This window comes from Diadema setosum, chromosome 17 (assembly GCF_964275005.1).
Source record: "Diadema setosum chromosome 17, eeDiaSeto1, whole genome shotgun sequence".
NCBI lineage: Eukaryota > Metazoa > Echinodermata > Echinoidea > Diadematoida > Diadematidae > Diadema > Diadema setosum.
Window position 1 is genome coordinate 9903788 of NC_092701.1, and position 72089 is coordinate 9975876.

General features: G+C 37.7%; 4 protein-coding genes across 4 annotated transcripts; all 4 read left to right on the forward strand.

The window, feature by feature from the left end:
- Positions 1-4735: 4735 nt before the first annotated feature.
- On the forward strand, positions 4736-5056 carry LOC140241158 (C-type lectin mannose-binding isoform-like). Its single transcript, XM_072320919.1, has one exon. It carries the CDS (start codon positions 4736-4738, stop codon positions 5054-5056), a length of 321 nt encoding a protein of 106 aa, XP_072177020.1.
- Positions 5057-13844: 8788 nt separating this feature from the next.
- Positions 13845-25794, forward strand: LOC140241159 (uncharacterized). Its single transcript, XM_072320920.1, has 2 exons — positions 13845-13967; positions 24085-25794. Exons 1-2 carry the CDS (start codon positions 13845-13847, stop codon positions 25792-25794), a joined length of 1833 nt encoding a protein of 610 aa, XP_072177021.1.
- A 39-nt stretch (positions 25795-25833) lies between these two features.
- On the forward strand, positions 25834-28569 carry LOC140241160 (uncharacterized). The gene has a single exon (XM_072320921.1). It carries the CDS (start codon positions 25834-25836, stop codon positions 28567-28569), a length of 2736 nt encoding a protein of 911 aa, XP_072177022.1.
- Positions 28570-41204: 12635 nt separating this feature from the next.
- Positions 41205-49067, forward strand: LOC140241161 (echinoidin-like). The gene is made up of 2 exons (XM_072320922.1): positions 41205-41495; positions 48834-49067. Exons 1-2 carry the CDS (start codon positions 41205-41207, stop codon positions 49065-49067), a joined length of 525 nt encoding a protein of 174 aa, XP_072177023.1.
- Positions 49068-72089: the final 23022 nt, after the last annotated feature.

A 72089-nucleotide genomic window follows, 5' to 3' on the forward strand; every position in this document is an offset into this window, starting at 1 on the left:
CTGAAAAATACAGCTGTTCTAGGAAAAGGATCATAAATAACCGTTTAAACGACAAGTACAGGCAAAGAGAGAGAAAGAATGGGTGGGAGGATTAAATTAAAGCTGAAGGGGTGTAGATTTCATGGTCTGATTGGAAAACTTTGTATAAAAAAAAAGATTGCAAACTTCCATACAACTGGCACTCCTGAAGATTGTCTTCAATACCTTCTGAACGGCTGTCGTGAAAGAATTTTTATGAGTATCATATAGTACTTCTTCGCCATGATCGGAAGAAATGTTGATTTTGTTGCATTTTGTTATAATTGTTTGAACACTTTGAGTCTACTATCAAAGGGGCGCTGTAAAGATAACTATTTATTATCAGATTAGTAAGATAGATTCAACGGGAAAGTGTCTCTGCAAAGTGTTCAGATACTCATTTTTATTTTTTCTTTCAGTCTGAGTGAACAGAGAATTGTAACAAATAGATCTTTTGAAACATACGTTTTGGAGATTAGAGCACCGCTGTGCCTCAATCCTATTCGTAATATGTTATTATCAGGTTGGCTTTGTCAACTATATGGAGAAGCAAACTTAAATTTTCTTAAGAATGAGGAGGTCTCGTAAAGGTTACATGGTTCGAATGATCATTAAAATTGTGTAGCGATGTTTTGTAACGCTTCTGACTGCTATGGAATGAACAAGTCATCGCCACTCTCGACCATTCCTTTCAATTCATAACGTTTCACTTTAGTTTGGTAAAAGACAATATTTCCATTAGGGAGTATTACTATAATACAGAAGGCTCTGCTGTATCTTTAGTCGTTTTTTCTGCATTATTATCTTGTGATTTTCATCGTGATTGTCCTCACAATATAGCAATAACGAGAGTATGACCCGTGCCATTAATGATAGCATATGCCTATAAAGCAAACATATAAAAAAGTTCCTTCCCAAGCATCCCTTATTTGCTTGAAACATACCTTGAGGTGTCTATTATTTTGTTGAGAAATGTGGATTTGATTGTTCGAATATTTCTTTTCTTCTTCTAGGATAAGATTCACGCTAAACAGAATCCATGTAGGCCTACCTTTGAATATGCTGTGTATCTTTATTCTTAATTTGATTAGTATTTTAAATATCCCTCTGTTGTATTATTCATCCTGCAGAAGAAAGCTAAGAAGTTTCTCGAAACCTAAAACCATGAAGCTGACCATTGCTTTTATTGTGGTCCTGGCGTCCTACATGGCCGTTGGTGGCCAGGCGTTTATCTACCGTTTATCTAGTGGCCGGAGTACTGGACTGGGTTCCCTGGCTCCTGCTGTCCGGAGTACTGGACTGGGTTCAATGGCTCCTGTTATCGGCTCTTGTTAGTGAAGAAAACTTGGCAGGAAGCAGAAAACCACTGCGTCCAACTCGGTGGTCATTTGACGTCGGTGCTGAGCGAGGCGGAAAACACTTTCCTCTACAATTACTAGCGAAACACGATTTCGACTCCTTCAGGATGGGTAAGCCATGGGCGGTACATGGGTCAAAAATAGACATTTTGAATGCAAACACCGATTTCAACTTTTTTTATACTTTCAATCACATAGGACAGTGAAAGTGCACAAAGCAGACGTGATTTTCAAAAGTCCTATACTCAGTTCTGTTTTCTGTATATATAATATATATATATATATATATATATATATATATATATACCGGTATATTGTATTAAAGAATTCGTTTCAACAAGTTCCTTTTGCTTTTATATTCTTACTTTTTGGGGGGATATATCCCTCACAGAGAAATTAAGCAGTCGGGAGTTGTTGTTGTTTTTTTTTGTATTGCAACGGAGTAGAATATGCCCTGTAGAATATTTGTTTGATTGTTTATGTTGTTTGTTTGTTCTATTTGTGCACCTGTACAATGAAATCATTTCGACAAAATCAATAATTTTTATATTAATATAAGCAATATTACTCAAAAGAAATAGATATGATTGCATGTATGATATACAATATGATATGATATAAAGATTTCTGATGGAGTGTATAGTTTCTAAAGCGTTATGGACAGCTGAAGGAAATTATCATTGCGACTATTGTACTTAATTGTTTTCGTTTTTTATCAGACCATGCCCAATATTGCTGTAACCTAGCAGTAATCCCCGTAGACAAATGTACTGATTTAACATTTATCACTGCATAGATAATGAATGGCGTTCCAATCTTGGTTGCCTCATTACGAGTTGAAAAGGTGTAATCAACTTGATGGGAAGACGACTTCATTGCTACAATTAGTGATGTTTATTCTGAAGGCTTCTCCCAATAGCGGCGTTAAGGTGAAGGAGTAGGGCATAAAAAGAAAGAAAGAATAACATTTCGATCTTCACTTAGTAATGACAAAAAAAAAAATATATAGAATTGGCATGAAACTGATAAAAATAGTCTCATTTTGTCCAACTTGGATAAAAAGATTAATGAGTGGGATCATCTGCTACTCTATTATCGATTTCCAGTGATTTTCAGTTAAATAATTCAACTGATCACGAGGCCTATCAACCGCTACCTATACCCTCGTATCCTGCCACCTATACCCCGATCCTCTCTTCTCTTTGGCGCATAGTAAACGTTATAGTAACACTGTTCTCACACATTGTGGCGTTTAATGCCACTGGTAACAATGTGCGTGAATTTCGTATGACGCACGCGTACAAACTAGATACATTTTTTGTTGATATTTAGCGGTATCTGACTCAGTTTTCTTTTTCTTTTTTCTTTTTTACACAGAAGTCACCTATATTCGAAATAAATGATTCTATATCTGTGCAAGTAGTAATTTTCAATCCTCCTATCGAAGTTGTGAGATATCGCAAGCGTCATCTTTCCCGCTACTGATCTCCCGAGATTAACATTAATTTAGTAGAGACTTATTGTAAAAGGTCCATTAGTTTCATATAGGGACCGTGCAAGCATAACTCGTAGTTCTATAGTATGGATTTCCTTGGTTCGCAGTTAAGGCCCGGTCACAAATGCCATTACGAACTGCTGCGAATGTCGTACGAACGATTTTTAGACAATTTCGTAAGATCTTCTTAAGAAGGCCATACGAAACTAGCGTTCGTAGGCCGTTTGTAGACCGTACGTAAGTTCGTAGCCTGGTCGATGATCTTGTCCAAGATTTTTTTTTTTTTTTTTTTTTTTTTAACTTACGAACACATTCAGAACCATTGTTTCAACGATTCAAACTTCTAGATGTTGTTAGGTTACATAAGTTCTCAGTTTTAACATTTATGTACGATCTCTGCAATGGAACTATTCCGCACCCTCTGTATGACTATTGCCAAATTGTGCATCATACTTACAGGACAAGAACAAATGAAAAAAGAATGTTGTACTTACCAAAATTTAGAACCACACACGGACAATTTTCAATTTCTTACTTAGGACCAAAACTTTGGAACACATTGCCACGAGAAATGCGTGAACAAAGCAAAAGATCTACATTTCGTGAATGCCTTGCAGATTTCCTTCTCTAATAGATATTGTATCAAGTATAATTAGTTTTCTATGTTAGAAAATATATGATGTACGTTGTATTTAAATATTAATAGCCATTTCAACCAACCATGTAATAATTTTTCGTTTGTGTTTAGCTTTTAGTATGAAGATCAAGGTGACCAATCTCGACTAGCACGTGTGCTAACTTTTGGTTTCCTTGTTAACAACAACTTTGTAGAATTACGCTACATGTATCACATTTAAATCTCAAATGTCTTTATTTAATCATGTTATTGTAAAGGAGTAATAGATAAGTATTTTTTTTTTCATATATGTATGTAAATACAATTGTATAATGATTGAAAATGTACATGTTCAAATGTTGTTGCTAATAAACTTCAAACTTCAAACTTCAACTTCGTACGAAACCCTCTCTTCGTAAGGCGGCCGTACGAACGGTATACGAAAGTCATAAGAACTACGCGAGATTTTTTAAGGTCGAGAGACAATTCTACAAGCCTTTAATTCTTACGATGATTTTAAGAACGCCTTAAGTCGTTCATAGAAGGCTCTTACGTCTTTCGTAAGAATGCCATACGAACGGAGATTCGTACGGCGTTCTTACGAACAACTCTTCGAGTTTGTAAGGTGGCCGTGAAGGACTCGTAAGGCGTAGTTACACAATTTGTACAGCTGTTGAGTTTTATGGGGTATAAAGCCAAACGCACGAAGTTTAAATCCTCACTCTGTTCTAGGTGTTCGACCAGAAATCATCTCTGTTAAATATGGGTCCAAAAGGGAAGGCAATCCAAGGGGGAAGGGGAAGAAAAGAAAGGAGGGAGATGAGGAGGAAGGAGCGAGAGGGGAGAGTTGGAGCAACAACCTCCTCCTCCATGTCCTCTTCTACTTGCAGATGCAGCTGCAGTTGTAGTCTCGTTGGCACTATTGCCATCTTGAAGATTAAAACTTTCTTACGAATGACTTGAGAGTGCCATGAGTTGCACGCACGACCATCTAAAGACAAAAAGAAATGGTAAGACGGCCGTAAGTGTGACGAAAGAATAACTCAAGACATTCTTACGAAAAACGTACGAATTCTAGGGCCATTGTATAACTGAAAATCATTTCGTTTCTCTAAAATTTAACAGCGTCCGTACAAAATTCGTAAGAAGGCCGTAAGAATCTGTGTCCCATCTACGAATCACCAGAATTCGTACGAACAGTGACATTCGTACGAACGCATCGTTCTTATACGAACCTTTCACATGGTGATGTCCAATTACAACGATCCTGTGGAGCTTACGTCTGCTGATCATGACCAACTAAAAAACTATGATTGCGAATACATTTTCATTCAGGGATTCTGGATTGGTTACAACGACATCAGGACTGAGGGCGCGTGGGTCTGGAGCGACCATTGCACTCCCAGAGCTCCGTATACCAACTGGCGTCAGTATCAGCCGGACAACTTTTATGGAGGCCAGGATTCCGGCAGAATGTGGTACACTGGGAACATTTCGGACACAGCCAGAGATTGGGACGATGGCTCGTGTGGAGTTACGGGAGATTACATCTGCAAGCTGACCTTTTGATCTACAGTGTGTTTTCACGTCATACATCAGTTATTGATAGTGATTAACGCAAACAAGAAGAAACTGACCAGAATGAATAAGCCAGTTCGGGGTTAGCTCATGTGCACTTGAGTACAAATGACCTTTCATTCTTCTCAGTTGGTTAGGCACTTCGCTTGTTTTCAAAGTGACAAAATGTATAAGCTTGCCAGATGTAACAATTTATGGAATCCATCAGTCGTGTTCGAACAAAGAATGAAGTTGTGTAGACCAGGTGACGAGAATGGCCCATCAATTTACACTTGGGAAAGCATCCATTTCATTATTCTGCATTGAATGAATCAACATTTTTTTTTTCTTTTGATATAGTCAAATACAATTTTGTTGTCGGGTGGATGTGCTGGCATGCATAATGTTTATAAGGATTACATAATCATTACACCACAGCTGCTTATCTTAGTGAATCTAAATACAAGCGTGCCCCATTGGTACAAATGACCTTGTTCTGCTCATGCTCAAAAGTGGAACCCCGAACTGGCTTATATGATTTATCATTGAAAAAAGAAGCTAGTTATTGATAGTGTCAGTAATGGTGCCGCTTACTGTGTTACTTACATCCCAGCATTATTTTTTTTTCTAATCCTAATTGTTCCACTCAAAATTTCATTTCATACCTAATGTCTGTTATGTCAGTTACGCCAACCAAGACCATTTTATTTCCCTCCTTTATGAAAAAAAAAATTAACCCTGAAACTTTTCCTATTGCACTATGACCATATTCTAACTTTAATCGCAATTCTATAGTTCCCTTACTGCCCTTTCAAAAAAGAATACTAAACACAGTGAACTGGATTTACTACACATTATGTAGTTTTCTGACATCGTTTAATTTATTACGATGGATACTCTTGAGTTCGTTATGTAACGAGCTTCATAATCCTCCATAGTGATCATGTACTAAAAAGAACACAAAGATATTAAATTTGAGAATTATCATTCAGTTGAGCCGTCAATTGTATGTATATATGCTTTCATAATGAATCATAATGAACAATGGTCATTCTCTCAACTGTCAGAGTGTGTGTACTTCAAATGAATGTGTGTTCATCTTGTCTACCAATTTTTGTCAAGACTGCAGTGTGCAATGATAATGTGCCAACAATTTGCCAGCGGTAGCACGACATACTAACTAAATGACACATAATACACACTTACACACACTTAAGTATATGTAATATTGTATACATAATTTTACATATATATATATATATATATATATATATATATATATGATATAATATATATTATAATTACATAAAGTAGCCTATATCACATGATATATATTATATATATATATATATATATATATATATATATATATGTATATATATATATATATATAATATATACAGAGAGAGAGAGAGATATTACATGAGTGTAACATTTCTTTGAGTGCGCCCCCACAAAAGAACTACCACAAAGTACACTTATAATAGATTATTGCATCACTGATTGCCCTCACAATTGTACGTGCATTACTATTCCAGGACGAACCACTGCCACGCTTGTTCAAGATTCACGTTTCTAGTTTGTCTTCCACCTTGATTCAAAGAATATGATATTATGAACGTTAGACTTCATAATGAAATTATGTGCAGAATAAAACAATCGTTGGCATTTAGTATAGATTTAAAAAATCAAAGCGTGTGACTCAGAATGAAGATGAGGCTGAGGAAGGAAACAGAAACCTTCGACTTTTTACTTTTAGAGGCCGACCCTCCTAAATAAGAAAAAAGGAAAGAGAGAAATGAGCCATTGAAATACATGTATAATCAGTTTTCAACTACACTGTACCTCTATTAAGTCCAAGGGGGTTGCCCCTACAATCATTGCCACTCCTACGCCCCTGACCAAATTTCAACCAAATTTGGTGACTTTTTCCTCAAGTTTTATTGCAAACATTTTGATACGTAACTTAGCTCTGTCGGATATTAGTGGTTGCCTTCGCAACCCGAAGCTGACATCCATGTCGTTCAGACTTTGCATGTTTTTCTACTCCAATTTAGGTAAACAATGATAATACAGGATACAATGGGGTTTCTTTGCTGTCATTTGCTGAAGGACCAATATGAAGTAATTATGGATGTCAATAACACTATAATGGTGGTCTTATTATTGCCTTTGTTGTTCATGTCCCATATGATATGATAGAAATAAGTGACAAAACAGTATTTTCCAAAAACTATACCATCTTATTTTGTGTCATTTTAAATTTTGCAGAAATTTTGCCTGTTGAATCATTTGTTTATCATCATAAATCTGCCAACTAAACATTGCAATATCGTGGGAAATATGGAATGTGATACCTATTATAATCTATCCGAAACAACGCATCGTAGGTCTTCTGACCTCATTATAATGATTGTAGCGAATAACACACTTATCATGTGTTGCCCACCATACAAACTAATGGTGAAATTTGCCTTGTCTTTATTTGTGGCAAGTATGAAAATAATTGGTGTTATATAAAGACCTATACTGTCGTGAAGTATAATTATAAAGAAAAAAAAAACACCATGATTTCAGCATATTTAAATTGTGTTTCTTTATATTTTGGTGAATAGCGCCATCAATTGCTAACCTTGTGAAATTTCAAATATGGGTCGTACAGAATATGGGTTGCTCTAACCATGTGCCTAATATGACGGTAAATGCCTCAAATAGTAAAGAAGTTACATATGGGGCACAATACGTCCCTCCCCCACTTGGGCCTGCAAGCAGGGGCCAAAAAAAGCTTGGGCTTTTGGGCAGGGTTAAGAAAGGAATTGCAGGATAATTAGAAACAAGCACAACATAAAGATAACAAGGACTACAATATAACAGAAGACAAAGCAAAAACAAAGCAATGTAAGAAAAATGTCTTGAGGACATAACAAACATACAGCTATCGAAGACTTCACATTTATGCAATAGGTTGAAGTCCACCGCAGCTTAAATCTCCTTCTGAATTATGAAAGAGTTGGACTTGGTCTTTGTTATAGTTATTCAATATTTCCAGACCAACAAATTTCATATCTCCTTGGGAATCTATAATTATTGATAAAACGGATCATAAAGGACTCGCTTCTGTACAAATTAGATTTGCAGTGTTATCAAGAGTTAAAGTAACTACCAACTATCTCAGGGAGTGAAAGGTGAGTTGGATTCAATGGAGATGGTTAAGCAAGAACTGGAGAGAGATTTATGACAATTAAATCATTTCATCTTGGTGTCAAATTCTAATTAAGAAAAGAAAAGAAAAAATGACAGCAACAAGGGGCGTCCTCATCCATTCAGCTTCCCACAAAATTGAGCTGTCACAACATAAACTATGTGCAACTAAGTTTTAGGAATAGGGTCTCTTTATCTGTTTATGTTTAAAGTGAAAATATAGTTCTGGTAAGGTTGCGAGAACCCGTCTTGCAACATATTATATTTGCTTGCAATATATTGATAGAGTTTACCAAGAAACTTACCTGGCTGACGTAATTTGCCGGGATGATGAGTTGTTTCGGAGTATTTTGAGATCTAAAGTAAAAGTCGGTATACCGATTTTTATTCCAGAAGGACCCAAATTAGCTCGGTCTCACGGACAACTCGGCCCAATTTCACACAGTTTAAACGCAGTTCTTGATCGCCATTATTCTATACAGAGGCGCACGTTCATGTTGTAGAGCGCCTTTGATGCGCGCGTTGTATCAACTCGGCCCATAACTGCGACCAGTGCCGTATATAGAGAGAGACTGACCAACTCATAAATTGGACGGCATGTCGTTACCCACCGTACAATGCAGCGCTTATGGTTTTAGCATGTGCGCTTGGGGATCTAGCATTTATACTTGGGTGACCCTCACCTCGTCATACAATGTAGTTAATGTTTGTGCATATTTGAATCACATTTTGTCACTGAAATTCTATGAAATCCCACTCACATACAGGAAAAATGCTGAAGATTCCAATGGAATCACAAGTTCACTGATCGAAAATTTGCAGCTATCGTCGTCAAACGCGAACGATGCGGAATAGTTGTGCGCTAAGGAAGGGGCCCGCAACTCGTCACCCGCGCTCCCATAGACAAAGCACGTACAAGACGTGTGCGGGTGACCGTGATGCTCCCATAGACATACATGTAAAAGATGCGTGCGGGTGACCGTGATGATACTAATAACACGTATTCCTCATATAAATGTCAGATTTTCGCGAAAAACTGTTCGGTTTTCACCACAATTTGCTTGGTTGTGGCAGCCCTGTCAAGTTTCAAGCTTACTGAACACAGTCCCGGGCATAAATTTTTGTTTAGCGCGCTTGTAACAATTTTAAGCACGGTGATGTTTCGGGCCCCTGACGAGGTGCGAGCACCTCACTATAATAGTATGCGCAGGCGTCCCAAAGGCGCAAGGCACATACTTTCTGTTCTGCGTTGCTTGACATTTTTTTTCTTAGAGAGGGAGAGAGAGAGAAAGAGGGGTGGGGGGGGGGGAACATTCTTTCATTCGAGCCATGTTGAACAAAGCCAACAATAAATCATTCTTACACATTCAAATAGACACAAACACACAGGTACATAAACATGATAAATAATAGGGCAGCTGTGTAAGGACATAATTCCTTTATAGGAATATATGATAAATTGCTGTAAAAAAAAATCACAATATTAAAGCCGTGTCGTTAACTGTCACTAGACTGTATGTTACATATTGTATTTAGCAAGTTGTCCCAGGTAACAAGATTATTGCATAACAAAATGATATATAAATTTACAAATCTAGCTGTGCACAGACGATAGACGAATTCCACAGTTGTTAATGTTTTGCACGTACATAACCATCAATTACCATCCTATATACTCCCACATGATATGAAACTGAAATGAAGGCCTACTAGTAATTCAAAAGGAATACACCCATGCACAATGTACAACATGACAACGTCATCGGTAAGTGCGTATTAAGGTATGTAAGATAATCTCAAATTGTTTAAAGATATATTTAAAAAGAAAGACCTAGAATTGAACTAAAGCACAAGACAGTACCTGGATTACACTATGAGAGATATCCTCAGTGACATCCGCACCAGATTAGCACATGGCCATGATCATTGAATAGATATGAAGTAATAAAAAAACAACAACAACAAATGAAAATGTCCTATAGTGGTACACCTCCGCCATGTTACATTGTTCTCTTAACAGGTCTTGAATACGTCTTTACAATGTTACACGACAGTTTCACATACTCGGTAGAAAAAAGAAATGGCATGTTTGTCACAAAATTTAATGCGTCGAGTGTTAACTTTCCTTAAACTAGGTGTGAATGGATGGACTTTTATTGTTAAAGACTCGTAGACTGAGCAAGTATTAAGGAATTTGAGCATTTTCACTTTGACCAATCTATTTTTATAACAATACTTTGAGCGGCCATTTTAAGAATAAAAATTATGAGAAAAATCCTGTCATTTTAGTATGTCACTTGACCTTTGACCATCATAGCCAGAATCTTTCCGCACGTCACATTGTGGAGTAGGCTAATGGTGGCATGCAAATACCGTGTTTTTTTTTATGCATTGGGTAATCTCCAAGGTATGGAGGAACTGTGTAATAATATTTCAACAATACAGTAGATAGTAGAATTTCAACCTTTTACCTGACATTGATCCTTTGACCTGTATAATGAATCTCACCTGGCACAGAAACGAGTTGCTGCTCGCTGACCATTTTTCTGGTCGCACTCTGATTTCCCACTTTTTCCTTCCTTTTTGGATCTGCTTTCTCGTCGCACTCTGATTTCTCACTTTTTCCTCCTTTGGATCTGTCGGAAAGCGGTGCGTCATTACACTTGTGCCAGCTCGTTTCATGCAACGCCATGCTGCGCAGGAAGGCATGACGAATATTCAGTTTATCGCGTTAAGATATCAAAATATCTCTTTCGTGTATACCTTCTACTTTAATGTATAGGAAGGTGAATTCCTTAATCATTGATGGTGCATCTGAGTTAGATGAAGGAAAGATAGCTGAAGAGTTCAATAAGTTCTTCATATCTGTCGGTGCAAGGTCAAGTTGTAAAGACAAAAATAACACCGCAACATGTGATAAGCCCTATGAAAGAAATTATGTGAATTCAGTTTTTTCCTTTCATGAAGTCGATGAAGCATTTGTACAAAAGGAACTACAAAACTTACAAACGTCTAAATCAACTGGTCCTGATGGGATACATCCAAAACTGCTGAAGGCAGCTGCCTCTATCATTTCCAGCCATCTAGCTCACCTGTTTAATGTTTCAATGTGTACTGGGCTCATCCCTGAAGAATGGAAGAAAGCCTGTGTCACCCCCATACACAAAGGGGGCAACGCAGACGATACAAATAACTACAGACCCATATCAGTTATTTCTGTTGTAATGAAGGTCTTTGAAAGAGCCGTGCACCTCCAGCTGACCGAGTATCTTGTGGCACATGAAATGCTGGCACCCGAACAATCAGGTTTTCGAAAAAATCATAGTGCAGACACTGTTTTAGCTTTTCTTACTGATTTATTGTATAAGAACATGGATGAACGTTTACTTACTGGAGGGGTGTTTTTAGACTTCCGAAAAGCATTCGATTCGGTAAACCATGAAATACTCCTGCAGAAAATGACATCCTATGGAATAAAAGGGGTTGAACTCATATGGTTTACAAATTATCTCTCAAACCGCCAGCAAAAAACAACAGTTGGGGATACTGCGTCAACTTGGGGTACAATACTGTCAGGGGTACCGCAGGGCTCAATCCTCGGACCCCTACTGTTCACCATAATGGTAAATGACTTACCCAGTGTCACCTTCAAGAGCAAGGTCATAATGTATGCTGACGATACTGTTCTAATATACAGTGCTAAGCATGTAGATGAACTTGAATTTCATCTAAATAAGGATTTAGATCTTGTTAACAACTGGGTACAAGAAAATGGCCTCACACTTAACCCTAGTAAGACACAATTTATGATTTTCGGAACGCCTCAAAAACTAGCTGCTATCCCAAATCTCGTCAACATAAAGCTGGAGAGCCACACACTCTCGCAAGTAAAGTCTTACAAATATCTTGGGGTACACTTAGACCCGGCTCTTAACTGGAAGGAACATGTATATCATACAAGTAAGAAAATAAGTTCCAGATTAAGTTTGATGAGTCGTCTGAAAACATCCCTACCTCTGAATTCACTAAAACTTCTTGCAAACTCTTTAGTTCTCCCACTGTTTGACTACTGCAGCGTCGCCTGGTCAAAATGTCCCTCTACTACGAAAGATATTATTGTGAGACAACACAAACGAATGGCCAGAATAGTCTTAGGGGTAGACACACGTACATCTACTGACTACGTACTAAGTCAACTAAACTGGACCACGATAGAGGATAGGTGGAAGCTTCAAAGGTGCAAACTGGTTTATAGGGCACTAAATGGGGACGCTCCAGAGTATCTGTCACTCTTGTTTCAGAAAGTTTGTAATACACACAACTACCAGACTAGATCAGCAGTCTCTGACGGGCTAATAGTAACTAGAACTCGAACTAATGCTGGGAAACAGTCTTTTTCACACACCGGAGCACTTGAATGGAACAGTTTACCAATAAACTTAAGGCATGCCCCATCTAAACATTCTTTCTCAGCCCAATTCTGGAGGGCACTCCACTGTGCCCAAGTATAGTTCTGTCGTTGTTGTTGTTGTTGTTGTTTTTCTGTTCTTTCTTTCTGAGGTAGGGGAAATTTAAGGATATGAGGATGTAATGTGTTGTATAATATTTGTTAAATTTTGAGCCTTTAATTTATATCTGTATACAGTATATTAAGATATATACAGATTTGATACTGCAAATTTGATTTTGATGTTGGTATTGTATGATTATCATGTGTTTATTTGTATGTATGTGTTCATGCAGGGCCTCCAAGAACAACAGTGTTTAACCCACTGATGGAGCCACCCTGTGAAAATAAAACATATAAATAAATAAATAAATAAATAAATAAATGAAGTAGACAACAGCAGTGACAATTATTACCCACACTGTGACCGTGACCAAAATTGGGGACGTCCCAAAGGCAAGCAATATTAGCGATTATTGTCCATACAGAGGATTTTTAGAGCCCAAATACAAGTGTTATTTTGTCGACGCACCTCATAACCTCCGACCCACTTAGAAAGTTTGTTGAACTCGACCAATATTTTTTATTTTATTTATTTATTTATTTATTTATTTATTTATTATTTTTTTTTTTTTGCAGAGGCGACCAATATCTAAAATATTGGACGGTAAGAGGGGGATTCCCCAAAGTTTTTATAAACTGCAACGTGATTGGTTGAGATATACGAGATGACCCGAAATATGAAGTAAAAACGTCTGTGATTAACTAAAATATTGTTTTTCTAAAATTCTGTGTTTGTAAAAACAAATTTCATATATTAATTAGTTAAAATTATTTTTCAAACAATTGGTCAAAATATCACTTTCATAACAGGAAATTACATGTAGATTTAGGTTCGATGAAAACAAGTTGCATTTTTTGTGCAGGCGGCGATCGATCAGCTCAGCGCTACTGACTGCTGGATAGCCCGCGATTATAGCCGGCCGCCGCTAGCTCTTGCATTTGCATGCATGTTACGTTATATGTTAACACCTACCCATTCGATCTTTCTCGATCTACGGTAGATGTGACGTGAATTGTGTCTCAGATCTCGGATACTTCCAAAACATCTAATTCTGGTATAAATTAGCTAGATCTCGGCCTAACAGTAACATGGCGGCTACCATGGATAGATCTACAGCTCGTCGGAGATTTGCAGATCTGGATGCAGAGGATTATGGAAAACTTCTAAATAAAAAAGACTGTGAGAATACGCACAAAGCCACCAAGATCTCGGTGAGTGTATTCAAATATCATCTGCTTGAGAAAAACTTAGATACCGATTTCGAACAGCTTGACAAACCCGATCTTGCAAATATTCTTCGAAAGTTCTATCTAGAAGTCTAAAAGGTAGACGGAGATCACTACAAAAGGGCTAGCCTGCTGGCAATCAGGCAGGGTTTGAACAGACACTATGTCTTAAAAAGACCTGATGGCAAAGAAGTGAGAATTGTAGACATAAATAAAGACGTCGAATTGAGTGAGGCAAATATTGCTTTTCAAGCTGCCCTCGTGCAGTTGAAGACACTCGGAAAGGGAGATACAACCCATAAGGCTGCGTTCACATAGAAGTATTCGGTATTCGCTATTCGCTATTCGCTATTCGGTATTCGCTATTCGAGCCCCGAATACACCATCACCCGCACCGTCAACTCACCATCCCATGCAATGAGGATTCCTTCCTCCTACATCCTAGCAAATCTTATTAACAATTTCTAAACTGCATCAGAATGTCAGTCTACATGCTTATTTTTGCTAAAGGGCAAATCCAGACCAAAATTGTCATTATTTCATAAACGAGAGACGGTATACGCTGCAAGAAAATCGAACAAGTTCGATTCCCACTTTGCTATACTTTTCGCAACTATTCGGTACTTTCGAATAGTGCCCTCCTATGTGAACCGGTGTGAGGAAATCCTATCGTTCGATTCAAGCTATTCGCGTGCCCTCGAAAAACGAGCCCGAATACCCGAATAGTATACTTCTATGTGAACGCAGCCTTAGAGTCCTATCTCACAGGAGGACATAGATCAGCTCTACAAATCAGGGGTATTTGATGAGGATACTCCTCAAGGTCTCCAGTACAAAGATTTCTTCGAACTGATGCTATTCATCTGTCGTCGAGGTCGTGAAAATCTTCGTGAATTAACTCCAGATCATTTACGATCAGGACAGCGACGGAAGAAAGTACGTTTATCAAAGTAAAGACGAATTAACAAAGAAAACAAGAGAAGACAACCCATATAGTAGAGGAGATGCAGGACGTATGTACTCATCGGGAAAGCCTGGGTGTCCAGTATCTTCCTATGAAAAGTACATTTCGAAACTGAACCCGAAAAGCAGTGCCCTTTTCCAAACACCTATCACTTCAAAAGCACCAAAGGCAAAGACAAATTCCTGGTACAAAAACATGGCAGTGGGCCAGAGAACGTTGGGCGAAAGCTGAATTGTCACGCATCTACACCAACCACTGTAGAGTGTACACTGGAGAGTGTACCATTCCCCATGTCAGGATCAAGTACAGTAGGAGACCATATAGCACTCAGAGACAGAAAGGATGAGTGAAAATATTCTTTGCTAAAATCCTCTGTAGGATAATAATGATAATATTGGATGTCCTATTTTCGGTCAATACAAGGAAATATTGGACTCGCTAAGCAATATATTGGACTCGTCTTCGACTCGTCCAATATTTGTGCATAGCTCGTCCAATATTTCCTTGTATTAACCTCAAGGTCTTCCAATTTTATATAAGTAGCTGCGCGTAATGAACAATGGGCACTGCGTGTGAGCTATGCTCGCGAATGTATGTTATCATTATTGGACCACTGTTTTCTGAATTAGAGCTTTTAAAGTTATCAAGGGTGCTTGTGTGATGAGGTGTGTAATCTTTTCAGGCGATTACTTAATCTTGAAATGAAGTGACCAGTTCAGTGACTGATGACTTAGCAGCATTTGATTATGTGCTTGAAATATTTGTGCTTATCTCGAGTTTCCCCCTATATTTTTTTTTTAATTCTATTTTTTCCTCTTTTTTTTGTGCCGATGATCGGACTATTCACACTCAGTTGTTTGTTTTTCCGCCTCTGCCATATATCTAAAAAAAAAGTAAGCAAAAACTAACAAAGAACAAAGAATGTTCTTCCATGTTGGCAAAGTGATTTACGTCTTTCTAGCCCTCATGAGGCACATTTACCAGTGTAGTTCTTTATCACAGAGCTAACCTGCCTTTAGCATGGCTGAAAATCACATTTGATTTGAGTATTTCCACACAAACGAGTTACCAACATGCGTCATCATGCCATCCTGCCTATGGTACTGTTCCCAGGGTTGAACATTTAATAGTCTAATGCCATGTAAAGGATATATTCTCTGCTTTGTGTCTAACACCAGAAGGCGCTGTGTCAGATTATTAAGAAAGTATCAATGAGGAAAGTGACTCTACACACAATGTTCAAATCCCCTTTTTTTTCTTTCTTTCAGTCGGAGTGAACTAAAAATTGTACCAAATCTTTGCACTTACGAACGATCTTTTGAAATGAACGATTCGGAATTAAAGATGAGAGCATGGTTATGTCACAATCCTGTTCGTATTATGTTCCTGCTTTTTACTTTGGCTTTGTTATTTTTGGAAAAGCAAGCTTAAGTTTTCCTACAAAATTAATGAGATGGTAGACACGTGAAGTTTGCATGATCATCTGACTGCTATGGAAAAGACAATATTTCCATTACGGAGTATCGTAAAATGTGTTTCTTTATCTTTAATCCGAACTTCTGCATTATCATTGTGTGATTTTCATCGTGATTGTTTGTTATTTCGAACCATAACAATTAATGCGAGTATCAACATTACCATTCATTATATAAATATGCCTGTAGATTATAAGACAAACAGATACAAGAAAACGGGTCCCCTCTCATTCCTTATCTCCTGAGGTGAGGTGTCGTTTTTAGTTGACAGATGGGTGTGTGATTGCCCGTATTTTTTTTTTTCTGTTGGGAGAAGTTCTACGCCAATCATGACCGGTGCACTTGGCAATATCTTGTATTTCTTTTATTCTAATTGGATTAGTACTTCAAAGTTTCCCTCGGTTGTAACATTCATTCTACAGAAGAAAGCTATCCATAGAAGCTTCTCGAATCCTGAAACCATGAAGCTGACGATTGCTTTGGACTGGGTTCCACGGCTCCTGCAGCTATCCGCTCTTCTTACCGAGGGAAAACTTTCAGGAAGCGGAGAACCACTGCGTCGAACTCGGTGGTCATTTGACGTCGGTGTTAAGCGAGGCGGAAAACACTTTCCTCTACAATTACTGGCGAAACACGATTTTAGCTCCTACGGGGGATGTAAGTGGTATATATATATATATAATAAAATCATGTATGTAATTATATTTTTTCTGTCAACAGTATGGATGGATGGATGGAATGGAAGGAACTGCTTCGAGAATTTCAGAGAACTTTAGGGGAACATGTGAAGAGCACGAAAAAAAAAACAACAAGAAAAAACATCCCACAGAAATATATAGAGCTGCCTAAGAGCATCCCCTTCAACAGAGATTTTCTCATCTCTTCTATTGATTTCGGCCACCCACCGTAGTGTATCGGATCGCAGTCCGATGAATCCGACTTCTGTTGGTCGACTATCGGGTCAGTGTCATACATGTCGGGCGGTGATCTAATGGGGCAAGATAGTCTGATCACCTGGTATGATTATGCAGTTCGCGATGAGCTTAACAGCGTGACTGATTCGATTGAATCTCTTTTTACTGAAATTACAGTTCCTGGCAGCAAAAACATAATCATAGGTGTAGTACACAGACCTCCAAGCGCGAATATTAAATCAGTCTTAGATTAACTCTCGGATTTGCTTTAAAAAACTCTTTATTTGATAAAAATGGTTTCATAATGATTGATTTTTATATAGACCTACTATAACAAAATGATATATCACAAGATTTTTTTTTTATGTTTATTTATCAATTTTTATCTGCTTCTTTCTTGACCTTAATATCTGAACCCACACGTGTAGTTAATGAATCCGCTTTTCTTATTGATAATATGCATATATATATATAGATATTCTTCCTCCTCCTGATTCCTTTATATTGCTCTCAGATATTACAGACCATTTCCCCATCTCGACTAGTTTCTTTTTAAATGATACAGTTAGTAATAAATGCAGTCGTTTATAAAAACGGAGAATCACACACGAAAATATAGCCAGTCTAGGTGGTAGTTTAGACAGGACAGATTGGTCCTGTATTTTTTATACAAATAATGTTAACTTGTCCTTTGAATATTTCATGAAGGTTTTTATTTAATATTTGGACATTCATATTCGAAAAGAAGAGACGAACCATCTAACTACAAAAATACCCAGGCAACCATGGATCTCTAAATCACTTTTGCGTTCAATAAACAGAAATGATATTATAAATTCAAAATGAAACCTACTGAGCAATTAAAACTTAAATATACTAGTCACAAAAATACTTTGACAAAAATTCTACACATAGAAAAGACAAAAATTTCATACTAAACATTAAAAATATCTACAGGCATGATATGCAAAACACATGGAAAATTTCAAAGCAAGCACTGAATGTATCAAATGATAAATCTAACATCACTAAAATTAGATTTGATGATGTAACTAATTAAAGATTTTCAACAAATTTGCAAAATCCTTGATAATCATTTTCTTCGATTGGGGAAAATCTTGCAAGTCATATTCCTCCCTCAACAAAATATTTCTCTGAATTTCTAGGTCCGCAAAATTCTAGCTCATTGTTTCTTAGTCCAACATTTAACCAGGAGATAATGAATTTTGTGTCTTTTAGTCCCCACCCCCCCCCCAAAAAAAAAAAACACCTGCTGGACAAAATGACATCACTAATTTTCTTCTGAACGGGGTAATATCGTCAATTGCGGTTCCTTTATCTCACATTTTTTTAATCCCTTTTTAAAGGTATCATCCCCAAAAGTATAAAAATAGCAAAAGTCATCCATTTGTCAGTGTTTGTATAAATAAGGCGACAAATAATTGAATCTTAATAATCACCGACCAATTTCTTTAAGTACATTATTCCAAATTCTTGAAAAGAAAAGTATTTCATACAAGAAATATCAATTTTTGAATTCAATAGTATATTTTCAAATTCTCAGTTTAGATTATGGGAAAACATAGCACTACACATGCATTATTAAGTTGTTTTTTTTTTTGTGGAAAAAGTGGTACATACTATCTGCAAATCTTCTTATCTGATAGGTTTGCTCCTGGACTTCTCCCAGGCCTTCGACATCATTAATCATATTTTGCTAAATAAATCACATCATTACGGAGTGCAAGGGACGCCTTGGAATGATTCAGAAGCTACCTCATGAACAGGAAGCAATGTGCCTTTTTTTTTAATGGTTGTACCTCACAAATTATGCTGAATATCCAATGTGGAGGTCCCACAGGGAAATTTATTAGGTCCGCTCTTGTTTATTTTTTTTGTATATTTTTGTTATCATTTCGCACAATAATCATCTTACCTTTTAAATACAAAAAAAAAAAACCTTCGAATTAGAAAATGTTGCCCAATGGATAAAAGCAAATAAATTATCTCTCAATCTTCAAAACAAAATATAACATATGCTTTTTACAAACTCTACAGAGGCACTGCCTGTTTACATTGTTTTTGGTGGTACTCCACTGGAAACTGAAAAAGCTCCTTGGAATATTATGTACTCATAATTATAAGCCTTATATATATTGATTTGCATTACCTTACATGGCAATTAAAAAGAAATCATTCGAATTAAATTGATTTAATGTTTCCCATGTTAAGTCGACAGTAAGCGTTCATGGAAATTTCATATTAATAATGATAGATACAAAACTATTTTATTTCACAAACCATTGGTGAAATAAAGATGCTTTTATTTTTTTCCTCATTTATCGGCCCTGCTTTCATTATAATCATCCCTAATATTGCCTTATTTAGATTATGGTCTCGCATGGGGAAATACATATCAAACACTCTATAGATAAATTACTTCTATTACAAAAAAAAAAAAAAAATAAGTCACTCCGTACTGCATTTTTGTCTCATACTGACCAGATATGTTTGGAACACAAAATATCTAAAATTAAAGATTTGCATTTGTTTAATTTAGGACAACATGTGTATAGTTATGATAAAAATGATCTTCCCTATATATTTCAAACAATATTTAGAAGAAATCAATCCATTCACAATTATCCGACAATGCGATCGAATGAATTCCATATGCCATTTTTTAGAACTTTGCTGGCTCAGAACACCTTAATTTACGATGGGCCAAAGTATTGGAACTCACTTCATAACAGTATGATAACTTTAAGTTCTTTTAAGAATAGATTGAAATATTTTTTTTTTAATTGAACTCTGATGATATACAGCAGAATTAGGCTCGTTTCATCGTCTCAATCAAGATGTCATTTCTTTAAACATTAAACAAGTGTATATAAATCATTTCTATTAGAGAAAAAATACTGATTTATCAAATACAAGTGCCCATCATATGCTCCTGTTATTGTACCTCATCACTTTGTCTGTTCTGTTGGTGCCATACTTATCATATATAGAATTTAGAGTTTATTGGACGAACACTGAACTAGGGCATTCTACAACTCAGTCGGTAGAACACCGTTTCAGCATCCGGAGGTCTCGGGTTCGAATCCCTAAGGAATCCCCTTTCCTAAATTTTCCAATAATAAACATTACTTGTTAACAAAGTAAGTTTCTTCACTGCTTTTACAATATACAGCAAAACATATCATCGTTTCAATGAATAATACAGGAGGGCTACAGGTTAAGCGTTACTTCATTTGCATGCAGCCCTCGTACATGATACATAGCATATAGGAAAAATAGGTGGAAGGGATGATTTGCTAAAGCTACAACACTTGCTAGTCACACACACAATGCAAAACGTGTACGATGTGTATGGATATATGAGTGTTTATGTGTGATGAGTGACAAAAAAAGGGGGCGCATGATGTTTCTGAAGGAAATAAGAGAAAAACTATATGGGCAAAATGCATTTTCTTGGTTAGTTAATGTGATTACTTTTTATTGGTCTCAAAAATCACCAAAAATTACCAAAAATAACCAAATTTTGATTTGGTTACCAGGCTAAAATTTTGTCACCAAACAACTTAAAAAATCACCAAATTTCACCCTTTTGGTTACCAAAATCACCATCTGGCAACACTGTCACGAACTACAAGTATCGTCAGATGCTGATCACGAAAAGGAAGTTGCTGAAGAATACCGGCATGGGGATACAGGAAGACCTCACCGAGTACAACAGCAAACTCCTGCACAGCAACATGTGAAAGTTCAGGCTGCATAGTCTGTGGATGGACGCATCTTTGTCATACTGCATGGGAATGTGCAGAAAACAAGGAAGAATAATCATCAATGATATATTTATAATATTCTTTCTCGTTTTTCTAATTGATGGATCTTTCTCCTATCTTTTAAACTAAGCATGTTTTCGTTGCTCGGCCCACGGTCTAGAAGTCATAGATAAGAAGTAATCTAAAATAATTCAAAACAGTATCGAAGCTCTGGGTCTCAACAGCAGCATTAGGGGTCCGAGTGTCCTCGGAGCAGTAAGCGTAGAAAGTAACAAGTACAAAAATCCCCTAGCATTTTACATACCTTACGTGGGGGAACGAGAGAGTCTACTGGCACTTAAAGAGAAATAAATCTAAAGGTATGCGTGAAGTAAGTAAATGCAACAGTATTAGAAGAAGACATTAGTGAAATGATTTTGAGGAAAAAAGTTCATTTTATGTGGAATTTGTTATACATCAGAGATCAGATGAGATCAGGTAGTCAGTGGAATGGCGGCTTAAAAGGAATAGTTATTATTTGCAATTTGCAGATGAAACAGAAACACAGCTTACGTGCTTCAAAATGATTCTTAAATGTGAGTTAGGGATAGAAGCAACCAAAGTAAAAATTTTAAGTATTGCTACATGTACAAAATGTGAAAAGTATTTGTGATAAAATTGTTTGAAGGATAAATCGTCTACAGTTATAGTTTATTGAGAAAAATAGTGATATCTCTTGATATTTTAGGCTTTATTGTGAAATTCTTCATTATTTAATGATGTTTTGTGATACAACTGACCAGGCCCGTAGCCAGGGGGGGGGGGGGGGGGGGTGCGTCGGGTGCGTACGCACCCCCCAAAATTCTGAAAGGTCCACTTTTTCATATTAACGGTTTTTTAGCAATTCTCAAGATAACAATCCAAATAGATATAAAGACACATTATATGCTACGTAGATGTGGAAGAGTACGTGTAGAGATAAGATAAGAAAAACAATGCTCATTGAAGGACACCATAGATATAGAGAACCAAGATTACGTGAATACACAGGTTGTACGGTACTTCGGTCACGGAAACATGGCAGTACGGAGAGGGTCCAGCCCCAGGATAGTGAAACTTTTGTTTTACCTACAATGCTACCAATGACATAAGTGATTTGTACCTTGCATTGTTGAGTGTTAATAAACGAAAGTATCCAGCCAGCCCGAAGTCTGCAATGAATTATAATGTGCCTCCACATTTCGTAAAACAAAAGTACGTCCCATCACGACGGATCAAGGATCGCCATCAACGGCTTGGCGCAGTCAGACGGCAGCGGCACTGCGTTGATTTATGGTACATGAACATCACATTGCATGCACGGAGCCACGGCTACAGTACAGTGCTGGTGTAGCGGTATTCACCACCGCGCCGCTGCACATTATGTTACTTGCGATGTGATGTACGGCACGACGCAGTGAGTAACGTAACGTAAACATTGATATTGAGATCGGACTGAATTTGCCGTTTCTATCGAAAAGTACACAAAGAAAAAATCATGGATAAAGAAGATAAAGCAATGCCCCGCTTGATGAAGGAAGGGGGTAGAACAATGGAATCAAACAATGAAAGTGAAAATTCTGAAAGTAAGAATGGTGGAAAGAAGAGCCAGGGCATATTCTCAGAATGGCCAATAGAGATGCCTAGTGCCACTGCTAGTAGAGTTCATGCAGAAACAAGAGATGAAAGGGGCAGAACCAGAAGTAGTGAGGCCCAGCATGAAAAACTAGACGTAACAAGAATGAATAGAGATCCAAATATGGAGAGAATGGATCATGAGGAGTATGAGCATGATGAGAATGAATCCAGTGTATCGTGTGGATCATCGGCATCTTCTATGGCTAGGAAGAAAGAAAGACAAAAACAGAGAGAGAGGGAGTTAAAGGCAAAGTTAATAGCACTACAAGAGACAACTGAACTTGAAAAGAAGCTAAGATCATTGAAAATAGAACAGGAAATCCAACAATTAAGAATGAGTCAGCGTATCAAAGAAGAAGAAGCAGAGCTTGAAAGACAGAAGACAGCCATAGCGTTGAAAACAGAATTGAAGCTTCTGCGGGATGAAGAACTACAAGAGAATGGTGAAGAAAAACCTTTTCATCATGACCATGAACAGGGGAAGAATACTGCACAAGGTGTACAACAAACCCAAGAGTCACGAAGTGTAATTAAGGATCCTCTGTCTCATGCACAAACTGAACAACATCATATCAGAATGGAACATTCGCAACCTGATAAAGGTGGACAGAAACCTGTCTCTCATATGAAGAGTATGAGGAATGAAGCTTTGGAACAACAAAGGTCAAATCGAGGTCAAGCAGAGGAAGTTCCTACGCTACAACAAGAGAGGGTTGAGTTTAAAACTAAAGAAGGAATGCTTCCAATCGTGCTCAGGGAGATGATGAAATTCACAGCCCAAAATAGCCTGCCAGTGCCAGAGATGGAAACATTCAGTGGAGACCCCCTTGAATACCTGACCTTCACAAGGAACTTCGAGTACGTTGTAGAATCCAAAACAGACGATCCTGCGAGGAAGCTAGAATAACTGCTAAAGTATACCAGGGGTGAAGCATACGATCTAATCCGGGAATGTCCACATATCCAGCCAAAAGAGAGAGCCTTTGAAACAGCAAAACACATGCTACAACAAGACTACGGGCAACGAAGTAGCATTATTAATGCTTATATGGAGAAGGCCAAGGCATGGGAACCCATCAAGACAGGGGATGGACAGGGATTGAGGAAATATTCCATTTTCCTCAACAATTGTTCCTATGTACGAGATGCTGGAGAGATAAGAGAGATGGATGCCCCTGGTTTCTTGCGAATCGTTGCCAGCAAACTCCCTATCTACATCCAGCAAAAGTGGATATCAATAGTTGGATTCACAAGAGATGTAACAGAAGTCCAACCCTGGAAGACTTGGTACATCTTGTTACACAGACGGCGAGGAACCAGAACGACCCGATGGTAGAAGGTCTGGGGTACAAGAAGAACGCTATCTATCAGAGGGACAAACCTGCAAGAACGAAAAGCACTGCAAAGGTTTTCGGAACCAGGACTGCAAACCAGAGTGGGGATGAAAACAGCACAAAACCACCAACTTGCTCTTTCTGTGGTACAAATACACGACATAATATAAACGATTGCAGAAAGTTCAAAGCACTGACAGTCGAAGAAAGATCGGAGCAAGTGAGAAAGAAGGGACTGTGTTTCAGGTGTCTAAAACCAAGACACATGAAGCGGGAGTGCAAAAGCCAAGTGGTCTGTGAGCTGTGCAAAAGGAAGCACAACACGCTGATGCACGACTCCAGAAGAATCAAAGACAGAGATGGAGCTGAGACAGATGAAAGGAAAAATAAAAATGATGCTTCAACTTCAACGGAGCTGCATAGTGAAGCTACTAAGGTCTCATCAGGATCCACCAATGTCAAAAAAGGGATTGGAGAAAAAACTCAACCAACATCGACATGCATGACAATAATTCCAGTTGTCATAAAACGCAGGGGAAGTGAGAAATGCATATCAACTTACGCATTCATAGATAGTGGATGCGGAACAGTATTCTGTGATACTGAACTGGTAGAGAGACTGCAAGCAAGAACCAGAAAGACTAAATTAGTCATCAAGACATTGAACTTGGAGGAAGTAATCGACACAGAAGTCACGGTAGATGAAATGCAGATAGGTGGAATACAAGAGGAATACATCAGCCTTCCACCAATGTATGTAAGAGATGGCATACCAGTGACCGTGAAAGATGCTCCAATGCAAAGAGATCTGGAAAAATGGAGACATCTAAAAGACACAGAGCTACCAGAACTAAGTGGCAAGAACACTCTCCCGAGGGTGTCACTCATGATTGGAGCCAATGTTCCTTCAGCAACAATGCCACTGGAAATCAAAGTTGGTGATGTTGGAGAACCTTATGCCATCAGATCAAAGCTGGGATGGCTGATATATGGCTTACACACACAGGTTCAAGCAGACAAGTTCAAAGTGTGTTTCTGTAAGGAGCAGGAGGTGACCATCATTCCACGACAAGATGACTTGGAACGGAAATTCAGGGAGTTCTGTAACATGGAGTTCACCGAGAGACTCAGTGAAACAAGGGCTGGTCCGTCAGTTGATGACAAACATTTCCTAGATATAATGGAGAAGTCCACGACAAAGAAAGGCAATCATTATCAGATGGACTTACCTCTGAGACAGAGAGATGTGACGATGCCCAACAACAGGAGCCAAGTTGAAGGGTTCATCGAAAGACTTGGACGAAAGCTGCTAAAGAATGAGGAAATGCATCAACAGTACACCACATTCATGAATGATCTGGAAAAACAAGGATATTCAGAAAGAGTACCAGAAACAGAGTTGAACAGAAATGATGGGAAAATTTGGTACATACCGCATCATGGGGTTTACCATCCACAGAAACCTGGGAAGATCAGGGTAGTCTTCAATTGTCCTATCACCTACAAAGGGAAATCTCTGAACCAAGAACTCATTCAAGGACCAGATCTTACCAATGGATTGATAGGTGTTCTCTTCAGATGGAGAAAGGATGAAGTTGCTGTAATGGCTGACATTCAATCCATGTTTTATCAAGTCAGAGTCACGCCAGACCAATGCGACATGCTCCGCTACCTGTGGTGACCAGATGGGGACATAGACAAGAAACCTGTAGAATACAGGATGTTGGTGCATCTTTTTGGAGCAACGTCATCCCCCAGTTGCTCTAATTATGCACTGAAGAGAATAGCAAAGGACAACCAAGGATGCGCAAGAGAAGCAGTGCTAGATGCGATAGAGAATGACTTCTATGTTGACGATTTCCTCAAATCGGTACCAACACAGGAAGAAGGAATCACTCTAGTGAAAGAGATGAAACAAGTCTTGGCAGAAGGAGGTTTCAAGTTAACCAAATGGTCAAGCAACAACAGGGAAGTGTTGAATTCCATTCCGAAAGAGGATCATGCTGTCGAGATAAAGGACCTGGACCTGAAGAAGGAAATTCTTCCTACTGAGCGAGCTCTTGATGTACAATGGGACCCAGAAAAAGATCGGCTTGGCTTCAAACTGAAAGAAAAGTCCAGAAAGGCTACTCGACGAAATATTTTGTCTGTGATGAGCTCAGTTTATGATCCGTTCGGAATTGCAGCACCATACGTTCTGAAGGCAAAAATGATTCTTCAAGAATTATGTCAAGCCAAATTAGACTGGGATCAGTCTATTCCCGAGAAACAGAGAAAGGAATGGGAACATTGGATGGATGAGCTGCATAACCTGGAGCAGGTTAAGATCGACAGGTGCCTCAAACCAAAGAATTTCGGGAAGGTGACAAATGCACATTTGCATCATTTTGCAGATTCGAGCAAGAACGGATATGGCGTTGTGACCTACTTAAGACAGATAAATGAAGACGATGAAGTTCATGTGGCATACGTAGCAGGAAAGGCGAGAGTTGCACCTCTGAAACCTCATACTATCGTCAAGATGGAACTGACTGCAGCTACACTAGCAGTGAAACAGGACACTATGATAAGGAGAGAAATGAAAATGGATATGGACCAGTCAGTGTTCTGGACGGACAGCCAAACGGTACTGAAATACATTTCAAATGAAACGGCCAGATATCCCGTTTTTGTGACGAACCGGCTGAGTATCATCAGGGATGGATCAGAGGTAATCCAGTGGAAGTACATTCCCACAAAGTTAAATCCGGCTGACCATGCGTCCAGGGGACTTGATGCCAGTGAGCTGACCAAGAAAAAAGAGTGGCTTGAAGGACCAGAGTTTCTGAAGGAATCTGAAGAAATGTGGCCATCTGATGTGAAAGTTACTGTAGATGAGAAAGATGGTGATGAGCCACAGGGAGAAGTGAATGAGATACACATTCACACCACAAGGACAAATGAGGAAAATCCTGTAAATGCACTCCTGTCACATTATTCTGACTGGAACAAATTGAAAAGAGGAGTTTCCTGGATACTGAAGCTCAAGAAAGGGCTACAAGACAAGATGAAGGGAAAAGTTGGCAATTCAGAAGAGGAAAGATTCAATTTGACGTGCAAAGACATTGAAGAGGCTGAACTGGCAATAATTCAACATGTACAGCTTGAATCATACCCAGATGAGATGAAACGTCTTGCTCATGGGAAGGGATTGCCAAAGAATTCTACTATCAGCAGCCTGGATCCAATGCTAAGTGATGGGCTACTCAAAGTCGGTGGAAGGTTGCAACATGCTCAGATGCCAAGCAGTGCAAAACATCAGTACATTCTACCAAGAAAGCACCATGTAACCACTCTTGTGATGCAACATGTACATAGGAGAGTTGGTCATCAGGGACAAAACCACATGGTAGCAGAAATAAGACAGAAGTACTGGATAGTAGGAGTCGGAGTATTAGCCCGAAACATAGCAAAAAGGTGTATCATCTGCAGAAAGGCCCAAGGAAAAGCTGGTTATCAGAAGATGGCTGAGCTTCCAAGGAGTAGAGTCCAGGGTGACGAGCCGGTATTCACCAAAGTTGGCATGGACTATTTCGGTCCTTTTGAGATAAAGTGTGGAAGAAGCATGCGGAAAAGGTACGGTGTAATCTTCACATGCATGACCAGTAGAGCGGTGCATATTGAAGTTGCATCAAGCCTAGACACCAGCTCTTGTATTGATGCAATTCGTCGTTTCGTCAGCCGAAGAGGACCTGTGAAGGAGATGTTCTCAGATAATGGGACAAATCTGGTAGGAGCTGACAAGGAATTGAGTGAAGCATTAAAGGGCCTGAATCAAGAACAAATGATGAATTTCCATGCAAGCCATGGCATGAAGTGGCACTTCAACCCCCCAGCTGCTTCCCATCAAGGAGGTGTATGGGAACGTCAAATAAGAACAGTCAGAAAGATACTAAAGGCAATTCTGGCAGAACAATATCTAAAGACGTCACAGAACGAGGAACAGCTCAATACACTCCTATGTGAAGTGGAGGCCATTATCAACAGTAGGCCTCTCACGAGATGTTCTGACAACCCCAATGATCTGGATGTAATCTCACCAAACAGCCTACTGACGATGAAGACTTCAATGATGCTGCCCCCCGGGACCTTTGATGTCAAGGATGTCTACGCGAAGAGGCGCTGGAAGCAGATGCAATACCTGGCCGACCTGTTCTGGAGGAGGTGGATAAAGGAGTATCTACCTTCGCTACAACAAGGGCAGAAATGGTTACAACCCGGTCGTAACCTCCAAGTTGGTGACATCGTACTCATCGCAGATGAAACAGCACCTAGATGTTCTTGGTCCATGGCGCGTGTCCAAGAGGTTATGCCAGACAAGAAGGGATCCGTCCGCAGAGCGAAGGTGAAAACCGCGACGTCAGTGCTGACTAGGCCGGTGACCAAATTGTGTCTTCTTTTGGAGCAGGAAGCGTGAATGAAGACACCCGCGATTGATATGCTGGAAATGTGAATAAACAATCTGGTGTTTTCAAAAAGAGCTATTTGTAATGTTAAGGTGCACATTTGCAATAAATGTGCGATGTGCATTTTGATAGCAGAGCTAATGTGAATATGGTGATATGCGTTTGGATCAGCACTCAGGAAAGCGTGTGTTCGCGATACAAATTAACCACAGATCAAGCGATATTTGACGCGTTTTAGGATTCGTACGTGTATATTCATGAAAGCGATAAAAGAGTAATATTGAGCTACATACTGTTGTGTGAAATCGTGCATTATGGAGCCAGGATAATGGAAGACTCGAAGTGCTCGGATACACCATTAGCAGAGCGTCCAGGAATGCCAGCAATTCACGAGGTAGATTGCCACCCGCAATTATCTTACAGCGAGTTGTAAGGTACGCGATTAACGATTTCAAAATGAAAGCCAAGGACAGAAGCACCAGAATTATTTGAAGAGTGAGAAGATTACTACAGTAGACTCAAATGAACTTGAAAAGACATGTGGACTCAAAAACTGTTTTCAAGTTCAATTTTGTTTAATGTTATTCACAACATGAAAGTGTAGCAGGTATTTGATTATGTTTTGCTTGTGAAACATGAGACAATGTGTAGTGAGAATCGTATGATGCATACAAGTTTTTGATGTTCATGATTTTTATTTAGATTAAGGTTGATAGAATTTCATATGTAAAGGGATTCCGAAAAAAGGGGTTTTTGATTTGAATAATTTACTGAATTACATGTTTTGTGGTAAAAAAAGGGACGAAGTTATACACTGCACAGTCTATTTCAAAAAAAAAAAAGGGGTGAAAGAAAATGTGTATAACTTGTTTTTGTTGTAAGTTTTTTGAGAATAAGTAGAATGTTTTTATTGTAAACAGATTGAATATGTAATAAGGTGGTTATGTTATTAAACATATTGATATGTGCAGTATACAGACACACGTTGTATCATGCAGTACACTAACAATACTGAAGATTAGTTGTTACCATATTCGCCAGTATATTTGTTGTTTGTATTTTTGCAGACCATGACAAATGCATGGATTTTACACTCAAGTTGGTTGACATTTATGTTTGCACTTGAAATTTATGTTAAGTGTTTAAAACATGATATTAATGCAAAAAGGTTTCATACCAAGGAGGGTGATTGATTGATTATGAATTCAGTAATGATACACTGTATGTGTATGTAACATTTGTTTGGGTAGTTAAGTACAAGAATTGTAGAGATTTATATTTATAAGTGTTATGATAAACAGGCGTTATGATAAAAAGGAGGCTACAGTAAACCAGTTTGATTTGGACAAACAGGTTAGTAGAAATAGAACCAAAGAAAGGATTCTGAGTTTGAAACAAAACTGTAAATTATTTCTCTGTAAATATAAGTGTGTTAAGGCATATGATTAAAATGCCAAATTTGTTTTGTGTGTAATACAGCAGTCTGGAGGAAGGTAGATCTGTTGTATTTTTTACAGCCGGATGATTTAATAGTCATATTTTATGTTTAGGATTTGTATTTTTGTGTAACTATACTGCTTCAACTTCTCAGTGCAGTACCACATGCTTTCTAGAAGTTAAACAAAGCACAAATTTGTACAGGAGGATGAGTATGTTCAAGGGCATCAATGTTTTGAGGAATTTTCAGTTACTGACCCATTCATTTTCTTGTTTTTTAAGCTCATTTTCCCTCTGTTTTGTTTTGTTAAATGAGTCAATATGGAGCCAAAGCCATAGGAGTTAATTAGATTCATCATAAGTTTTATTATGTATGTTAAGTGCACAAGTGGTGCATCAATGAGTTTAATGTTTAATATTGGAACTTAGAAAGATGTTTTCATACATGTATCTCATCCATTTTTTTCTTGAAAGTTTATAGAGATATGTGTAAACGATATACATGTATGTACTTGCTGAGGTTTATTGGGTATTGGTAATTGATTTAGTACAGAAGCCAGAAGGTACATAAAAATATTTGTTTAGCATTTCAGAAAACAGTGATGACAATTAATAAAGTTACATGTAAGTTATAAGTAAGATGAGTGTTTATTATGTATAGGATGGGTATCCACAGTGTTAATGAAAGTTTTTGAGTTGTAACCACAGGATGCAAATTTGTTGAGTACAGTTGATTGTATATTGTATATTACCCCAGATGACAGCAAAGGTTTGACAATCAAAACACAAGCACCATTGCTTCAGAGTTCTGATGCATTTAATAATGTCATATAGAGTTATAAAATGTATATATATGTATAGTTCATAAGTTGCTGGTTAAAAGGTTGTTTATTATGTTGATGAATTAATATAAAGTGGTCGTAATGGTAAATGATATAAGTTTTATCGTTGCATCCTTTTAAAGGCTGCAACTGGGGGGAGGAATGTAGAGATAAGATAAGAAAAAGAATGCTCATTGAAGGACACCATAGATATAGAGAACCAAGATTACGTGAATACACAGGTTGTACGGTACTTCGGTCACGGAAACATGGCAGTACGGAGAGGGTCCAGCCCCAGGATAGTGAAACTTTTGTTTTACCTACAATGCTACCAATGACATTAGTGATTTGTACCTTGCATTGTTGAGTGTTAATAAACGAAAGTATCCAGCCAGCCCGAAGTCTGCAATGAATTATAATGTGCCTCCACAGTACGTTTAACAATGTTAAAAATAATTGTACGAAACCCTTTTGTTGTATGAACCATCGGATCGTCCCCATGCACACAAACACAAATGTTATGTATCAATTTGTGCGAGCTATTATTATATTGGCAATGCATGCCATGGCCCTTGGCGCGTGTGACCGGTGTTTTTTTTTTTTTTTTTTTTTTCCACTGGCGGCCCGAGTACGTGCGATTCGTGGATGACATTGAGGTTGATAACGAGAGGGTGGTGAAATTTGAATGTAATGGGTAAGAGGGTATGAGAGAGAATGGAAAGTGCTGAGCTATGAAGTAAAATGGTAAAGTAAAAAGTTTGTCAGATAGTATTACAAAAGAAACTCATTCTTTTTTGTTTGTTTATTTTATCATTATTTACTTATCTCTCTTCTAACTTAAAGGTAGTGGATCTCTTGGCAGCCCAAATTCGAAAATGCCTAGAGACAGCTAGTAACCAAATATGCTACTATAATTTAATAAATAAGAAATAACCATTCCAGTATGTATCTTAGTGTGCACAGTAAGACAGATCAAATCAAATAGGAAAACATCTGAGCACTAAGCCTGAGGTCTGAATTTGCACTCAACTTCTTCCAATGGCTAACGGATGTTTAATTTTTGAATTTCACTGACCTCCAAATTTCACAAAGAAAACCTTCTTAGCATGATGGTTAATATGACATTTGACTGATATTGGAGATGTTTGTGAATCGGATCTACTACCTTTAATATCATTAAATCTAAAATGTTTATTTGAAAGTTCGGAAATGCTGGACATATCCTACCACAAGGAGGCAAAATATAAATGGTTCACATTTACAATTCATTTTGTTTTAAAAATTTTCTTATTTATTTTCGTTTTTGACAAACTCGCATACGAGGCTTCAGGCCTGCTAACGCGGGTATACAATAGAAAAAATAAAAGTTAAAACAACACCAGGAAAATCACTATTCTCAATTTTGCGGCGCGCTACGCGCGCAGAGTCTCGAACACAATTAAACTTTGCAACTTCCTGGCAAAATTAGTTTTTACTATTTCCTAGATGAAATACCGTAACGCGATTGCATGCAACAGACAAAAATACAAATTTCCTCGAGACTTTAAAACGTCATTAAAACAGTCAAAATTCACAATTTGCGGCGCGCTTCGCGCGCAAATTCTTATACAACTTTTGTAGTTCGGTCGTCCAAAGAATACACATATATATATATATATAATTGTGTGTGTGTGTGTGTGTGTCATCATCGGTATTGGTACCGAAGGTCCGTTTTTTTAGTGACCGCACCCCCCCTTGAAAAATCCTGGCTACGGGCCTGCTGACCAACACGTCTGCATCAAATGTGATAAGGATTTTGAAATAACTGTTCCCAGTGGTAAACAATACCATTAACTTTCAGATAAAAGTAATGATTAGTATATTGGCTGCAAACTAAAAATAATTGGTATGAAATTGATAGAAAAAATATGTGTCATTTTGTCCGGTCTGCACAAAACGATACATGCTAAATATGTGAAATCATCTGGTATTCTATTCTTGATTTTAAATGATCACGTATCAAACGCTTCCTTTAAACCCTCGCCACAGACCACTTACCTCGACGCCCTCGGCTCAACGGCGCGCAGCGACGCCTTTTGTTTGCTCGCAATGTGACTGTCATGAATGTACATTCTGGTAGATATAAGATGCATTACATTCTGGTAGATATAAGATACATTATATGACCTGCTTAAATGTGTGCATGTAAACAGGTTGACCAGAGAAGTTTCTACATGTATTTGTTACAGCTACATGCAGTGCATGCATGTGGAAGGAAAGAGCTCTACTCAATTTCGAATGTTCTAGGAAGTGCCTATACATATCATTTGGCTAAGGGATGCAAAACACACACTGTACAGTACATTGTACATAATTTACTTCAATCCCAGTAAGTGTGATTGGTAGATATTTCTAGGTATGATGATATGCACATGACAAGACAGGAATTCAGGGCATCTGGAAGGCTCTGGAGGTCACAAGTATGTAGCCCCAGGTTGGAGAGAATTACAGAACCTTGAAGAAAGGTTGAAAGGACCTTTGTATTAAAGCCAGAAATTTTGAAGTAGGCAGAGCATCCAACACCTCTGCTCTGAAAGTTACGTCAATTCTGGCTCTGAAGCGACTCTGAAGCGACTTGTTATAGTCAGTCTTGTTTTACCTGATGACCTGCTATTTTTTGTTGATGAGGTCTGCGAGACATGTATAACCTGCGGAGAACTGATTCGCCTGCATTGGTGACCGACTTCATTTTCATGTCTCTGGACATTGCTATATCAAAGTGGTGGCGGGCTGGATTCCTAGCTGGATATCATTTGCTGGATTATCATTCACACACATTAATACTCGATGTGGTCGTCGCAACGTCGGAATTCTACACGTATCGCTGTTAATTGATACTTTGGATTACAGTAACATGTGCCCTTGATTTACGTTGGAGGAATCATTCATTGTTACATCGAGGATCATCCGTCTGTGCATCCAACATCGATATATTTTGTGTTATGTTTTATTGAAAAAAAAAAGAATAAAGACAAATGGATTGAATTGAATTGGACATCATTTTGGACCTTTGCAGGGAATTACATGGAACTTGTGACTTTTATATTCGACGGTAATACTGTCATTGTACTGATATATAAGTAATTGTGTATTAATTGTACTGACTGACAAGTCTGTACACGAGATATCATTGTTAATAAACCGCCTGAACAATAGTTGACTGGTTCTTTGTCAGGGCCGGCGGAGCGTTTTCAAAAGTGGGGGGGGGGGGGGGGGGGGGGTGGGGCACGTTTGCTAGGTTTCTTGTCCGATGACCTCCAAATGCGGTGAGTTTCATAAGAAAATTATTTCAAACAAAATATTTTTTATTCATCTTAACCGCTTCTGGTTATCACTGCAACCAGCATACAAAAGCAAATTGTCAATATCTTTAAAGTGCTTTCCCAATGATGTATGGTTGGGAAAAGTCATTAGCATGGCTCGATATAATTTCTTCACGTGAGATAAGAAACATGATTTATGAATGATAGGTTTTGTGCATTAATTGTTTTACATTTTTGAAGTGATTTTTTTGTCTACTTAATACTATTAATGGTAGCTTCTCCATAAAAGTTGCGATAACACCTGCTAATCTTCTTCAGAGCAATGTAGTCATATTCCATAATAAAGGTTGTTTTTAAGGAAATATTCATTTATTGTTAAGACGGTTGTAGCGCCCTCTTGATTTTTGTCTTTATTTCTAATGTGGTAAGCACTGTTTTCATGTAAGCTTTTGGACCTTTAAATGCAATAAATTTATCAAAACAAGGCTTAGAATATTAAATCATGTTCCTTTGTCTTTGTAGATTTGAAACAACAGCACAATTTGATTCTTTTTTCCCACATGTCCAATTCATAATTTAGAACAAATCAATTGAATATTGTTTAAAAAAAAAAAAATCTTTGTTTTCGGGGTATTTTTACTGAATGCACCCCATCCTGTATTATTAGGGAAGTTTTGATGGTATCATTTGGTAGAGCATCATATACTGTACATATGTGCCAAATTTCAGAGGAATTGGTTGAAAAAGCTGGAAATTATCAAGGGGCAAACTGTGCGTGTCTTTGGTCACGAAGCGTCAAAAATATTTGGCATTGTTCGGGTTAATGGCTGAAATCTATGACTAAGCTACTATTCTGGAATTTCTATCATAGCAAAAAATAATCCTTAGATATATGCCATTTCAAAATGCACAACTACAACTTGCAACCTCAGGTGATACCAATAATCTATTTTTCGGGTCTTGGCCCATGGACTATATTATGCAATAACACACGCGCGCGCGCGCACACACACACACACACACGCACGAACGGACACTCAATTATTATGTGCGCTCCCACACACTGTACACATTTCCTTGAAACCTCATCTGACTTTTTACATGGTTTGTTTGCATGGATGTAGCCATGTGAGTTATGTGCTGGTATTTCAATGACTATGGCAAGAATTATATTCCCCCCCCCCCCCCATGTGCTTCGAGGGCGGGCGACAATTTGTGCCGTCAGCCCTCATCACAAATTGTTGCCAGACGACAATTTGTGACGGGGCGACAATTTAAGCCGCCAATTGTTGATGTATGTGTAGTAGAGTAATTTTAATATGTACGTATTCATTCTGTCACAAATAGATTCGTGCTGACAGCGTTGCAACCATAAATCATGCTTTATAAGTTTGTATCGATTGAGTCTGTTTTTATTAATTCTCTTATGCTATTTGCCCACAGATGTAAATTTATATATATTTTTTTCCCTGAACGACAAACTGGAAAAGAGTGGGCACTTTAAATTTCAAGATAACACGGAATCAAGGAATAACGAAGAGTTTGAAAGAGTTCAGGTTAAGGTGTGAGATATTTCTCGAAATCTTTTAATATATTAGCTACACCACGTGATAAAGAAAATGCAATGTGAATTACTATCGTAAAGAAATATGGATCATACCTGACTTTACATAAAGCATATCCAGTTTTTGGACTGCCCTTAAGTTGGGTGACGTTCGTTATTCCGCAGGTTCGTTAATCGGAATATAAAATTAAGTTGATTATTCCAAAATCTTGTGCATTTTTCAAAACTTGACGCCAAGATGTTCACAGAGTTCGTTAGCACAGTGAGGACTTTGTATAGTTTAACATTTTGACTCAATTGAAAGTTTTGAAAATGCTGCATTCTTAAACCAATTTTATTTCAAGAGGAAAAGATACGAATATAAGGTTGATTAAATAAAACAGTAAGATTTATGATGTTTGTTCAACAGCTGCACTGAAGATGAATTAGATTCGAAATTAAATGCCTGATCGATTAATCGAATATTTGCCTTGGTGTTTATTGGAGGAAAGTGCGCTGCATTCACTTTCTTTTTTTTTAATTTGATTTCAGTACACCTGTCTTGACACATCTGCCTTTCTCATAGCTACACCCCTTTTTGCCACGTATTCCGAAAGAGAATAGTATAAAAGGGCCTACTTGGCGCGGGTAAATTACATTGTTGCCTTTCGAGTCCTCGGAGCTGTCAAAGTGGTAAGTAAAAGCCATTTCATCTTCACTTTTGTCAAGTCAGTGGTGGCTGAAGAGACTAGAAATTCTGCGTACTTGTTTTCAAGGCTGGATTTTGTAGAATACGTTGTCAGACAGAATAAGAGCTGAACAGGCACTATAAAGCAATTTGTAAATTCTCTAAAAACTAAAAAAAAAAAACTCTAGTGATAGCGAAGTGAATCATGTCAAGTACATAATACGCAATCTTGAAAAATGCATCGGGTTAAATATATGCAAATTATCACCACCATTATTATTTTAATTAGATTTTATCTAATCATAATACTGCGAAGCTGAGGGATATTATTTCTTGCTGCCAAGGAAAATTTTGAAAAGCAAGTGATAACACTCCCTCTCTTTCTGTCCGTCTGTCTGTGTCTGTCTGCCTGTCTGTCAGTCTGTCTTTTTCTTCTCTTTTCACAAGGACAAGTCTTTCTAAGGTTTGCTATTAGTGCACCATTCGGAAAAATGAATCTGTTACCATGTGACAAAAAGAAATGAAAAAAAAATCGTCAACGTGAAGTACACGTAAGATACAGGTGCAAGTTTTGGTGTCTGTGACTTCATGTACAAAATACGAAAATATATAGACCTGTTTATTTTTCTTGTGCAAGTATTATGTAAAAGTCTGATCCTCCCAGTGTAGTGCAGAGACTAACCATTTTTTTCTACTTTTACGAGTATACCCCATCCAGAAGATTAAAAAAAAAATCCTCCCAAGTTTGTAGGGTCTTTCATTAACAGATTGACACGCGGTTGAATGACGTACGTATGCGACCCTCCTTTGCTGAATGGTTTTATCCCTTTTACCATTAACCTGGTGATGCAGGTAGTGTATGTGGAAATATCTCGCAAATAAAGATTTGATGATTCATTTTCCTACAATAGTATTCCGTCCAGGCACCAGTTTTGAATTACAGTCAACTAACTGTCGAATATCATCTCGCGGGAAATACGTGAAGAGACGATTTCAATCCATTCTTGTCATCTTATACGGTACTGGTAATTAAACCTGCTTAAAAGCGCTAATGTAATAAGAAAATGTGATATTCCCTGCTGTGCAAGAAGTGAATTACAACGTGTATTATTTGAAAGGTTTTATTTGGCTCTCCAGATGATGGACTCTTAAGATTCCTTGACATTTTTCAAAATAAAACCATTATGTAATCAAACTCTTCATTTACATTCATCTGAAATCCTATCGTTTGGACAAAACCATGCACCTATTCTGAAAATATATCTATCAAATGTGACCAAAGCGACTAAACAGATCTCATCTTAACGGGATGGCATAGTTTTGGTTGAGATAGGGGTTCAGGTTTTTAACGTTTTTGCAAGATAATAAAAAACATCATAGATGAAACATGAAACAAAGTTTTTTGGATGGAAACTGGTTTTTAAAAATGGGGCCCACCGTATTTTGTTTTAATATGATTTTGGATATCTAATCCGTTTAAAAATCGATTTTCATGAGATGAACTTTTATTTCCTATGTATGTATATATATATATATATATATATATATTTATATTATATATATGCGTGTGTGGGGGTGTGTTTGTGTGTGTGTATGTATAGGTAAGCAGCCCTATAGGTCGGACGAGAACATGGCTGGACGGTGAATGTAACTGGTAATCGTTGGTAATGATATTAAAAAAAAATCGTGTGAAACGTTTCCCCGTAGTATAAAAAAACTGAAGAACGTATGAAAAACAATACAACAAATATAATCCATACATAAATATTTAAACACTATCAATGTGTAACAATAGGGGAAGTTTTCAAGGTCTACTGAAATGCCAATAGTCTAGGTGCTTGTCGCAGAGATATCGGAAGGTTCTTCTTATTTGTGCTTATGCATGAAAAAAAAAATACAGCAAACATGATCATTATACAAATACTTAAAGAATATCAATGAGTACTAAAGAGGAAGTTTTCCAGGTTCAATTTGAAAATGCCAATAATCTAGGTGCTTGTTGTAGTGATTTCGGAAGGTTATTCTCATAAGACTCATGAATGAAAGAGCATGTGTGCTATAATGTTCTCGTTTCTCACAGTCTTTTTGATATACTGTCGTAGATTTGATTTGAATTGTAAGTGTATTTTATTGAAGAACATGTTATTTAGATTCGTTGTAACCAATCCGGAACCCCTGAATGAAAATGTATTCACAGATTTTAATTTTAGGATCAAGCCATGACATAACTTCAGGTAGATACCACATGCAATCATAATGTACAATCTACAGTGAAAATGTGAACTCGCTAATCGACTATTTCAACAGTATCTCGAGATAACAAAAAGAAAAATCGTTCAAGTCTAATGAATAGATGGCACAGTCGTTGAATTAAAAAAAAAAATCAATACCACTCCAAATCACACGATATTGAGCAGTTGCAACTATGAGCAACATTGGAAAGACAGAGAGAGAGAGAGAGGAAAAAACAAACAAACAAACAGTCGATAAATGCCTCTCAACCATCAACCGCTCATCCATAATTATAAGTGCAGAGCTACCAAGTCTCATGACTCAGGTTCAGGTTTGAGTTTCTTCTGTTTGTCTCCATCTACAAATGAAAATTTGTTAGGATCGAACTGCTGATCTGTAAATTAACAAACATGTCGGAAAAAAGGAACCAGTGGGACTCGAACCTTCACCCCTCTGAATAATATCTTTCTTTCATTTATCCTATGCCTTGTCCGCCATGGACTATACTTAACATAACAATGTCGGAATCTCGGAGCTTGGATATTTGTTCCGTGTTCATCGTGTCACTGCCGGCAACCAGGGATAGCCTGGCGGTAGTGTTGCTGCCCGGAAAGCAGTAGATAACGGGTTCGAGTCCCACTGGTTCCTTTTTCCGACATGTTTGTTAATTCACAGATCAGCAGTTGCGATCTCAACAAATTTTCATGTGTAGAGGGAGACAAACTGAAGAAACTCAAATCTGAACAACAAGGACTATTATATCAAAAGACAAAGCAAAAGCAAAGCAATCTATGAGAAATGTCTTACGGGCATTATCAAACACACAACAATCGAAGTCTTCACATTTATGCAATAGTTTGAAATCCACTACAACTTAAATCTCCTTCTGAATGACGAAAAAGTTCGACTTTGTTTCAAATCTTTGTTTTTATTATTGGCCATGGCCATGTTACAGGTTATGAACCATAGAATGTTAGAAGAGACCCTAAACACAAACTATAAACAAAAACCTGCATTCATACAGGCTGGCATATTTACCTTCTTTCATTGACAGATGTCAACCATGCAGTGAGACATGCATGGTTCCTTCACATTAACAAGCAGACCTGGAAAAAGTGCAATTTGTCATTGTTGTCTTGTACTTAGGTACCAATAGAAAGATGAAGTGTTCCCCTTTCCTCAAAACCAAGAACAGCAAACTATGAAATCGCAGTCCTCCAAAGTTGGATTACCTTTTTTTTATATACGCACTGTACAACTAAACTCAGGAATGGTGTCTCTTTATGCTTAAGTCAGGAAAAACAATTTGTCAAAGTACTCGTCATCTATCATTTTGACAGCCTTAGAAATTATAACACAGAAGTGGATGTCATTAACAAAAACAACAAAAAACATCCCCCCAAAAAACAGAAAGAAAACACACTGATCGCAGTCACGAAACAAACGTGTTTGTCATCATAACTTGAGAAAGAATTCAGGCCAGAATATAAAACCATGTTGATGGCAAGAGGGCCAGTGATTTTAAATTGGTTATCAACCAAGTTTGGATATTCTTTTCCGCGCCGGGTTTAATTACCTTTGTAATATTCCTTCCCTGAGATAGTTTTGTGTTATACTAACCCGACATCCTGAATCTGAGGTTCCTAAATAGGAATACAATATAAATCATGCTGAAAAATAAATCTGTTCCAGGAAAAGGATCAGAGATAATAACTGAAACGACATGTGCGGTATGTCCCCCCCCCAAAAAAAAAAAAAAAATACAACTGGACCCTCCGCAATGATATCTTTAAAAATAGTGAATCAATATAAATACAAATCCAGGGTATGACACTATAACTCATTGCCCACATCTTACAGAAAACCCCATTCAATTTGCTTCAGTGGTCGAAGAGAAATGAGGAGTTTTGTAGAGGATGTCAGAAATCTCTTCCCTCCAAGTTCTGTCTATTGTGTCCAGACACAAGAGCATCCAAGTGCTAAACTTGGAAGAATCAGACTCATGACATGCTTTACAATAATCCACATTTCTCTGTGACCACTTAACTAAATTGAATGGGATTTTCTGCAAAATAGAGCTAAGATGTAATATTTTAAAACTCTGAAGAACCATTTAGACAGATTTATCATATTGGGTGATATCAATGCGAAAATCTGATTGTAATTTTTTTGGGACATACTGAACAGTATGTCCCCCTTTCAATTCATCACGTTTTACGATCGTTTGATAAAAGACAATATTTCCATTAGGGTGTATTATTGTAATACAAAAGGCTCTGCTTTATTTTTAGACGTATTTTCTGCATTATTATCTTGTGATTTTCATCATTATCGTCCGCAAAATAGCAGTAACGAGAGTATGACCATTACCATTAATGATAACATAATTATGCCTACCAAGACAAACAGATAATAAGTCCCTTCCCCCATCATTCCTTATTTGCTTGAAACATGCCTTGAGGTGTCTATTTTTTTCTATTTATTTTTCTTCTTTTATGACAAGATTTCCGCCAAGCACAATCCATGTAGGCCTACTTTGGAATATGCTATCTGTCTTTATTCTTAATTTGATAATTTTACCTTTGTTGTTAGAAAACTAAGAAGTTTCTCGAAACCTGAAACCATGAAGCTGACGATTGCTTTTCTCGTGGTCCTGGCGTCCTACATGGCCGTTGGTGGCCAGGCGTGTGGGTGCTGCCCGGAGTTCTGGACTGGGTCCCATGGCCCTTGCTGCCCGGAGTTCTGGACTGGGTTCCATGGCTCCTGCTATCGGCTCTTCTTGGCCAAGAAAACCTGGCAGGAAGCGGAGAATCACTGCGTTCAACTCGGTGGTCATTTGACGTCAATACTGAGCGAGGCAGAAAACACTTTCCTCTACAATTACTGGCGAAACACGGTTTCAGTTCCTGAATGGGTAAGACATACATTACAAATAAATACTTTATGTTTATGGTGTCAGTACAAAACGCCAGTTAGTAAAGTTCAGCTTTGCGCATGGGCAGAAAAGGTCATTGATTTTTTTTTTTTTTATTTCTAGCATGGATTTTCTTTTTTTCATTTACTGAGATAAGCATCTGTTATTAGTATTGATTATTAATGCTATCTTTACAAATGCTGCTTGCCAATCGGCCTATACATCACCCTGGTAGCAAACCTGATATTTAGAAGTATTAATATCAAAGTTTGTTAATGCATTCAACGCAAAGCTTTGTGTTTATGATGTAATTCCTGATTTATCTTGTGTTATGTTTTGTTGGAAAAAGAAGAATGAAAATAAATGAATTGAATTAAATTGAGACGGACCATTCTGGTCACTTGGTCTACACAAGTTCATTCTTCGTGATTACGAAAATACAGTTGCAATTCTTTCTGTGGTAGGCAGCAGCCGTAATTTGAAAGGCTCACTTCATTGCTCATTAGTGGTGTTAAATTAACACCTCCATGTGTTACTTCAAAATATAAAACCTTTTTTGTTGTTTTTACATAGGTAATTAGTTACTGTTCTTTTTCTTGATTCTGAACTTTAACAAGATGAACGAGAACTTTCTGATAAAGTGCTTGATTTTTGAAAAAAAAAGTGAACACATTTACACCACAGTAACACCAGTTGCAGTGGTCTCCTATTGACACTGGACGGGTGTTATACCATTGACCATGACACTAGCAATATCAAATCAACACCACGTAGTATCGTGGTAGAATTAACTCCAGTGACCAGCGCAGTGTCAAAAATATCATCAGCTATACCCGGCGTCAAATTAACACCACGAAGTGCCAGTGAATGCATTTCAACACCATCACAATATACTTTCTACGCCTATCGGTGTGGTCCTCTATTGACATTTGTTCGGTGTTAGATTTAACACCAATGGTGTTATATAACGCCGCTCTTTTTGCAGTGTAATATAATTTGTAAATCTCGCAAAAGTTGACATCACGTAAGTTAAAAAAAAAATAAATAAGTCCCTATATTTTCACCGTTATTCGCTTTACATATTTTTGTGTGAATCGATCATCTTGCAAGTCGAGATAATTTCTTTGCTCCATCTGGGAATTACGCCCGCAAAATTAAATAAATAATGTTGCATGCAGGTACGAGGTTGAATAGGCGTATGTGTACTCGCATTTTTTTTTCTCTCAAATTGTCTGTTTTCTTTGTTATCGTCCATCAATACTCTCAGGAGTGATAATAATGCTTTATCTAGAGCAATGTGAATGTTGACTAAGAGGCTGCTGACTACGGTGAGAAATGATGCGATTAATAACGTTTTCTGTATTTGTTATATAATGAATCACGATCGATTTCAATCCCCAAAGCTAGACGTAAGTGCTCTGAATTGCATATTATATAGCACGGTCTGCTATGTCGAAATATTGGATCCCATGAGGTTTTCGTGCCAAAATTGATTTTTTTTTTTTTTTTTTTTTTAGCTAACTTGGTCAATTTGGGGGTGCTGAATCTAAAAAACTTTGGTTCCATTTTTTTCGACAACGCCTTCAGCCGCCATTTTAAATTTCAAAATGGCCACCATAGCAAACTGTATTTTGACACAGTTCTCATAATGTGAGCATCATAGAAGGTTCAAATTTGATGCAAAAAGCATGTTTATGATGTCAGACATTCTGATACACCATTTCCTGATATTGTAGATTGTTTTCATACAATTTGAGGGCTGCCATCTTAAAATTCAAAATGGCTGCCATAGCTAAATGTATTTTTACCTGTATCTCGAGGTGTAAGCATTATGGAAAGTATGAATTTGGGGCAAAAAGCATGCTCATGATATCAGACATGCTATTATATACATTTGTGGTTTTAATGATGGATCATTTTGGCTGACGGCCACCGTGAAATTCAAAATGGCCACCATAGCAAATGTAATTGGGCCTATATCTCATAGTGTATGCATTGTGTAAGGTTCTAACTTGGGGCAAAGAGCATGCGTATGCTATCAGACTTTCTGAAACATCTTTTTCTGAAGTGATAGTCCATTTTGATTTTATAGGTGGCCATCTTGAAATTCAAAATGACCGCCATACCAGAATGTATATTTTGACCCATATTTCATGTTGTAAACAATACAGAAAGTTCACATTTCAGGCATAAACGGGCTCATGATGTTGAACATTCAGATGCACTTTGATCCCCTCTCTAAAATTGCAGATCATTTTTGAGGCTGCCATTTTATCATTCAAAATGGCTGCTTTTCAGCTAATATCTGTGGTTACAAGCAACTTCTAGGCATATCAATGTTTATGGTGGTGTACATTGTACATTCTTTAACAAACTCTCACACACATAATCACACATTATGTAATAATGGATTATTCGCATTGGCTGCCACTCTTGAAATTCAAGATGGATTTCGACCCATATTTGGTGCTGTAAGATATTTACCCTGCAAACTCAAGCATGATGGAGCACTTTTATGTAGAACCTATATGTAAGTCAGTCACTTCAATAAATAGTATCACTAATGCGTAGGCGGGACTGCTTCCTGTAGGTACACTGCCATGTTGAAATGCAAAACTTGTGAATGGAAAATCATGTAATTCTGGTGTCAAAGCGAATGACTTTCAAAAGTGCCTCAACAACTGTGTCTGAGTGACTAAATGCCCCCATTTAGACGATTTGGTTGTAGAGTTTAAATAAACAATATTAACTAAAAAAATTCATGGGATATTTACTTAAATAATGTCTTCTGGGCTCATTCCCTGCATGTGTTTTTGAAGTCACAGCACTTGTATAGGGCTTTACACAGGGAAGAATTGATTCTAAATTCTTCAAGAAACAATGACTTTTGCATTTCTTGCCATATGAACGTGATATTGAATTCTGTGGCTAAAGTTGGTGTAGGAAGCTCAAAGCATTTAATTGCACAGTAGTTTATATCCCCTGGAAATAACTACAATGTACCATATTATGATAACTACAATGTACCATATTATATTCCCCTGTTAAAGTAGAGGCACAAATTAGGCTGTGAAGGTTTACGAGGTTTGTTCTCTGGATTTGTTATATCAAGACTCGACGAGAACAAAGCGGGAGATTGTCCAGGTTGAAGTCATCCACGCCCAACTTCTGGAAGGCATAAACTGTATCATTGCACATTCTGCATGATTCAAGGCTTAGAGAATTATTGATCCTTCTGCTCTCTGAGACATCCTCAAATTTTCGACTTCAGCCTGCACCATGCAGGCTGACCAAGCAGGCCTTTGTTTTTCGCAACAATTTGCAGAACATAATCTCCCAACAATGTCAATTGTACTTTATCATCTCCTTTTCCAGTGATGGAGCAGACAACATGCAGTATTAAAAGTAAAGCAAAGATCCATTGGGAGAATGAAAATGCCAGTGTCTCATTATGTAATAATCATCAATATCTCTGAAATTCCCTGTTGTTCTATGTAGCATCTAATACATGCAATGGAATGAGGATCTGCTTCCTGTGTGACGGGTGACAGCTCCAGTGGCATCTCTGGTGAACCCTTTCTTTCTTTTTTTTTTTTCCCGTGATGTGGTATCTGTGTCAGATGGAATTGACTGATCAATATTTCAACTTTCAGGCTGTTATTTGGCTCAGTTTCGCGGGTTTCTAAGACATGGGTATGAAAAAAATGAATCTTTGTTAGTGAAAATGAGGAGAAGGCCATAAAATTGAGAGATGAAGAGTGATTGTGGAATTACTTAGAACAGTAGAACTTATAACTTCCGATAATTGTATCGTCCAGCAATGACTGGATAATGACAGGTCTATCAGACTGTTCTACCGGTAGAAGTGTTATAAGAAGGTAGTGGTCCTCTTAAGCTTAATGACTTTTGTTCCAGTCTTACACTGTGTATTTCAATTGCAAGAGCTGAATGTCTGGCCTTTCTCATTCATCCCAGATAGACTTTTTTTTTAATTCTTTCAGCTACAAATTCTTAGTACAGAACATAAAAACTTCCCTTTTCATCTCTTTCTAGAATATCCTTCTTGAATGTTTCCGATACCTAATTGCCAAACACCACATTCATCAGTTTTAATGACGTGACAATATTATTAAGATTACCCTCGTGTGATCCAGTGTTCGAAATTGTTGAGGAATTCTGATGCATCCAAAGTGCCACAGAACTGAGCCATTATTGTTCCTTTGTAGTTTTAGAGTCATTGGCGGTAAAGCAGTAAGCATCTTGGAATTCTTGATAATTGAGGGCAGTCGGGAGAAGACCTACTCATTGACATTCCTTATTCATTCTGTGTTATTCTAGAAACACAGCCATCAATTATGAGCTCGCTGATGAGTTGTTTCATTTTGTGGTCAACAAACAAGCTTGTGAATGGGATGCCTGGTAGGGTGACCATAGCATTTCTTGCCATTGCGAGACTTTTCCTTGTTTATCTTAATTCTCTGGAGGCAGCATCAAGTTTTTGAAGATCACCTTTAATCGTATTAACATACTTACACATATCTAATAACTCGGATTAAATATAACTATTAGCAAGGTTCCACGATATTGTATTGAGAGGGCAAACACAATACGCGAACCACATATACCCGCTTGGCTATTATGGGATGTGGGATGTAACGCTTACACGCTTGCCCACACTTAAGGGAAGTAGAATGGGACCCCTCCCCCCTTTTTTTTAAGTTTTTGCCCCTCAGGACGGCTTAATGACGTCATTGGAACCTCGTCCTTACAGTCTGAATTTATGGCGGCCATTTCTTATTAAGAGATGGCTGTGCAGTTTAATGTTTCCAGGTTAGCATGCCTGTACAGTGATAGGGCACATAACTGCACAGTACCTGAATATGAGACCATTCTGAAGCAAATAATTTTCACACAACAATAGATATATAATGTACTCTAAATGAATCCCACAAGGATGGGAACAAACATCCCCAGCATTCCCACTGTCACTTCATTTAATGTATTTTTCATGGAGACCTATGGTCCAATAAATGTATAAATATGCAACGTTTAAGCACAAAATTCAGATGCCATGTAATTTGCGGAACACTCAGGACCAGGCTACGGTACTTCGAGATTGCGAAGTTAGAGAGTAGCAGTGTTATTTGGAATCAGTGTGATTCAGGGATTGTTGCATTTCGGCTTGGACAGCCTGACCGTCCAGAAGAGAATCTAGGAGGATTCGAGTTTAAACACCAACAACTGTTGGTGTTTAGGGTTCCAGGGAGAGAGCCACCGTTTAGGGTTCCAGCGATGACCAAGTTTAGGGTTCCAGAGAGAGCCACAGTTTGGGGCTCCAGAGAGGACCAGAAGTTGGAGAAGCCAACGAAACGACCAGAAAGGGGAGACGACCCGCTACTTCAGGCAGGGCATCGTCGACCACCTAGAGCAACCACGCACGGGAGCTTCTAGAATAACAACCGAGCAGAACAACCAAGCTCAAGATCAAGTTGATATCTGCACTCAGTACTATGGTATTGTTGTAAACGACCACAACTTTGAGACCAGTGTAATAAATCTCATTGATTGTTATTATTGTACTGTGTGATTGACGACTTATTTCGAGGCACATTATAGTTGCGCAAGTAGAAAGAGTTGATTAAATGAATGGTCTGCTAACAATCTGCTGCATTTTGAGAAAGTCAACTTTTGACTATATAGAAAAGATCCCAGTCGCAGGGAGGACTTTCGTTCCCTCCATTCAGGGGAAAGTCCCCTGTGACAGTGGGTTTTAGGATAAGTTTGATGTAAGGATAATAGGATTACATTTTGGTTATATTTGCGGGTAAAATTTATATCTGGCTTAGCGTGCAAAGATTTCATGGGAGCAATTGTCGCAAGAAAAATGTTATACAACGAAGTGTATCTTGCTATCATCTCATGCACATTTTGTCGCATCCCTGGTATGAGCTAAAGGTTATGCATGTGAAAAAAAAGAGAAATCAAAAGGAAATAATGAGCTGGAATCGGTTTCACGAAATGTTTCCTAGAGCAATGAGCAACGATAATTTCATTGAATGCGTTTATTTAAAGTGAATATATTCATTGTTCACTCAGAAAATATGAATCTCTCTCTTTTTTTTTAATACTAGGAACCTACACAATAGCAAATCGACATGATTACATTAAGGTGGTATTTGACTAACCAGAGAACGCATGAGAACGTCGTGAATTCGGGGGTTCGATTCAAGTTTGCAAACAATTCTGCACTGTCGCAAATATTTTTTTTTCAATGCCAAAAGAAGTAAACATGTTCAAAATTCCACAAACAGTTGCAAGCGTTAAAATAGAGCCGTAAGCCTTTGCAAACGATGCAAGACGTGTCGCTGATTTTTTATTTTTTTTATTTATTTATTTTTTTTTTTGATTCGCAAAAGCTTGCGAGCGCGTTGCAGACGTACAGAGAAGTCGGCTTGTATGAATTATCACATACTGGTCATATGTCTCAGAACAAGGGTCATCTTGTTATTAATAGCCCTCATAGCTCGTTCTCGGCTGGTCTCCTTCTAGCTGGATGCTGAGGGTTAATCTCTCAACAAGGTCTAGAAGGAGGTCACACAGGTGCCACTCTGAGATCGTCCTTGAAGGCATGACATCTACATTATGTATTTGCTGCAAGGTGTTTTTCATAATAGACCAATGCCTGTGCTCTGCAGTAACTACTCTCTGACCCGAACAGTCTTTCTGTTCTTCTTCTTGTCATCATCTATCTTCCTGTTCTGTTGCACGATACATTTAGCAGCAACAATGTACATTGTAATGCAATATTTTAAAGACAACAGTATACTATTGTGTCTTGTGTCTATTCAGAAATTCATTTCCATATTTTGTAAATCCAACTTACCAAAGAAAAAAATCGATGGCGGTTTGAAAAAATCTCAAATTCTCTATACTGGGAAAACGTCTTCCTCCTGTACTATTGAGTAAAATCCATATGTAAATTCGCCTAATGCTGTGCAGGAGTTGGTATAAAAGTCCCTAAACTTCACATTGATCAAAATTGACATGGAACTGTATATGTTATATCGGATTAACTTGGTTTACAGTAATGGTCCGATTGCATTGATCATGTGGACCTTACGTCTGCTGGCCATGACCAACTTATTATTATTATTATTATTATTATTCATTCGGCATTTGCAAAACAATACAAGTGATAACAGAGAAACAGAATAAACAAACAAAACACATGAAATCAAAGTGTCAGGCTTTCTCTGTTGAGCTTCCCGAAGGAGCCGGGTTGGAAAAAAGCAATCAAAATCACTAAGACTGTGATGCTGTGAATACACTTTCATCCAGGGCTTCTGGTTTGGCTACAACGACCTCAGCACTGAAGGCACGTGGGTCTGGAGCGATCATTCTACTCCGAGGTGTCCGTATACCAACTGGCGTCAGGGTCAGCCTGACAATTTGCTGGAAAACCAGGATTGCGGGAGAACGTTTTACAGCGGGACCACTTCGGACAATGCTAAAGACTGGGCCGATGGCACGTGTGGACGTCAGCAAGAATACATCTGCAAGTTGACATTTTGATCTGGCGCAACTTGTGACGTCATGTATCAGTTAGAACAAAAGGAAACTGACCAGAAATTTATAATCATTATAGTATGATATATCATAAGAAACCCTAGTTATTGAAATTGTCAGTAGTGGTGCCACATAATGTCTTATTCATTCTTTTTTTTTCTATTCCTAATTCTTCTACTCAAAATTTCATTTCATACTTAATGTCTGTCATGTCAGTTACTCTAACCAAGACCATTTATTTCCCTCTTTATGAAAAAAGAAGAAAAAAACTTTCATCCTGAAACTTTTTCTATTGTACTATTACCATATTGTAACTTTAATCATGATTCTATAATTCCCTTGCTGCCCTTAAAAAAAAATACTGAACACAGTGAACTAGATTTAATACGCATTATGTAGTTTTCTGACATCGTTTGATTCATCACGATGTATACTCTTGAGTTCGTTATGCATAATCTTCATAATCTTCCATAGTGACCGTGTACTAAAGATATTGAATTCGAGAATCTTCATTCAATTGAGTTGTCACTTGTTTGTTTATATACTTTCATATTGAATCATAATAAATTATGGTCATTCTCTCATAACTGTCACAGTGTATGTATTTCGCATGAATGTGTGTTCATCTTGTCTGCCCGTTTTTCTCAAGATTGCAGTGTGCCAATAATGTGCCAATATTCTGACAGCGGTAGCACGACATACTAACTAAATGACACATAATACACACAGACACAGACACAGACACACACCGTACGTAGATATATATATATATATATATATATATATATATATATATATACATATATTTATATATATATGTATATTTAGTATATATCATATGTATATTGTAATATGTATAAGTATTACAATATACTTATGATATATACTATATATGCATACATAGTATATTTCATGTATGTATGTATATATAGTATATATCATATGTATATTGTTATATATATACGTGATATATACATATATATACATATACATATATATATATATATATATATATTATATACAGAGAGAAAGAGAGAGAGAGATTGCATGAGTGTAAATTTCTTTGAGTGCGCCCCTACAAAAGAACTATCACAAAGTACACTTGTTACAGATTATTGCATCACTGATTGCCCTCACAATATTGTACGTGCATTATTATTCCAGGACGATCCACTGCAACGCTTGTTCAAGATTCACGTCTGAAGTTTGTTTTTCACCTTGATTCAAAGAATAATGAACGTTAAACTAAGGCTTCATAATGAAATCATGTGCAGAATAAAACAATCGTTGGCATTTCGTATAGATTAAAAAAAAAAAATCAAATCATGTGACTAAGAATGAAAATGACGCCGAGGAAGAAAACAGAAACCTTCGACTTTTTTACTTTTAGAGGCCGACCCCCTAAATGATAAAAAAGGAAAGAGAGAAATGAACCATTGAAATATAATCAGTTATCAGTACCCCTATAAAGCCCAAGAAAGGGGGGGGGGGGGGGAGGGGGCATTGTTCCCCCTACAATTATTGTCACTCCTACATCCCTGACCCAATTTCAACCAAATTTGGGGATTTTTTTTTCTCAAGTTTTATTGCAAACATTTTGATACGTAATTTAGCTCTGTCTGATATTGCTAGTTGCCTTCGCAACCCGAAACTGACGACCATTTCCGTCAGACTTAGCATGTTTTTCTATTTCAGTTTAGGTAAACAATAATGATATAGGATACAACGGGGTTTTCTTTGCTGTCATTTGCTGAAGGATCAATATATGAAGTAATACATATAGATGTCAATAACACTAAATTTGTGTTCTTATTATTTCCTTTATTTTTCATGTCCCATACGGAACAACAATAGATATGATAGAAATAAGTGACAAAACAGCATTTTCGAAAGGCTACCATTTCATTTTGTGTCATTTCAAATTTTCGCAGAAATTTTGCCTGCTGATTTTGTTTATCATTATAGATCTACCAACTAAACATTGCAATATAATGGAAATATGGAATGTGATACTTATTATATACCTATCCCAAACAATGCGTCATAAGTCTTCTGACCTCATTATAATGATTGTAGCGAATAGCGCACTCACTCACTCACTCAAGGCTGTGTTGGTCTTGAGAAATGTCCACCATACAAACAATGGTGAAGTTTGCCTTGCTTCTATTTGTGGCAAGTATGAAAATAATTGGTGACCTATATATAAAAGACCTATACCGGCGTAAAGCAGTTATAAAGAAAAAAAAAACCACATGACTTCAGCATATTTAAAGAATATTGTATTTCTTTATATTTTGGTGAATAGCGCCATCAATTGGTGACCTTGTGAAATTTCAAATGTGGGTATGAGTTGCTCTAACCATGTACTTAATAATATGACGGTAATACATCATAAAATAACGAAGTTACATAGGAGAGGGGGGGGGGGGGGCTCAATGCTTCCCTCCCCCACTTGGGCCTGCATGGAGGGGTCAAAAAAGCTTGGGCTTTATAGGATTAAGAAAGAAATTGCAGGATGATTAGAAACAAGCACAACATAAAGATAACAAGGACTACAATATAACAGAAGACAAAGCAAAAATGAAGCAATATAAGAAAAAATGTCTTGAGAGCATTATTAAACACACAACAATCGAAGACTTCACATTCATGCAATAGTTTGAAATCAACTGCAACTTAAGTTTCCTGAATGATGAAAGAGTTGGACTTTGTTTAAAATCTTTGTTTTTATTATTCCACAGATTTAGACCAACAAATCTTATACTCGAAGGAATCTATAATCATTGATAAAACGGAACATATAGGACTCGCTATATGCTGCACAAATTTAGAGTGCAAAACGTATGGATTTGTTGCAGTGCTATCAACTATTTTACGGAGTGAAGATGAGTTGGAAGCAGGTAGAGATGGCTAAGCAAAATTAGAAGAGAGAACAGTGACAAAACAGAAAATCGCTTCATCCTGGTTTCAAGTTCTGCTTGAGGAAAAACAATTCTGAGAATAAACAGGGGGCGTCCTCACCCATTCTGCTTACCAGAAAATTGAGATGTGACAGCACGAACTATAAATTATACAACTAAATTCAGGAATGGGCTCTCTTTATGCTTAAATCACAAAGAACAATAATCTATTTGTCAAAGTATTGGTCATTCATTTTGACAGCCTTAGAAATTATAGCAAAGAAATATCATTAAAGAAAAAACACCCCCAAGAAAGAAAGAAAGAAAGAAATGATACTGATCGCAGTCCCCAAACAAACTTGTTTTACACATGGTAACTTCAGAAAGAATTCAGGCCAGATTGAAAAACCACGTTGAGGGCAAGAGGGGTACAATTCCTCCCCTGAGATTGTTTCGTGGTATACCAGCCCAACATCTGAATCTGAGGTTCCTAATAGCATGGACCTACAACAATGTTGTAGGTCCATGCTAATAGGAATATATTTTTTATCGTGCTGTGAAATACAGCTGTTCTAGGGAAAGGATCATGAATAACCGTTTAAACGACAAGTACAGGCAAAGAGAGAGAGAAAGAATAGGTGGGATGATTAAATTGACGCTGGAGGGGTGTAGATTTCATGGTCTGATTGGAAAAACTTTGTATAAAAAAGATTTAAAACTTCCACACAACTGGCACTTCTGAAGATTGTCTTCAATACCTTCTGAACGGCTGTCGTGAAAGAATTTTTATCTTAATCGCCATGAGCGTAAGAAATGTTGATTTTGTTGTATTTTGTTGTAATTGTTTGAACGCTTTGAGTCTACTATCAAAGGGGCGCTGTACAGATAATTATTTATTATCAGATTAGTAAGATAGATTCATAGGGAAAGTGTCTCTACATAGTGTTCAGATACTCATTTTTATTTATTTATTTTTATTTTTTTTTAGTCTGAGTGAACAGAGAATTGTAACAAATCATTTGGCTAACGAACGATCTTTTGAAACAGACGTTTTGGAAATTATAGAGCACCGTTGTGCCTCATTTCTATTCGTAATATGTTATTATCAGAATTGCTTTGTCAACTACGGAGAAGCAAACTTAAATTTTCCTAAAAATGAGGAGGTCTCGTAAGGGTTACATAGATAGAATGATCATTTAAATTTTGTAGCTAACGCTTCTTACTGCTATGGAAAGAACTAGTCATCGGCACTCTCAACCATTCCTTTCAACTCATCACGTTTCACTTTCGTTTGATAAAAGACAATATTTCCATTAGGGAGTATTATTATAATACAGAAGGCTCTGCTGTATCTTTAGTCGTTTTTTCTGCATTATTATCTTGTGATTTTCATCGTGATTGTCCTCATAATATAGCAATAACGAGAGTTTGACCCGTACCATTAAAGGACAAGTTCACCTTCATAAACATAAGGATTGTGAGAATGCAGCAATATTAGTAGAACACATCAGTGAAAGTTTGAGGAAAATTGGACAATCGATGCAAAAGTTATGAATTTTTAAATTTTTTGTGTTGGAACCGCTGGATGAGGAGACTACTAAGGCTCGTGATGTCATATGAGTACAACAGTATAAAGAAAATGTAAAGAAAATTCAACATAATTCTTTATTTTCACTTTTCTCGCATGATAAAAGAGCACTTGACTTGCCTCTTTCTAGAGGCAATGGGAATAATATTACCCATAACATATGTCAGCAACGAGTCAAGGGAATATGTACTTTTTTTCAAAAGATGAAATTTTGTGAAATTCTCTTTATATTTTCCTTGTATTGTTGCACGCATGTGACATCATACACTGCAGTAGTCTTCTCATCCAGCGGTGACTGCACAAAAGCTTTAAAAATTCATAACTTTTGAACGGATTGTCCGATTTTCCTCAAACTTTCAATGATGTGTTTTACTAATATTGCTACATTCTCTCAATCCTTATGTTAACGAAGGTGAACTTGTCCTTTAGTGATAACATATGCCTATAAGGCAAACATATAAAAAAGTTCCTTTCCAAGCATCCCTTATTTGCTTGAAACATACCCTGAGGTGTCTATTATTTTGTTGAGAAATGTGGATTTGATTGTTCGAATATTTCTTTTCTTCTTCCAGGATAAGATTCACGCTAAACAGAATCCATGTAGGCCTACCTCGGAATATGCTGTGTATCTTTATTCTTAATTTGATTAGCATTTTAAATTTCCCTGTGTTGTATTATTCATCCTACAGAAGAAAGCTAAGAAGTTTCTCGAAACCTAAAACCATGAAGCTGACCATTGCTTTTATCGTGGTCCTGGCGTCCTACATGGCCGTTGGTGGCCAGGCGTTTATCTAGTGGCCGGAGTACTGGGGTGGTATTCTGAGACCGTTTTATCTCTGTTGTAAGTCTGTTGTAACAAATCGGTATTCTGAACACCGTTTTATCTCTGTTGTACAGTCAGACCGCAACGCTGCTGTTAATGAGCTCAAATCAAAAATTTATCGTACGCGCAGGTTTTTGCGCATGTCCTTCTCAACACCCGAGATCTTGCGAGATAATTCAGAGACAAAGTGCATGGTCTACGAGATTCATTTATTGACGACATGAAGATCTACTCTCCGTGACTAATTGACATGATTTGTGAATATTTGATATTAATCAGACCTTTTAATGCTTATATCATGTGAAATGAACTTATGATACCGTTATTCTTATCACCGCATCCTACTGACATTTTTTTTTAAACGATCCTAGAACATATTTTGACAAGGCTGTCTATTTATTGATCACCCGACCCGTTCCAAAGTTAAATCAACTCATTACTGATATCCAACGTTCTAGAGATTCTTGTTATAATAGCACAGTAAGAACTGAATTGGTCCCTCGCTTAGAAAACTCTAAAAATTGAAAGTCTCGTCGAGTGAAAATCGTGGAGTGGCAATTTGAGATACATGCATGATCATGACGTGTGCTCTTAGGATATCATTAGTTAAATTACTCAGCGATGTATACAGTGGAATTAGATTGAATAATTATTGTAATTCACAATAGAGATCCCCAAAGAACTATGTGTGCACAATACGTTTTAGATCTTTTATTATTGATTAATAATGAGCCATTCATTAATGCAACAGTTACTGCTAGCTGAGTAAATAAAATCCAAGCCAAAGTTGAGCTGTCGATCAGAGTGGAGTGTTGTTCTTGTTGTTGACGTGGAGATCTCATCGAACTATTTAGTTCGGTGGGAGATCTTAGCCCGAGCGCGTATACATACATCGTGCGCGCGCGCACACACACACACATAGGGTCCTACACTTTTATCTACACACAGAGTATTACTGTATGTACAGCACACGTTTACTGTCCTTCCGTGCTGACCAACTGTTTCAACTCTCCACTCAGAGGGAATTAACCAATCAGAAACGCGTATTCGCGGCAAACTGAAATCTCGTCAAAAATTAACTGTACAACGCAATGATTTATTCGATCACCTGACCCGTTCCAATAATCAGTCCACATGAAGTCATCATATTTCCATAGTATGATATTTCCTCTTTCATTTCATACCTCTTCGATTTTGGTCCACGTTTATTTCATTGTTCTAATGTACCCGCTAAGAAAATAAAAAATATGCAAATTTTATGTTTAATAATTTTCTTGTTCAGTATATTTTATATGTCACAACCTTTCAAGTAGTCGGATGTCATCAAAGTGCAACTTTTCAGCTTTTTATCGATGTATTAATCAGGAAGATTGGTAATGTCGTTTAGATTTACAGGGACTCAAAAAATATGGTCTTCCAGCTCATTACGTATTCATGTCCGCAAGGTCCATGCATTCGCGTACGATAAATGAGAAGGCTTTTCAGGGTGTTGTGGTCTGACTGTGTAACTTCTGTTGTAACTAGTGTTTTATCTTGCGCACTCTTTGCCTGCGCATACCATTGTCTTAGGGTATGCGCACGCGCGTAACAGTGGGCGCAAACCTGAACACCCATTAGATTACACGGTATTCTGAAAACTGTTTTATCTTCTGTTGTAAGTCATGCCCCGTGCAAATTTATGCTTCTGAGATAAAACAGGGTGGAAGGTGTTTTAACTCCGTTGTAACTTTCGTTTTAACTTATGTTAGATAGTGAGATAATTCATCATCTCAATATTGTGGTATGCGAGTTCAAAATAAAATGAGATATACAAAAAATAAAAGCAATGTATGCACAGAAAGGCAAAAGATATAGCAGTTTGACAAAATGTAAACTCATTCCACGATACAAAATTTGGTAATCAACAGTAACATTGCAAATACATACGCGTTGCATAATCATGCATAGAGATAAAAACACAAACACATGAACAGAAAGGTTACCGGCACCGTCGGCAGTTTGTTTTAAGCACTGTTCACTTCACAAATATCTTTCAAGATATTAAACATTTTTTTTTTTTATATGATTTCACTATCTTCACCAATTAGGATTCATTATCAGTACCTTTGGGTGTTTCAAAAATATTTATTGCTGGGGATGGCACGAACCCTGAGAAAAGTATTAGAATTAAGTCTAAGGTTCCATGATGGAACTTGACGTGATATTGATCTCCAAGAGATAGCTTGTGAAGATAGTGACAACAACAACAAGAACAATGATAATGATAATGATAATAATAATAATAATAATAATAATAATAATAATAATAATAATAATAACATGGCATTGCAAGGGCTTAACTTAATTTAGAAGCGTCTAGTTCCCCATAAACCATGAAATTTGGGTTCCTCTTATGAACGCCAGATATCTTCTTATTTTTCAAACACAATTTCAAATAAAAAGACTCAATCTGAGATAGCTTTGTGAATCCTCTACCGCACCAACTATACGTCAAAACCGGTAAGAAGGCATAATGATCAAGCTTCTGTTGTAACTTTATTTTATCTCTGGCTCTCTTTACCTGCGCATGCCATTGTCCTATTTGTGCGCACGCCAGAGAATGAGCGCTTGTTAAAACGCGCAGATCTAAGCAAGGCACATTTGCCCAAGGGAGCAATCTTATTGGTTGAAATGTCTTAGATGCTATTTCTAACAATATTTCCTATTGGATATGATCATTGCGATGGGCGTGGTTATCATGACTTACAACACCGTTAAAGCAGTTTTCAGAATACCGATTTACAACTGTTTTAGCGGTGTTGTAACTCACAGACTTACAACACAAATTATACAACACAAGTTACAACAGAGATAAAACGGTGTTCAGAATACCACCCCAGGACTGGCTCCTGCTGTCCGGATTACTGGGGTGGTATTCTGAGACCGTTTTATCTCTGTTGTAACAAATCGATATTCTGAACACCGTTTTATCTCTGTTGTAACTTCTGCTGTAACTTCTGTTGTAACTTGTGTTTTATCTTGTGCACTCTTTGCCTGCGCATACCATTGTCCTATAGGGTATGCGCACGCGCGTAACAGTGAGCGCAAACCTGAACACCCATAAGATTACACGGTATTCTGAAAACTGTTTTATCTTCTGTTGTAAGTCATGCCCCGTGCAAATTTATGCTTCTGAGATAAAACAGGGTGGAAGGTGTTTTAACTCTGTTGTAACTTTCATTTTAACTTTTACTAGATAGTGAGATGATTTATTTACTCAATGTTGTGTTATGCGAGTTCAAAATAAAAAAGATGTACAAAATATGAAAACAATGCATGTACAAAATGGCAAAAGATAAAGCAGTGTGGCAAAATGTAAACTCATTCCACTATACAAAATTTGGTAACAGTAACCTAGCAAGTATACTGTAGCACAATGTGCATATAGGTTAAAAACAAAACAAAACACACACACACACACACAAATTAATGAAAAGGTTACCGGCACCGTCGGCAGGTTGTTTTAATCACTAAAAAACCAACTCATAAGTAAAAAAACTTCCTATACCATGCCAAAAAAAACACTTCTTTTAGAAAGTTCCCTCTGAATCATATACTTAATTGTTATACATAAAAAAGTAAAAGTCATTTAACTCTTTCTATGGTACCATTTATGATTATTCATCTTTCAAAATATTAAACCTTTTTTTTTTACATGATTTCACTATGTTCACCAATAAGAATTCATTTTTCAGTACCTTTGGGTGTTTCAAAAAGAAAATCTCAAGTGCTTGTGTTGAGAGAAATTTCAAAAAGCAGACATTGGATATTAAATTTTTCCCAAATATCCCGAAGTCAATTAATCTTCTGAATGCCGTGAGTGACATTAACAAACAATGAATAGTTAACAAAACACAATCAGCGTGATAGTTTCCCATCCCTCATGGAAAATCCTGTACAAATAATGATAATGATAATAATAATAATAATATTAATAATAATAATTATAATAATAATAATACATGGCATTGCAAGGGCCTATTATAATTCAGTAGTATCTAGTTTCCTAAAAACCATGAGATTGGGATTCCTCTCATGAACGTCAAATATCTTATCATTTTGTAAAAAAAAAAAAATCAAATAAAAAGACTCAATCTGAGATGGCTTTCGAATCCCCCTGCCGCACCAACTACAAACGTCAAAGCCGGCAAGAAGGCATACATGATCAAGCTTCTGTGGTAACTTTGTTTTATCTCTAGCTCTCTTTACCTGCCCATGCCATTGTCCTATTAGTGCGCACGCCAGAGAATGAGCGCTTGTTAAAACGCGCAAAGTTCAGCAAGGCGCATTTGCCCAAGGGAGCAATCTTATTGGTTAAAATGTCTTAGATGCTACTTCTAACAATATTTCCCATTGGATATGATTATCTGGGTGGGCGTAGCTTTCACAACTTACAACACCGTTAAAACAGTTTTCAGAATACCGATTTACAACTGTTTTAGCCAGAGCGAGTTGATAGATAGAGTTGCGACACTGGGGTACAAAGGTCACGTCAAATAGTTCCCCCTGGTCGTCGATGTCGACTAATTATTTCTACAGGGTTTTCACATAGGCGCGCAGTACCATACGGACCCAGCGGCAGTGTGAGATGCATTGTTGCTTGCGACGGGAGTGTGACTTGTTGAGAAAAATGTCGTGTTTTTACGGCAATCATGTAAACTTAATGAAGTAGAGAAAGGAGTACTTACTGTCGAGGTCAAGGAAACGGATGCAAACAACCTGAAAGGATGAAATATTTTCAGAGTTGTTTTAACGCTCCTGGCTGATGTTGATGGGCGCACGTCAAAGTGTAAGGACGGAGTTATCATGTAGTCCCACTCCTTTACAATTGTTGTTGTAATTCAAAATCCCGGGGTGTGGGTCTTTACTGTTGTTATGACGACGAGGGGAAGCTATTTTGCACTCTCGCGCAAAACCCATGCGCGGAGCGCGTAACTCTACTTTGCGCGAGCCACGGAGCAAAATAACAATAAATGCATTGTTTGCGTCATAATAGGATACGCGGTTTTCTAAAGTCTTATCGACATCATCAGCGCGAACTTCCGGTGTCGCAACTCTATCTATCAATGTCTTCCGGTGTCGCAACTCTATCTATCAACCCGCTCTGGTTTTAGCGGTGTTGTAACTCACGGACTTACAACACAAGTTACAACAGAAGTTACAACAGAGATAAAACGGTGTTCAGAATACCACCCCTGGACTATAAGGCTCCGTGGCTGCTGCTATCCGCTCTTATTAGCGAAGAAAACCTGGCAGGAAGCGGAAAACCACTGCGTCCGTCTCGGTGGTCATTTGACGTTGGTGCTGAGCGAGGCGGAAAATACTTTCCTCTACAATTATCGGCGAAACACGATTTCAACTCCTTCAGGATGGGTAACCTATAGGTGGTACATGGGTCAAAGAATAGACATTTTGAATGCAAGACCGATTTCAACTTTTTCATACTTTCAATCACATCGGACAGTGAAAAATGCACAAAGCAGACGTGATTTTCAAAAGTTCTATTAAGTTCTGTTTCTGTATACTATATATATATATATATATATATATATATATATATATATATATATATATATTATATGCGAGGGGTGCCTGAAAATGATGGCGAGTCTACAAATGCTGTAGTCATCGATGTTGCTGCCAGCGCAGGGGTTGCCGTGTCTGAGGCAGATATCAGCACCAGCCACCGCGTGGGGAGGCCTCAGCCCAATAAAATGAGACCTATTGTTGCGCGTTTCGTACGTCGTGACCTCCGCACTCAGCTCCTTCGTAGTAAGCGTAAGTTAAAGGACTCGGAACAACACAAGGACATAATGATCATGGAGCATCTGTCCCCTGGGCGTGCCAAGCTTCTTCAGGCTGTGAAGCAAGACGAGAACACAGAGAAAGTATGGACAATCGATGGGAAGGTGCATTGCACTCTGAAGAGCGACCCGCACAAGAAGCACATCATTCACGGTCCGGATGACCTCTTCAAGCGTCTAGGATGGAGTGAGGACAAGCTGAAACAGTCGGGTCTCTTCCTCGACATTTCGACCTAGGATTTACCCGGCCCTCTTTCATCTACGGATTTAACCCAGATCTCATTTATAAGTTTGAATGTTAATGGTTTGCAGAGTAAACTCGATATTGGAATTTTGGACTTACATTTGCAAGCATATGATGTAATCTGTCTTTTAGAGACAAAAACAGACACACCAGATCTGTCTCAATCTCATATTTGCGGTTTTCAGTGTTATAGTATGCCAAAATATTCCAATAAACAAAAGTTTGGTGGGTTTCACGGTATGTGTATTCTGATGAAGAATCATATTTTTAATTGTTCTGAAAGAATTCATGCAACAGTTTCTGAATCAATTTTATGGGTCAAGGTAAATAGTAAAATTTTAGGTTTTGAGTTTATTGTTGGTGCAGTGTACTTGCCATGTGAGGGATCAATTCACCATTCTAATGAAGTTTTTGACAACCTGGTGCAGGATATTATTGATATTAAAAGTAGATATGATGCACCCTTTTGTTTGCTGGGTGATTTCAATGCCAGGACGGGTTTGCTTGATGATTTTTTAGATGTAGAGGATGTGTTGACAGATCAGACTGGATTAGGCTTTTGTAATGATGCCTCTGATATGCATGTAACTACTGATGGCCTAGATATTCCAACTACTCGTTATAATACTGATGTCCATGTAAATAATAATGGAAAGTCTGTTATTGATGTGTGCCAAAGTTTTGATCTCAGGATTGTTAATGGAAGAATAGGGGAAGATCAGTCTGTCGGAAAATACACATGTTTCAACAAAAATGGTGGTTGTAGCACCATTGATTATGTTATTGTATCTCGCCAGTTATTTTCTAGCATTACACATTTCAGTATTGATGTATTTGATAAATGTTTGTCAGATGTTCATTGTCCTGTCAGTGTGACCTTGCAATCGGAAAATTCTAAATCTGCTGTGAATGTCGACACTGTTTTTAACAATTCTCAAAACGCTGCAGTAGACAACGCAGTTTTAGATTCACAGCCTAATGAAAGTCAACGTTATTTATTATTCCAGTGGAGCAGTGACAGCGCTGCAATATTTAAACAGAAAATCAAGGACTCGGCTGAGCTAATGTGTGAAAATGTGGAATGTTTAGATGGGAATGCAAATCAAGATAGTATTGATTTTTGCTACTCACAATTATGCAATATGTTCGTCAGTGTTGCACAAGATGTTGGCATTTGTAAGTGGAGACAATCTCGACATAATATAAACAAAAATGAGACTGTCAATAAGGATAAAAACAACCATCAGCCTTGGTTTGATGCAGAATGTAGAGCTGCCCGTCAGGAGTATTTGAATGTTAAAATCGATTAAAGAGGAAGCTTAAATTTCTGGGCAGGTCAGGGGCTACTTGTCTATTGAATCATTATGAGTCTACAGGAAAGCTTTATAAGAATTTATTAAGACATAAAAGAAGGGCATTTCATAGAGATTTGAATGAATCTCTCCGTTCATTACAGGCATCAAATCCGAAAGAATATTGGCAATTACTCAACAGTAATAATGAACGCAAAGTAAAGAAAACAGGAAATGTTTCATTAGGGGATTTTGTTAATCATTTTAGTCGTTTAGGTAATAGCCAAGAGGACCAGCCCACAGGCCTGGAAGATAGTATGGGTACTTCAGAAATTGTTGAGGCAGATGGTCCCTTGGATGCCCCAGTCACTTTGGAAGAAGTGGTACTAATGATTAAGAAACTTAAAAATTCAAAAGCTTGTGGAAAAGATTTCATAAGAAATGAATTCCTTAAGAATTGTCCCGTAGAGATGCTTCATGTGTTGGTAAAGTTCTTTAATGTGGTACTGGACAGTGGTATTGTTCCAACTGAATGGTGCATAGGGATTATCATTCCTATTTTTAAGAATAAGGGTATAGACACAAATCCTGATAATTATAGAGGAATAACTCTTCTCAGTTGTCTAGGAAAACTTTTTACTTCCATTTTGAATCATCGAATCTCAGAGTTTTTCGAAGCAGCTAATATGTTAGGTGAAGAACAGGCTGGCTTTCGTTCTAATTATTCTACAATTGATAATATTTTTGTTTTGAAGACTATAATTGATGTTTATCTGCAAAATAAAAAACGCTTATACTGTGCATTTATTGATTACAAGAAAGCATTTGATCTAATTGATAGATCATCTTTATGGTACAAAATGTTGAAGATGGGGCTTAGGGGTAAACTGTTTACTGTCATTAAGAATATTTATGAAAGTGCTAAATCATGTGTGGCGGTTAGGGGGGAGATGTCAGAGTTTTTTACTTGTAACATTGGTGTACGACAGGGTGAAAACCTTTCCCCGCTTTTATTTGCCATTTATCTGAATGATTTTCAAGAATACATAAGAAATTCATATGGTGGACTTAGATATTTGGAAAGTGAGATTTCTTACCACCTGGATTCTGATAATGTCAAAAAAGCTTTAAATCTTTCTTGTTTACTTTATGCAGATGACACAATAATTTTAGCAGAAACTCCGGAGGAGTTGCAAAAAGCTCTTGATGCTGTAGATAGTTATTGTCAGACATGGCGCTTGACTGTAAATGCAAGCAAGACTAAAATTGTTATTTTCTCCCGTGGGAAGGTTAGAAGAATTCCTGAATTCGTTTATGCTGGTGATCCACTCGAGGTTGTAGATGACTTTGTGTACCTTGGAGTTAAATTCAATTATAATGGTAGTTTTAAAAAGGCAATTTCTAAACAAGTCACACAAGCTAGAAAAGCACTCTATAGCATGTTGGTCAAGGCTAAAAAGTTACAGCTCTCTGTGGACACACAGTGCCACCTATTTGATCATCTTGTTTTACCTGTTTTACTCTATGGTTGTGAAGTCTGGGGTTATGAGTGCATAGACCAAATTGAAATTTTCCATAGGAAATTCTTAAGAAAAATTTTGCTTGTGAACAAATGTACTCCTGATTGTATGGTTTATGGTGAAACTGGACGTGGAGTAATTTTGAACCATATTAAATGTCGAATGATTGGATTCTGGTTGAGATTAGTCAAGGGAAAAGAAACCAAACACTCATGTACAATTTTCAAATTTCTTCTGCATTTACAAGGAGACATACACTCCCCGTCAAAATCACAATGGTTATTATCTATCGCAAATATTTTTTATTATGCAGGGCTAGGGAATGTGTGGTTAGCACAAGGGGGTGGATTTAGTGCTGCATGGATTTCACACACCTCAAAAGTTAGACTTTTTGATATGTTTATTCAAGAGTGGAGAGCAGCAACATGGTCAAATAGAATCTGTACAAATTATAGAATGTTTAAGGATAATTTGATGTTAGAGAAGTATTTACAAGTCTTGTGTAAGAAAGATTATATTACATTAAGTAAATTCAGATGTAGATCTAATGGATTACCCGTTAATAAGGGCAGGTTTGATGCAAGCCTGACAGATGAATTGCATTGTACTATTTGTTCATCCGATGATATAGGGGATGAATTTCATTATATTTTTGTTTGTCCCTTTTTCAACAAAGAGAGATTATTGTATTTACCAAGTAGCTTGACGGCCAGTAGACCAAGTGCATTACATATGGCCAAATTATTCAATTCAACTAATGCTTGCCATTTGAAAAAACTAGCCAAATTTGTCAGAATTATTATGTTTCAGTTCTCTTCAATACCAAAAAAGAAAGACAGTATTTTTTTAGAAAGTAAAGTAGATGTGAATGTTTGTACACGTAGTGGTAGAGTAGTTAAACGTCCTTTACGCCTTGTTTTGTAAACATATTTATTTATATCTGTTATTTTCACACGTACATGTACATTATCACTTATATTTTTGTATTCATATATTGTAAATATGTTTGTACTCTCATACCCCGAGAGGGGGTCGATAGAGTCAATAAAATCTTACAATCTTACAATTCTATCAAAGAATTCATTTCAACGAGTTCCTTTTGCTTTTATATTCTTATTTTTTGGGGATATTTAACTCAAAGAAAAATTAAGCTGTTTGAAGTTGTTGTTTTTATGCCTCTGCCACGAAGTGGTGCTGGAGACATTATGTTTTCGGGTTGTCCGTCCTTCCGTTCGCCCTTCCTTCCGTCTGTCCGTCCGTCCTTCCGTCAGTCCGTAATGAATTTTGTGGACAGCGTAACTAAAAACCTTTTGAGGTATCCTGATGAAACTTGGCATGTATGTTTGTTAGGGGTGAAGTTGTGCTTATCAACTTTAAGGGGCACATGCTCAAGGTCAAAGGTCAAAAGTTCAAGGTCAAATGTTTAAAATTTCACTATTTCCCCCATATATATGCCATGCTTGAAGATATTTTCTTGAAACTTAGTGTATGCATGTATTACCCAATTAAGATTCTCTGGTGACAGTTTGGGGTCATGAGGTCAAAGGTCAGAAGGTCAAGTAAAATGTGAAAATTTCACTTTTTTCTTCTTATCTTGGAAATTGTTCTAGGGATCTTCATGGACCATAGTATATATGCATCGTGTACTGACTGGCAGTGATTATTCAGGGAATTTGGGGTTCATGGGGTCAAGGGCAACATTTCAAAATTTTACTTTTTTCCCTCATATTTATGCAATGCCAACAGGGTTATTTTTTTTTGAACTTGGTGTATGCATGTATAACCCAATAGCGATTCTCTGGGAAGTTTTTTTTTTCTTTTTGCCAAAAAGGTCAAAGATCAAATGAAAGTACTGAAATTACTTCTTCCTCCATGTTTCGAAAGTGGATCAAGTTACCTTGGCACTTAGTACATATATATGCATGTTCTGCCTGACCGTGATTCTCTTATGAATGTTAGGGTCGAAGGCCAGATGTAAATGGTAAGAATTTACTATTCAATACCGAAATTGCACTTTTTCTCCATACTTTGAAAATTACTCAATGCATAAACTTATGAAAGGGTCGAATCAAGTCCTAATATCCCCAAATACATGCTCTCCTCTTCATCCAATTAAACCTAGGTCAAGGAAGGTGAACATTCAACACATTTTTGACAAAAATGTCATTTTGATATTTTGCCAATTTTGTGAAAATGTAATCACATGTAGTCCACATGTACTATATACCTAATAGGAGAATCATGCATTAGTCACGTATCAACATTTCTAGTTTACATTGCAGCGCATGAGAATATGCAGCACCTGCGCTATAGATTATTTGTTTGATTGTTCGTGTTGTTTATTTGTTCTATTTGTGCACCTGCAACAAAATCAATAATTTTTACATTGATATAAGCAAGATTACTCAAAAGAAATAGATATGATGCATGATATACATCATGATATGATATAAAGCATTCTGATGGAGTTTATAGTTTGTAAGAGCGCTATGGACAGCTGATGGAAATTATCATTGTATTGTACTGATTTTTTCGTTTTATATCAGACCATGCCCAATATTGTTGTAACCCTGGAGTAATCCCCGGAGAAAACTGTACTGATTTAACATTATTACTGCATAGATTATGAATGGCGTTCCAATCTTGGTTGACTCGTTACGAGTTGAAAAGGTGTAATCAACTTGATGGGGAGACGACTTCATTGATACGATTAGGGATATAAATGTATTCCTAAGGCTTCTCCGTATAGCGGCGAACTTAAGGTGAAGCAGTAGCGCATAGAAAGAAAGGAAGAAAAACATTTCACATTTCACTGACTCGATCTTCACTTAGAATTAATGAGTAATGGCTGCAAAAAGGGGGAATCTCATATATTGTCCAACTTGGATAAAATGATTAAATCATCTGCTACTCTATTCTCGATTTCCAGTGATTTTCAGTAAAATAATTCAACTGATCACGAGGACTATCAACCGCTACCTATAATCCTGCCACCTATACCCCGACCCCAGTCTCTTCTCTTTGGCGCATAGTAAACCTGATAGTAACACTGTTCTCACACATTATGACGTTTAATGCCACTGGTAACAATGTGCGTGAATTTCGTATGACTCACGCGTACTTGATGCATTTTCTGTTGATATTTTAGCCTTATCTGACTCAGTCTCTCTTTTTTTTTTAAACAGAAGTCACCTATAATAGAAATAAGAAGAGTTTATTCTAAAAAACCGATAAGTCCATTTTTGAAGATTTCGAAGTACGGTCTCTGTCATAAAGTACAAAATAATACCTTTTAAATGATATATTGGTCACTACACAGGTACATTTTTGAAGTTATGGTCAAAAGAAGCAAAAATTTTCTTATCGTTCTTTGTATTTTTCTTGACCTTTAATCGCAAATATCTCCATGTGGCAAATATGGACTTATCGGTTTTTGCGAACAAACTCTTCAAGTAGTAATTTTCAATCCTCCTATCGAAGTTGTTAGATATCAGGACTGAAGGAGGTGGGTCTGGAGCGACCATAGCACTCCTCGAGCTCCGTATACCAACTGTCGTCAGTATCAGCCGGATAACGTTTATGGAGGCCAGGACTGCGGAAGAATGTGGTACACTGGGAATTATTTGGACACAGCCAGAGACTGGGACCATGGCGCGTGTGGAGTTACGGGAGATTACATCTGCAAGTTGACCTTTTGATCTACAGTGTGTTTTGACGGCATGACGTCATGCATCAGTTATTGATAGTGATGAACGCAAACACGACCAAACTGACCAGAATGAATATGATTTATCATTGAAAAAAAGAAGCTAGTTCAGTAGTAGTTGTCCCCGCCGAACGAGTTCGAGCAGGGGACCATGAAACGGGCTCTGTACGTGTGTGTGTCCGTGTGTAGGTGTGTATAGGTGTGCGTCCGTGTGTGATCAAAATGTTCAATTTGCTACTTCTCTGTCATTTATGAGCCAATTTTTATTCTGTTTGCTTTATATGATAGCACTACATGGGAGCTTTGAAACCTCTACACAGAATTTCAGTTGTGACCTTTGACCTATATCGTACATTTTGCTACAAAATGCTACTCCTTCGCCATTTCTGACCCGATTTCGATTCCGTTTGCTTTATGTGATGGCACTAGGTGAGGGCTTCAAAACTTCTACACAGAATTTTGACCTTTGACTTCTTTGACCTTTGACCTTGATTTTTGACCTATATTGTACATTTTGCTACAAAATGCTACTCCTTCGCCATTTCTAACCCGATTTCGATTCCGTTTGCTTTATGTGATGGCACTAGGTGAGGGCTTCAAAATTTCTACACAGAATTTATGACCTTTGACTTCTTTGACCTTGATTTTTGACCTTATTGTATATTGGCTACAAAATGCTAGTCCTTCGCCATTTCTAACCCGATTGCGATTCAGTTTGCTTTATGTGACGGCACTAGATGAGGTCTTCAAAACTTCTACACAGAATTTTGACCTTTGACTTCTTTGACCTTTGACCTTGATTTTTTACCTATATTGTACATTTTGCTACAAAATGCTACTCCTACGCCATTTCTGACCCGATTTCGATTCCGTTTTCCATCCTTTTATTTGGAAATAAACGGAACAAAGAAATTTTCATAACCTCTGAGAACTGTTGGCAGGCTGTAACTCATACAAGACGAAACGGAGGAAACCATGTGCATTCAGTTAACTCAAATATTTTAATTGTCTATAACTGTGACTTCTGGTTTTACAGCAACTCATAAAAAGGAAAAAAAAAACCCGAACATAAATTCTTCCTGCTCAGTGGCTTTCTGGCTCTTAGAATTTTATGTTTAACTCTAAGTGGAATTATTTCACCTCGATTATGGCAGTCGACGGATGAATAGCTTATGACGATGATGTATGACGAGATGGGTCGGTGACGTATATGACGATGACGGTGTACGTAAGTCGATGACGGGGCCCCGTTACGCTGGTGCTGGTATGGACTGTCGCGTGGTTTGTCGTAGCAACTCGTCGCGATTGCCGTTCGCGTGGTCGCTCTCCCGACGGACGTCTTCGCGATGTCTCCTCAGCATCCAGGAATGAAGTTCAGTCGACAGTCTATGCTCCCTTACTGCCTCGGAGCTGGTCGACAGTCGACGCCTTTTATGTGCCTGCCTCTTGCAGTACCAGTGGGTCCTTGACTCTTCGGGAAACCCGGAAACCCACTATCTGTGGGTGTCTCTAGTTAATACTGACTGGGGTGGCGGCCTCTGTCACCGTTACCGAGTGGCCATTCTCATACACTGTGTCACGGAGACAGCACCACAGCGTGATGTCCCCTTCACGGCCTGATGTCATACTCCCGCTCCTTGCCACACATAGCACTACCGTGGCTCTACCGAGAGCGGTCTGAAATGTCTTCTATTAACATGTTAAACAGTATGCATCAATTTACATGCTTCAGTGCTTATTTACAAATTCCATACAAATTGACTTCAGTGGAGGAGAGCGTCTGTCACTCCTCTCGTGACACCATTCTTTGGCCGGTTTCGATTCTGTTTGCTTAACCAATTTCCTTTTTTTTTTCTAACCATGGTTGATTCTACAATCATTGCCACTCTTCGTATTATTCACAGCCATTTATTTTTAAATCAGACATTGTTTATCTTTATCTGAACGACATCCATGTTGATATGTGCAACATCAATCTGAGCCCACCAAAAGTGTGCCTTCAAAATCATTTGTTGTTGTTGTTTATAAAACAATTCATAATAACAGTCAGTAACAGCTGTGATTTACAGTATGATGTGTGATCTGCGTCCCAGTCGCGGTGCCGGGCAACATGCTGCACTCACCTTAGAATATAGCCGAGTGCAGAATGGCTGAAGGATCACAATGCATGCATTGTTGGTGTTATCAAATTCTGCAAGTTTTGTCAAACTTGTTACTTGTTTTTTTGTTTTGTTTTGTTTTGTTTTGTTTGACTGTCAGTTTTGAGGCATATAAAGGAATCATTTATGAGTTTTCCATGCACTAGCATTCTTTTTTATTGTGTTTATTGACTGTTGATTTGTTTATGGGTTGTTCAATTTACAGGTAATGGACCACAACCTCAGTTTTGTCCCTTATTTCATATTCTTAACCTTACAGATCATTGATCACTTTCAGCTGTCATCTTGAGCTTTGCAGTCCTGATGTTTAGCATTTGAAAAAAGACAACAAAGTTGTAATTTACCCAAAAAAGACAACAAAGTTTGTTTTCAGACATACACAGTTGGGTTCTCAAGTTCTGCATGCACTAACATGATTTTTTTTTTTGGTTGTTTAATTTACAGGTAATGGACCACAACCTCAGTTTTCTCCCTTATTTTATATTCTTATTCTTACAGATCATTGATCACTTTGAGCTGTCATCTTGAGCTTTGCAGTCCTGATGTTTAGCATTTGAAAAATGTAAGATGCCTCGACGATCGAAAAAGTCAAAGGTGCTTCGAGCTCGACTTGGACTTTGTCAAAAGCCAGACATCACTCTTGACCAAGGAAATCTAGAGCATCAAAAGCAAAATGAAAGATGTCCGCTGAAGTGCACTCAGTTTAACGATAACAACAGGGAAACCAATGCAACACAGACTTTAGCAAAGAACGCACAGCTTACCCAACAAAAGCAACAAAATGAAGAATTTAAACAGACTATAAACAAAGACAATGAAGTCCCAAGCAGAAAAAACAGGAACAACAGGTTCCAACGTTTGATTTTGCAATAGTGATTTTTACAAAGACCAGTAGAGCTAGTAAACATGGATCAAAAAACAAACAGGACAAAGAGACCATCCACAGTAAGCACACTGAAGGAATGCGCAACAATGGAAAAGAGATCATCCACAGTAAGCATATTGAAGGTATGCGCAAACAAAGATTTGAAGCTTCGTACAGAGCGAGAGAACAAGAGGCAAATAAAATGAGAAGGAAAACGATACGCAATGATCATGACATGAGTACAGAGCCAAGGAACGTGAGAAAGACAGACAACGTAAAAGGATAAAACAAGCTGATAATGAATATACATCAAAAGAGCAGGACCTAAATAAAATGAGGATGAAGACAGCACGCACAGATGTTAATTACACAGCAAAGGAGCAGCAAGCCAATAGAACAAGAATGAAAAGGAGACGTACAGATGATGAGTACGCAACAAAGGAGCAGCAAGCAAATAGAAAAAGAATGAAAAGGAGACGTACAGATGATGAGTATGCAACAAAGGAGAAGCAAGCAAATAAAGCAAGAATAAAAATGAGACGCACAGATGATGAGTACGCAACAAAGGAGCAGCAAGCAAATAGAAAAAGAAGGGAAAGGAGACGTGCAGATGATGAGTATGCAGCAAAGGAGCAGCAAAGAGATAGAACAAGAATGAAAAGGCAGGGGCGGATCCAGGAATTTTGTAAAGGGGGAGGGGGGCGTGACTAATACAGAGGCTCCAACCCAAAGTACCTTCTGATCTGGACATTCTCCCGCCTGAAACCCCTAGCAAACGGGAGACTCAAAGTTGATGTGTGCGAAGCGCGAAATTTCCAGGGTTCTAGATACTCTCTGGTGCTATCTAAGGCTTATTTTTTCAACATACGATAGAAATATATAAGAAATCCTTTCCAACGGGAGACAAAGAGCCAGGGCGGGAGAAATTAAATTTCAAACGGGAGAACGGGAGACTTTGCAAAAATGGGTTTTCGGCGGGAGATCTCCCGTCGAAAACGGGAGAGTTGGAGTCTCTGCTAATATTTGTGGTGCCACTTCCGGGTTTCATTTCATTTTTTTCTTTTTATTTCTTTTGTTTTTAACGGAAAAAAAGGGGGGGCGTGCGCCGGTTGCGCCACCCTCTGGATCTGCCACTGAAAGGGGATGCACAGATAAGGAATACGCAACAAAGGAACAGCAAGCAAATAAAGCAAGAATGGAAAGGAGACGTACAGATGAGGAATACACAGCAAAGGAGCAGCATGCAAATAAAGCAAGTAAACAAAGAAGACGCACAGACAGTGAATACACAGCTAGAGAGCAGGAAGCAAATAAATCTAGAATGAGAAAGATACGGACACATGATCAGTATAAAGCAAAAGAACATCAAATAAACAAAAGCAGGATGAAGACAAAACGAACATGTACTGATTATGTAGCCAAAGAAAAGAATCTACTCAACAGAGACTTCAGCAAATAAGATCTTGCAAAACTTCTCATGTAAAATCAGTTGAAAAAGTTCTTCAAGAATACAAGAGAGCCATCGCCGAAGGACCCACTTACACATGTGCCTGTTTCAGACTTTTATTTAGGCGATCCATGGTGCAAGTAAAATTACAACATTGTATCCAATTATGGAAGGTGTCCACCAAACATTCTGCCGAAATGCATTTCAACAACATTCTCATTGATCTGCAAAACATGCCACAGAACATTGCAGAAAGGAAACATGCCTGCCCAATGTCACTAGAACAATTTGTTGTTAGTGGATATTCAAAAGAGCTGAAAGAACTGTCATCCCTAGAATGCCTTTTGGTTGCGAAAATCATTCCATTTATGCACATTGTATCTCATACTTAAGGAGTCCAGCATGGTTTGAAGGGTCGTGTTCTTCTTGTGCCAGTCGATCTATCCAAAGTCTGCAAAATGCTACCACGATGCACCAACAATGATAATATCATAACACTCGCCCTAAAAGAGGAGACGTAGTGATAAAAGTGCTGTCCACAAACAGTTCATCCGACCAACATATGTCAATGCTGCATTACTCAAACTCAAGCAAAGCAACCCCTTCTACAAATATGTCACTGTAGATACATCATGGGAAAA

What these genes read in the sequence shown, in the direction of transcription:
- LOC140241158 (XM_072320919.1), top strand. Translation starts at nt 4,736, where the DNA reads ATGTCCAATTACAACGATCCTGTGGAGCTTACGTCTGCTGATCATGAC.
- LOC140241159 (XM_072320920.1), top strand. Translation starts at nt 13,845, where the DNA reads ATGGCGGCTACCATGGATAGATCTACAGCTCGTCGGAGATTTGCAGAT. An exon ending in ACAAAGCCACCAAGATCTCG is followed by an intron (nt 13,968 to 24,084) that starts GTGAGTGTATTC and finishes CTTGTTACACAG; the next exon opens with ACGGCGAGGAACCAGAACGA.
- LOC140241160 (XM_072320921.1), top strand. Translation starts at nt 25,834, where the DNA reads ATGTTGGTGCATCTTTTTGGAGCAACGTCATCCCCCAGTTGCTCTAAT.
- LOC140241161 (XM_072320922.1), top strand. Translation starts at nt 41,205, where the DNA reads ATGAAGCTGACGATTGCTTTTCTCGTGGTCCTGGCGTCCTACATGGCC. An exon ending in CGGTTTCAGTTCCTGAATGG is followed by an intron (nt 41,496 to 48,833) that starts GTAAGACATACA and finishes ACTTTCATCCAG; the next exon opens with GGCTTCTGGTTTGGCTACAA.